Here is a 71,503-nt window from a genome sequence, read left to right on the forward strand (position 1 = left end):
TGTACAACATTGTTGAAACCAGAAAAATTCAGGATTTTTGCTACTGTTGCAACTATCGATGACGGCTTCCTCAGCGAGGTACGTACTGCGACCATTGAGGATTCTATAGCTCTTGACATCAAACAACGTGTCGATAATGACAAGTTTAAGGTGGAGGGAGATCTTCTGTATTTTGAGGAGCGGTTGTATATCCCGAAAGGACCAACTCGACTCCGAGTACTTCAATCTCGCCACGACTTTCCAGCTGCGGGACATTTTCGATTCAACAAGACTTTGGAGTTCATTTCACGAGATTTTTGGTGGCCCCAAATGTGGAAGGATGTGAAGGAATTTGTCCTTTCTTGTGATGTTTGTTCAAGATCCAAGATCCCTCGACATCGTCCATATGGACTTCTCCAGCCATTGCCTATTCCGCACCGACCATGGTCTTCAGTTTCTATGGACTTCAATACGGACCTACCGCCATCGAATTCATTTGACAGCATCTTTGTTGTGGTGGATCGATTTACAAAGATGGCGCATTTCGTGCCTTGCAAGAAAACATCGTCAAGTGAAGACACCGCAAGACTCTTTCTTGATAACATATATCGTTATCATGGCCTACCAGATGATATCGTGTCGGATCGAGGTACTCAGTTTGTATCCAAGTTTTGGAGGTCCCTCTTTGAAATATTGAAGGTGGATATTAAGCTCTCTTCGGCTTTTCATCCTCAAACTGACGGTCAAACAGAGCGGGTGAATCAAGTTTTGGAGCAATATTTACGATGCAGCATCAACTATCAACAAGATGATTGGACTGCATATCTACCGCTTGCTGAGTTCGCATACAACAACACTCTTCATGCGTCAACTCAACAAACACCATTCTTCTCCAACTACGGATACCACCCCAAGCTCGATTTATTGAGTTCTTCAGCAAATAACAACCCAGCAGCTGAAGGATTTGTGAAGCAACTATCGGAGCTTCAAGCGATGTTGAAGCTTCAATTGCAATCTGCCCAAGAGAGTTACAAGGCATCTGCAGATAAATATCGAAATGAGGCGCCTACTTTTAAAGTTGGAAGTAAAGTATGGCTTCTTCGACGGAATATCAAGACCAAGCGGCCATGTGATAAATTGGACTATCGAAGATTAGGGCCATTTGTTATCGAGAAGCAGATCAATCCGGTGGCATATCGTCTGGAGTTACCAGCTACTATGAAGGTACATCCAGTCTTTCACGTGTCTTTGTTGGAACCTTATCGAGAGTCAGCTTTTCCCCAAAGAGTATAAAGTCCGCCACCAAGTATCAAAATTGAAAACCATGAGGAATACGAGGTGGAAAAGGTACTAGATTCACGGCGTAATAGGAGAAAATTGGAGTATTTAGTGCATTGGAGTGGATACGACATCAATGAACGAACGTCGGAGCGTGCCGAAAATCTTGCCAATGCACCAAAAAAGGTACAAGAATTTCATCAACGATATCCTCATAAACCTAAGTCGATTCAACGATAGCTTCTTGCTGAAGCTTGCTCATCAAGTAGCATAAAAAGGGGGGAGGGCACCTCCAAAACCCATAGTTCGATAGTGTAGAACTTTGTTAGCAACTATAGTTTGCTCTCATCATTTTAGCCTTTGGACATGGATAGTCAAGATACTACACTTGTTATGTCATCTCAAGCGACTAGCTCACGAAGACGACCGCGAGATGAAGAACCGCCTGCACCACGACGACGTCGGAGGATACCGAGCAACAGATCGCTAGTAATTGTATTTGAGGTCGAGCCTGCCTACGACGGTCAGCCAGAAGGTGTGTTTGGAGGACAGTTTCACAATGAAGACACAGAAGTCCACGCTTGGTCAGAGGTTGAAGGTGTTGGTCACTACCGTTGGCTCCAAGGGCCGATGAATCATTTGCCTCGCAAACAACAATTGGAATTCATAGCGGATGTGATGCGACAGATTTTCATTTTCTTGCGTTGGTATTGACTGATAACAACATTGCTTCTCGGAGACCTCGAAGTTAGAAGAGGAGGTGATGTCATGGACATACATTGGAAGATTCTTCGAATATTCTTCTAGAATATTCTCTAAAGATTCTCTAAAGATTCCTTTAGAAGGTTCTAAAAGATTCTTAGAATATTCCCTAAAGATTCTCTTAGAAGGTTCTAAAATATTCTGATAGATTCTAGGAAGTTGCTCGAGAAGTTTCCTAATTAGTAGAAGTTGTTGGAGAAGTGTCCTAGTTAGCGGAAGTAGCTCGAGAAGCTTCCTATTCAGTAGTATATATAGGAGTCGAGGCTGAAGGGTTCTTCAGTCTCGACAACACATCTCTTGGAGTTCTAGCTCACCTTTCTGGTGTTGTTCTTGTACTCATCTGTTTAATCTAGTTCTGCCACTTCTTCTTGAACTTCTTGTTAGATTTCAAGTCTGTATTTTGTGTCCGTGACAAAACTAGACTAGAAGCAAGAAAGGAGTTGACAAGAGTAAAGAAGCCTTCACTCTTGTCTCTATATATACTATCTAACTAAGAGCTACGTGGCGACGTTCTATAGGACCTCCAATATGTGTTGACTTTGTAGGGCACATGCCTTGACTTACAAGGCAAGTTTTTCTACGTGTGGGCCACATAGTTAGCTTGATCTTCAAGCTAATAACATGTGTGGCACATGGCCAACTTGTTGACCACGTTTCTAATCCAAAAAGTCAATTAAAGACACCTATGAAGTCAAAGCAGCGTCTAGGAAGTTTCTAGGAAGCTTTCATATTAAATATTATAGAATTAACTTACTTTTACCTACTTTTACTTACTTCTACCTATTTCTATATGTAATTATTAGCTTACATGATTATGGCCGTGACATCTATACATCTTTAATCACATTAATATAGAAAGGTATTTAAGCTTGATATTATTGCCAAAAGAATTGGACAACCTCATAACTTTTACTACACTAGCTGTAGGAAAATATTTAAGCTTAACATTATTGCCAAAAGAACTAAGAAACCTTATATCTTTGACTACAATGGATATGTGGAAGTATTCAAGCTTAAAATTATTGCCAAAAGAATTAAGAAACTTCACATCTTTAATTAAATTGGATATAAAAGAATTGGATGTATCTTTGTATCTTTTTTTTTAAGTAGTTTTTATATTAAAAAAATGAAAATAAAAATGGTTCAATCATTGGTTTATGTGGTAGTTTAGAGTATTTTTGTTGTTGCATTACTAGAGCATCAAATGAAGGAAATAAAGAACCTTTGTATCAAATTCAAAATAAATTTTGTAGATATCTTTTTTTATATAGGATATATACCTTACTTGGCTTGATATTAAAAAACTTTATTTTTATTTTTTTATATTAGACTCTTTCAAAAAATACAATATATATATATATATATATATATATATATATATATATATATATATATATATATATATATATATATATATATATATTTGTTGTAGTTAAAGTCAAATATTTTGGAACTAGATGAAGAATTGAAGATTATAAATGGTAAATCCATTCTTCTAAAGAAGAAGCATCATAGGTTAAAGAAAGATTTGGAAGAATTGAAGTCTAAGTTGGATGACATTAAAGCCAAGCTTGAATCAACTTATATTCAAAAAAAAACCAAAGTTGAAGTAGGTGATATTTTTAATCTTATATAATTTTTATAAGTTGTTAAAACTATATACTATATCGCATATTAATGAAATTTTGTTAATCTTATGATAATTATGCAAAGCTTATAATTGACATGTTTCTTTTACTATCAAGAATAGTAGCAACTTTTAAAATGTTAAGAAGTGAATATAGAGTAGAGTATAGAAGAAAGCTTAGAAAATACTTTAATATGAAAATAATTTGATCCTCTCAAATCAAGTACCAAGTGTGCTTTAAATTAAAACCAAAAAAATAAATGAATTAAAAGATGATCTTATGCAATATGGTTTTAAATAAAAAGTTCAAAATGGTTTAGATGAAATATAAGAGAAAGAAGAAGAAGAAGAAGAAGAAGAAGAATTGACACCATTAAATATAAAAACTTAATAAGGATTTTTTATTTATAAAAAATTCTATTATAAAGTACATATTTGGATTAAACAAAATTGAAAGTTTATTGAAGATTTTAGAGCTAAAGTATAGGATTATTGAAAAAATAATATGAAAAAAAATAATAAAGAAGATTATATATATATATATATATATATATGAATATATTGAAGAAGTTAGTAAGTAAAAAAGATAAATTTGATGATCAGCTTATACAAAATAATAAATGCATCACTTAATATAGTATTAAGTTAGTATACATATTTTTATTTCGAATACTTGGTTACTTTGTTCTTTTTTTTTGAGGATTTACTTTCATGGTCTTAATTTATTGTGTTGCTTAAATATGACAAATTTTTAAAAGGCCAATAAGATTTATAAATGGAGATTGGATTTATAAGCAAGCACCATAGGTTCTATCATACTTCATTGATATATTCAGATATTCATTGTTGGGATGGTCTATCTAGAATTTTGACAAATATTTATTTTGATTTAAGCCATTAGAATTTTTTTTAGATATCAAATAATTAAAATATCTAGCATACCAAAATTTAAAGTTTATAATTTAAGTGACATTTGAGTCACCTCCATTGTAATGCTAATTGTACAATGTAAGTGTGTGTTCAAATGTCATTATAAAGTCAAAAAAGGCCAAAATGTAGTTTATTCTATCAATGCTCTTACATTCTATCTGCAATAAATATATTATTTTCACAATTATTTACTTAAAACTTTGTGAATTAGAAGTGTTCAAAAATTTTAAATAATATTCCTTCCATAATAATTTGATTGTTAGTATATATTAAAGAATTTTCATCCAAATTATGTAGAATTGAATAGATGGCTTATCTTTGTATCTCAAAATCTATTAGATTCAATATAGAATTTAGGTGATCATACTCTTAATAAGACTTATTTTTTATATTGGTACTTGCTAATAAAGCTCTTTAGTTGTTATCTTTTAAACAATCTATTATAGTGTATTTAAAATTTTTATTTAATCTAAAAATATTACAAGTTTTAAATACTTGCTATAAGTGGTATTAATTGAAATGTATGCATCTATGATGCTCACATTAAAAATTATTTATTTTATATATAAGAATATTTTTGTATAAATTCTATATATAAAATAAATAATTCTATATTGATAAAAATATATGTTAAGTGCATGTTACTAAGTCATTAATTGCTTGCATGCCTAGCTAGTTATATAAGATAAATTTTAAATTTATTACATTAATTTTATTAAGGTTGGTTGTTAACTTTCAACAAAGATTGCTCCTTTTTGGTTGTTGCATCTTATAGCACCTTCAAGAAAGATGGAAAATTTTAAGAATTTTTTAATTATTATTTAAAATATTTTTATATTTCTATATTTAAGTATCCAATTTAATTGCAACTTAAATGTTATAGTTGTCAAGTGCTTGGTGAATATTAAATTCTTGTATAATTTTTGACTCACTAGAATCTATTTCATTTGATTCTATATTTATCAAAGAATAATCTTATTAAGTTATTTGTACAAATTTTTATAAAACAAAAAATAAAATCTATAAAAAAAAGTGTATGTAGAAGATGTGTATACCATAGAACTAATATAAAAGTATTCTAGCTTCCACATGCTAGTCAACATAAATATTAGTTCTATGCAAGATTTAATTGTAAGAATTTTTCTATTAGGGTACATTCAATTTATTAAAAAATATATATTTAAGAGGGAAAAAAATCTTCAAAAATTGTCATTTCATGTTTGTATAAATGGTTACTTCTAGAACAATGATCTTTGATAGAATAAAAAAATTCTATAAATTATTCTTTTAAACTCATCTTATTAGAAGCAAAAGGTACTATAAGGTAAAAAAGATTTTTTAAATGTCTCTCAACTAATGTAGTATAAAAAATCTATTGTAAAAAAACATAAATATAAAATATAGATTTGTCAATTTAGACTTTTGGTCTTAAAATGTCATTCATGTATATTTATTTATTTATTTAAAGCATATATTTTATTAAAATTTGATTTTTTTGGCATGTTCATGCATGTATTCTAAATATGATATTTGTAAAAATAATGCAACTTTGACATGATCTTGTAAAGACTAAGCAAGCTTTGTTGCAATTTAGCATTAAATAAATTAAAATTTATGGTATTATTGTTAGAAAGAAAGCTACTAAAAATAGTTATGATATTATTTATGACTCATCAAGAGTAAATATGGATAAAAGAGATGTAATTATGAAATTTAGTTCTCACTATTTACTTGATAATTATCATTACCATGATTGCTTCTTACATTAACTTATGTCAATATTCTTGATACATGTATGTTCTAGACTATTATTAAAAATTGTCATATAATTACTTTAGTCATATCATTGCACAATCAAATAAAAATAGGAGCTATTGCATAAAAAAGAAATATTGAATTAATAGATTCTTTATCTATCCAATGTCTTTTATGCTTTTGTTTTAAATTCAATATTTTGGATATCAATGTTCTTTAGTAATAATGTCACAAGAAATATACAATTATAGTTAGAAGAAATAGAAAATTTAGAATAATATTAATTTTAATATTTTAGCATACTTTCTTATGCCAAATGAGCTCAAAATAAACAAACGTCTTACATTGTAAAATGCCAATTGATAGGTATAATACCAATTTGTAAATTTAATAATATAGGAGCAATAAAATAACACAATTATAAAATATAAACCTTTAATAGTTTCATTTTTTGATCCCTATTCTTTTGTAATATATATATATATATATATATATTGAAATTAATATTATTTTAAAATAAAAACAATCTAGAAATAATTATGTAAATTTGGTTTAAGAGATAAAAGATAATTATTTTTAAAAAATAAAAAATTTAATTGGAAATTGATTTTTTAAAATTAATATATTATTCTATTTTTTTCAAAGTGATTGGTTTATCAATAAAGATTTAATAAATAAGCACATAAAAAAGTATGATTAATTGAATGGATAAGTATTATATATATATATATATATATATATATTTAAATATCAGATTGTTTTGTTTTGTAATAAAATATTATTATAAATTAATAATAAAATAATTTATAAAGATTTATAGTATATTTTTATTTTCATTGGTGGTATATATGATATTATTTTGATAAAATAAATAAGAAAACAAACGATAACACAATGAATAATGTGTCTTTCTTATCTTTTGTTGATAATAGATTGTGTAAAGAAAAACTTTAGGAACTAATTTTGATATTTATTTATTAGAACATGGAATGTAAATAAATTATTTAAAATTAAATAATTTCTTAGATTAAATCATGAATTATTATTTTCATTAAAATTTGAATAAAAAATAATCTAATAAATATGTATTAATAATCTCAATTAAAATTATTTTTTAAAATTATGTTATTGTTTTAATAAGTAAATCTATTCAAATTAAAGATAAATCATGAAAAAATTATTCAAATATATATATATATATATATATATATATATATATATATATAATTTTACTCAAAATTATAATAATGTGTATATATATATATATATATATATTATAAGCTAAATTTTGTATTATTTTAATTTTATTATATAAAGATAATTATTTATTACTTAAATAATAAGCTGAAAAAAAATTACACTTATTAATATAATTTTATTAAAAATATTAAAAATATGATAATTTTATAAATTAGATCTTTTATTTTTTAGAATTCTTTGATATCATTACCTATTTTTGTGAAATTATTATTTTCAATAAATCATATTATCTCCATTTAAAATTTAGCATCTAAAAAAACCATTTGACCTATATTAACTTCAACATAATCATCTATAAATGTAATCTTGAATTAATAACATCCTTACTTAAAATGGTTTGATGATTAGAGTACATTGGATTTTTTTTCAAAACTTATGAAAATATTACCAAACTTTTAGTTCAACTTATTTTCTTGCTTTAGATATTTAAGATACTATTAAGATCAAAAGTCTATAGTGACCTTATTAAAACAATTTATTGTGAACTGGGCTAATTTATATTGCTACAAGAAAAAGAAAAAGAAAAAGTTACCACGCCATCAGCCTTTAGAAGTTTTTGTTAAAAAAATTCTAATGTATGCCAACGTTGCAAATGTTTTATCTGTTTATTTGCAAAAAAGTCCTAAATTAAGAAAGACATTTTTTTTAATTTAGAAAGTTAAATTTGTGGTTTTTTATAAATGATATTAAATTCGAAAGAATATTTCAAAGAATAATTATTATTATAAAATTATGTAGTTAATTGTGTAATAAATATTAAAAAAAAATACCTTCCTTGTGTGATGATTTCAAAAAAAATAGTTTATTTAATAATACATATTTTAAAAAATGTTAGTTTTAATGCCTCTAATTATCATGTTCTTTACTGATCCATATTATTTATTTTTCCTTGTGTAAAATGAAATTGATATTTAGGGTTTTGTATTTGGATAATATAAGCTCTTGTCTTCTGCAATTAATACCACTGAGACACTACAAAGTCTTGAGTACATTCCAGAATCTTTTGTTTAATTTCGAAAGAAACTTGCAAGTAATCATTGAGAAAAGGTGAATAATACAAGGTTTTAGTAATTGAATACATGATACAAAAATACAAAAATATATGAACACCAAATTGATGAGGTAACAGAATTTAAATGAGCTATGTTAATTTTTTGATTACTTGCATTCTGAAACAAAGATGAAGATGCTGAATTGTATCGATATATGCTTTTTATTGAAGAAAAAATTGTACGATCTCATAGAAGTGAATGTTATGAATTGAATATACATTTTATAATTTAGATTGTGTGTTTTTACTACCTCGCCTTAAATTGCAGTGTTAATTTTTCTTCGTCAGATTAGACTTTAGACTTGAATGCATCAAAGAGTCGAGTTCACGAAATAGGGAACCAGTTCCATTCCAGAGATCCGGTTCCATTCAAGGGAAAAACCAAATCCCCGCCCTCGGATTCACCACAAGCTTGAGGCTTGAGGCTCCCTTTCGAGCCCCGAGCGTTGCGGCAGCAACGATTCTCGCAACCGCGAATCCGAAGGCTGAACAGCAGCCACAGAATCGCGCCACAACCCTCCCTCCATGCGACGACTTGAATCCACACGCAAAGCTACAAGTAAGCTACCTGGTGGAAAGGCGACAACAATCCAGACCCTTTAATCCCGCCGAGTTTGGGTCTTCGGAGCACCAGCCAAGGAATCCAGCACCGATGTGGCCCCTCCCCACTTCGCTTCGTGTGCGGAGATCGATGCGACGAACCCAAAATTCCTTTTCAACCCCTTTTCAGACGAGCCCAGTGTCAAGAGGGACGGACATGGAAGTCTGGCTACGACGGTGCTCTTGTGGACGTAAGCACCTGGTTGTACTCGTTGTCTGTCAGTTCGGGTTGATGCAGACAATGCTGAATATAGGTAAATGTAGCTGGTTTCAGCAAGATAAACATGGTTCAGTTCTTTTCACTCTCAACAAGAAAATTCTTTCAATTATAAGGAAAAACAAACATTTCGAAACCGTAGAAATATCTAGTTCGCATTAGCGAAGTATCTAATCTAATCACAATTTCCAACAAGAGCGCTTCTCCCCGTTCTCGTGAAGTTCTCATGACGTTCCCAATGGGTTCAACGAGTGGACTGTGATCTTTACCTTATCGCCCGCTGGTTCCCATGCCTCGGAAAAGATTCCTGTAGGATTCCCCAAAGATGGGAGATGTCGCGAGGTTCGGGCGAAGGCAAGGTTGCCGAAGCTGGGGATTATGCCGCCCGGCATATTAGGATCGACGGGCGGATTCCGGCCACGTTTCCATCCGACGGTTGGGTATAATACGACGTGGAAGGGCGAACTCCTCACAAGAGAGTGGTCGGCGTGTGGACCCTATCGCCGCTCGCTTAATGAGTGACGCGCTGTATTGGGTATTTGATGATGATGGCTTTGGGTGCTGTGGTTGTTGGTCATTCTATACGGAACAAGGGATCAATCTCATGACCAAGACTTGTGTATTTAAATGATAATATAATCCCAAAAGAAAACACCTTCTCTTTTATTTTTAGTTTAAATTACAAAGTACAAGAGCATGTGTGTTAATACATAAATAAACAAGCCAATTTATCTTCTAACAAAAACCCGAGTGTCAAATACGTTTATACAAACAGTATGTGTTTGTTTAAACCATCAATTCATTCATATGTATATATATATATATATATATATATAAGTATAATATTGACTTTCGATTTTAAAAAAAGATGTATTATTCAAGTGGATCATTCAAAATTCTGTAATTAAATACCAACATTTTAAATTCTTGGTCATTCAGTTGTTGTTTCTGCTAAACTAAAAAGACTGATGAGTATGCAGTAAAAATGTGGACCATGGTATTTATTAAACAAAACGATTCCATGATACTAAAGACTTTTGAATTCTTGTTTCACTGGTTGTTGATTAATCCTTTCTGTAAGGTCTTGTCAAATAGTAAGGTTTCATCAAGAAATGGTCTAGTTTTTTTTATAAAAGTTGTGGAATAACGTTGCCTTGTTAAAATGTAACATTTTTGGTTTTTCCTTTTTTCTGTTAATTTTAAAATTCTGACTGTAAAAGATTTTGAAAAAACCACACATTAATTGCCACATAAAAGTTTAAACTTGTATTGTGCCTGAGTTCCACATTCCGCACATGACAAACATTCACATATTCAAAGCAAACACATAAAATAAAAATTAAAAAAGTAAAAATAGAATCCATTAAGAACCTATTTGTACAGATATGATTCATAAGTGAAAATAACGATCCATTACTCGATTAACACACTTATCAATATTTTAAAACCCATATTCTTGACCAAACCAACCTGCGACCTCGGGAGAAGGAAAGAAGCACAATATTTCGAAGTGAGCCCAAAGCCGCGGAGACCTGTAACCGAACCCAATCCATAGACTAATTTACATCCATACGCATTAGAATACAAATGGAAAGGATATACATGTCAATCCGTCATCTCTTCCCTTGAAGGAGAGCTACAGACTCCGCTTCGACGATTGAAGCTTTCTCGCAGCGTGGCGTGTGTTGGCGTGTGCTGTGCGAGCCGCTGTCGTTCTAGCTCTGGGGCCTTCAGAGTGAGGGAGGTGCACAAGCATACTAGCGTCTTCTGGCTCACTTCAGCACAAATTTGAGTATGTAATCTTTACTTTAGAAGTCAGTCTCCACTGTCGAATTCGGCTGAGTTTTGGTCGCGACTGTACCTGGAATATTTTTTGGAGGTGGCTGCATTGGTTTCACAGGTGGTCGAGGTGGTCCAGGAATCTGCTGGAATAGTTTTGGGACCATTCTGGTGGGAAATCGTCGCAAAGTTTAGGTTCTATTTTGGTGTGTGCTCTTGGATGTGTGAGAGACAGAGTGAGAGAGGGAGAGGGAGAGGCAGTCCTCTTTTGATCCTCGTAATCCTAGTTGCGTGGGTAAGAGTGGTTCGTGCAAGTTCTTCTACTGAAATTTCACTGGAGTTTCATTGTCTTGGGTGTACTACAGAACGGGTGTCCGAAATAGCTCGGCATTGAGTGCACCAGAATTCTCACTGAGTAAGTAGTCGTTTATTGTCTTCGAAACATATGTATCAAGTATTAATTTCGTGGTTGGCTCTTGGTAGGACGGGTAGAATTTTGTGAAGTTTTACAGTTGTTAGGCGCATGGCCGCTTGAGTGTGTAGTATTTTATCACTTTCACAATCATCTGCTTCGCAGTATCCGACACTTCGTATCCACTGTTTAGATCGAATTAATTACTTATTAGGCTTTAAAGACCAAGGGAATTCCCTTTCCTCACTTCTTCTTTTTTTCATCCTTGTTACTACATTCGCTTACCTGTAATGCCACTTTCAAGTCCAGAGCTTTGTCCCTTGTCTTCAGAGTGAGGGTCACTATTTATTTTCCATTCAGATTTGCATTCTTTGTTCAAGTTCCACTTGCTTTCAAGTCGAAGGTCCTGGCCTCTCCTTAGCTTACCTCCGGTGATCGGCATGTTGTTTTTTTGTCTGCCCCTGTCTCCATGATCTCTTGAAGATGGACTTCTGGGGTTTCCCAAGCCCGGACTCGCACAATTGTGTATATTGCGAAGTTTTTTAAGATGAAACGTAGTAGTTTCTTGTCACAGAAGGTGTTTATTTTTAATAAACATTTCTGCTCGCGAAGAGCTTAGGGTATACTTAGGTCTTTGATGTAAGTGTATGTTCTTCTTCCCAAATTACCAAGCAATCAGTGTCTGTCTTCTGGTTGTTTTTATGGGTCGATTCCCTGGCAGATGAGTGACGCTTCTTTGGAGTTTTTGGCTGTTCTTTGATTTGAGGCCACAAATTTATGTGGAATGAATTTGTTAAAAGGAGGCGCAGTCCAAAGTCAAATCCGCGAGGGTATGTTATTTTCATATGGAAAATAGCTATATATCAAGATCGTGTCTCCCTTAGAACATTTTTTTACAATAATCTAATTTGATCTTTATCTTTTAATTTTTTTACAATTTCCGTATTCATTTTGTGACCCACTGATGAGTTTTTGGTATGTGCTTGCAGGTTTACAACTATAAATTATGGGCATCGTGTAGTAATTGAGACTTATTTTTGACACGCCTTGTTTAAATTGTGCGGGCGTCGTTGTGGTCCTTAGTGATGGAGGCGAGCATTGCGAATTCTGTGCGCCACGTTCAAAATGTAGTTTCACTACATGGACATCCTACATGTCCTGAAGGTTTGGGAAGTAGATTACCGTTAAGAAGCAGCAGTTTTTTACGAGGCTCAAGCCTCCCGAAGCATCGTCTCTTCTACTCTGGATTCATAAGGCGTGCAGAGATACTTGATCGTGTTTTGAGGTGTAGCGCTAAATGTAAGCTCTTCTTCTTTCATACTAATCTCAATGGCTGTCACAGATTAAATGTGAGATTATGAAATGGTTTTTTTTCTCTTATAGACACGTGAGTGCTTTGGTCTAATTACTGAAGTATGTCATGCTGGCGAACTAATTGATTTTTATTTATATTTATTTTTTCTATATTTTAAAAATAACAATAGTATGTTTCATATTACTAAACGGATGCACACAGTACAAGGTTTAATATGTGTGTGTGCTTTTATTTTCAACAGATGGAGTACCATCTGGAGACACGGGCAGTTCAGCATATAACAAACAACCTAGTGAGAAAAGTAAGCACCACCTAGATGTAACTACTCGTACTCCTCAAGGTAATCAGGACGGACTCAAGCCTCTCAAGTCTTCATCCAATAAGCCAGTCCTGTCAATGCCCTTCAAAGTGGAGGAGGAAACCGCGATCGAGACTTCCAAAGCGCGACACAAAGGAAGAGTTGGCACATACATAAGAGAAGGCAATGTATCACTGGCGTCATTTGGCATCAAAGTAAAGCGTGACAAGAAGGGAAAAAAAGTTGATCTTACGAAGTCACTATCGCAAATGCTCCCGTATGTTGTTTTAGCAACTGCGGTATCTGCGTTGATTCAGCCTGCTTCTTTTGCTTGGTAAGTGGCTATTGGGTGTGGGCCAAGTATGTAATTGTTATGATACACGTAGCTTCTGATGCATGCGATGATTTAGTTGTTGATGTGGACGAAACTGTGAATGTTTCTCTCATTCTAAACCAGATAAAACCTGTAGTGACTAAAGATTTTGATGGTTTCCACAACCATTACACCTTCCAATCTGTGTCTTTTTTTAGTAATATGGTCTCCTGTGTTGTTGGACTTACCATTGCGTTCTATGCAGGGTTAGCAAAGACTATTACGCTCCAGCCCTCGGAGGAATTATGCTGTCAATAGGGGTGCAGCTGTCTGTTTCCGATTTTGCGCTTGTAATCAAAAGGTATTACATCCCTTCGAAATAAAATGTCAGTGGATTTTGCCAGTTGTTTTGAGAAACGCGTATACATAGAGGAATGTGTAACTGATCTAATTTAATTTAATTTTCATTTCTACGTGAAATGGCAGTGTATTTTTAAGATGTAGTTGTTTGAAATATGACAATGCTGACGGTTACAAGTTCTAAGACCTTGTGCTCTTTGAATTTTCAGGCCTCTGCCTGTACTGGTAGGATATGTAGCTCAGTACATTGTGAAGCCCCTTTTGGGACTACTGGTGTGCGCTGCCTTAAGCGTGTCTCCAGCATTCTCATCAGGATTAATCCTTACATCTTGCGTCGCTGGAGCTCAACTCTCAAGTTATGCTGCTTTCTTAAGTGAAGGCGATGTTGCCTTGAGCATCATTTTGACAAGCTTAACCACAATCACGTCCGTGATTATTACACCTCTCCTGACAAAATTTCTGATCGGATCTGTTGTGCCGGTGGATGTCATTGCCATGGGCAAATCTATCCTTCAGGTAATTCAGACCTACCTCAATTATTGATTTCGAGGGGAATATTTGAATTGGAGTCCAGTTGTGTAGGGTGTATTTGGTCTTTATCATTATTCAGGCTAGCTGTTTACGTAGGTGTTTTTGATGATGTGTGTGATGTATTCAAACTACACGTCTTTACTTACTGATCCCGAATTTATTTTAATTTCTTGGATTGAAGTTGGAGGAAACTCATGATCGATGTTGACTCGCAGGTGGTGATTCTTCCCATTGTCCTTGGTCTTAGTTTGAATACATACGCCAAGAACTTCGTGGACAAAATACGGCCGTTTATGCCCCTAATGGCTATGGTGTGCACTTCTTTGTGCATTGGAAGCCCATTGGCTTTGAACAAAAGTCGAATTGTATCTATGGAAGGATTTCTCCTTCTGTTCCCTGTGTTGGCATTCCACATTAGTGCCTTCGTCCTTGGATATTGGGTTCCGAGATTGCCATTCTGGAAGCAAGATGAGAAGGTTTCACGGACAGTAAGCCTGTGCACAGGCATGCAAAGCTCTACACTGGCAATGCTTTTGGCGACACAGTTTCTTGGTGATAGTCACGCGGTTCCTCCTGCATGCTCAGTAGTTGTGATGGCTATAATGGGCCTGTCGCTTGCATCCTTTTGGGGGAAGGGGCACCAGATTCGCAACATTAGAAGAGTACTACCCGGAGATGTATCATATGCCTGAGTTGTCTAGTTCCCCAATTGTAGTGCAGAATCATTTTTGAGGTAGTAAGCAGAAATTTGAGGTAGAGAATGGTGTGCCAATTTGGTACTATCCCTGTAAATTTATTAATCGATATGCAACTGATTCAAATAGTGGCATCGGTATTTGTATTATAAAGCATATTTTTGAGTTCAATTCTTTTGTCACCCAGCTGCCATGCAACACGATTGAGCTGCGACCTTTTCAGGCATTTTGCTGCTTTGTCCATCTGGACCTGTACTGTTTTGATAAGTAATGTGTGTTTTATAGCTTAAATTTGGGAAGAGGCGGATTGACAATCAGAAGGAAATCTTCATTATCTTGTTGAGAATACTACCTATACGATATATCTCTCAATACTAGAATCTAAACACATGCATAATTGACAGTTGAGCCACTCAATGCATGGCATTGTTAATATTGTACACTGTAACCGCACAGGGAAATTTAGTATACTGGTCGACTTTCATTCATTAATATGCCTGAAAGTTGTGCACGTCATGGGTTGTACTGTGAGGTTTCAAAGTTGAAAATTAGCCCCGTGGCTTACAACTTCCATTTCAATACGTTATTTACAATTTGGTATATTCTAGTTTCTTTTCTCGGAACTTCCGACCCATGAATCCTCATGATTTGCTCTCTGCGCCAGTTCACAGCTCTTTGATTTCTGGAAATCCTTGTGCATTTCAGTGTAAAAATGTTTGGTTCGATACCAAAGCAATCCGGCTAAAGTCGCGGCTCCAATGCTCACCCCCATCAAAGTAAAACACGTGCGACGAAAGCACACGGAGCCATCGCAAATCAGCACGGAATTCCCGCCCAAGTTCAACCTATCTGCTTGCTTCCTTGCCTCCGCGTCGTAGAACTTGCCCGCCACAGGGCCAGACAGGATGTAGTTCCCAACAGAGCTGGAGATATTGAGACAGTTGTAGAGCGTTGCGAAGCGCTTCAATCCAAATTCCTCTGCAACAATGGTCGTGTAGACGGGAAACAGCGTGCCGAAGGACATCCCTAGCAGGATGGAGCCGTAGTAAAGACACGCAGGGACATTGACGGCGAGAAGCACGTAGGCAACCGCCATCATGAGTAGAGCAATTGTGTAAAACTGAGTCCGGGGGAAGCCATACCGGAACAGAAGATAGTCGGAAAGAAATCCCCCCACCCAGCGGCCAATTGAGTTCCAAATGCTCAAGAGCGACACAAATGTTTTTACATTCGTGGGAGGGTAGCCAAGAGACAATCCAAGTTGGCCCATGTTGTCGGTTGCTGTTAGCCCCGAGCCCACACCGAAAATGGTCGCGACAAAGAGGATCCAGAAATCCAAGCTCGTGAGCGCTTCCCGGATGGTGTGGTCCTCTCCTCTCTTCGGCCATGCTTTCTTGGTGTGAATTTGTTCCCTATCTGTATCTGCTCCCAACGAGGAATTGTCTTCGAGCTCCTTGCCCGCACCACTTGCGTATAGATCAGCAGCTAGTTTACCCTCGTCAACAATCTGATTTCCAGTGTGTAATTCTTGTCGAGATTGCAATCCATTAGATTCCTGAAGCATGACATCACCAACAGTCGACAATGGCTCGGAAACCACCTTCTTCTGTTCATTGTCAGCGGCTTCTACGTCATCCTGTCCTTCTACAGCATTCAGACTTTGCTTGCCATGAATTTCAGAGCTGTAGGTTATGATAAGCAACGGAATGACAAGGAGGACCAACATCCCAGCTCCGACCAACCGTTCGGCATTCTTACTCATTTTAGTCAAGTTGCTGGCAACATTCACGCCCATTAGATAGAAGGCGAGAGCAAAACCAAGAGCTAAGTATGCATAGAAGTACTTGCTATCAGGAAGACCTTGAAACGGTTTGACATTCGACCGAATGAAGAAAATGGACACAAGAGCTACAGTAGAAGGAAGCCAAACTAAGAGCAACAAGAAAGCTTCAGGGTTCTTGGAGCCCTCGATGGCAACAAAGACTTGAATGAGGATGGCGCCGCTGATGCCAATGTACCCCTTCATCAAGCTGATGATGATGCCTCTGCTCGAAGGGAACATCTTCACGGCCTGTACTAAGACAGCGGTGTTGAACATGGGCTGAGAATTCGCGCCGATGAAGAGAAACAGACACATTTGCCATAAGGAAGGAGAGATTCTCTTCGTCAGCGCAAGCCATGATAAAGTGTACCCTAAGGTTCCCTGCACCGACCCCACGAGCAGCACTCCCCCTGGCGACCAGAAATCATACAGCAGTCCTGCAGGGATTCCTAGGTTCACTCCCAAATCCTTGAAGTTAGCAACTAGGTTCATCTGCTCTTGATTGATGTTTAGAACCGACTTCAGCTTCTGAGAGTAGAGACCGAAGCTGTATGCTCCTGCGCTTGTGATCATTACCAGGATTCCTACTGCGATCACAAACCATCTACCTCGGAATACTTGCAGCAGGGTTTGAGAGAAGCGGCCATCGGAACAGCTGCCAGCTCCCGCAGTCGCTGCCATCACTAACGATTAGTTGCAGACAGCCTCAAGGCTTGTTCTTCATGTGAACTACAGCTAATTTGCTACAAAATTATTAGTAGGTTTGCACCGAACCAGCTGTACCAAGACCTTCGAATGGACGACAGGGTACTCTTAAAGACATTCCCCACCACAAATCTGCCGCTTGCTCAGCACTTCAGACGTTGCACAGAGATGGTGGTACGAATTACTCAGCTAAATCCTCGCCGGAAGCTCAGCATGCACGCTTTGTTCTGCCCTGAAAATCCTCTTCACAAAATTTCTGCGAGCTGGGTAAGGCACCTGGCGTCACAGTAATTGCTTCCAAACATAGAATAGAATAAAACTCACAGATCTACGCTACGCCATGCTTGGCACGGAAACTTCATTACTCTAAATTTCCTGCATGGACCTAGATTGAATCCATGGACGACTTCATTTGCATAGCAACGACCCCTCTCGTTGGGTCTAACCCATCGTGAAGCGTCCGAGCTAAGTGAACTTTTCATCCTCAGATAGAATTCCGTCTCCATGTCACTAAGAAAGTGATTGAAGACACTTACACTTGAGCATGTTCTGAAATTTCGAAAGTACCTCTTAAAATAGAAGTTCTAAGATGGCCAATCATATTTGATATAGTGCAGATCGACAGAGGTGTTACGATAGGTTAAGCCAATGAGTCTGCGGCAATATCTCATATCAATGATCCGAAAGCCCCTCACGATAGAAAGAAAGAAATAAATTTCCATTTTTTCACCTCTGGAAGAAGTGATCGCTCCTACATCCAAAGCGTTGTGATAATGTCACGAGCTATGGCAAAGCACACAGCTCCTACTGACCCAGCTTACAAGTTTCTGGTGTTGATCCCCAGTTTCTGGAACACGCACTTCTGATGTGTAGCGAAAACCCAAATTCGGATTAGTTAAACAAGGAAGATTGAGTTAGATTACTGGAAATTTTCTTTGGCTCTCCACACGAGACCGAAGTTGCTTCGTAGGGTCCAGAACATGGTCCGAGCAGTGACCTAAATAATTCTTAATGACGAGTGCTAGTGTACGATATTTTGACCAAATCTTTTCCTTGGACAAATATATGTCCGTGATTGGTACCCTTAAACGAGTTATGTTCAGCAATCTTCCATGCCAGCTCAAAATTCTCGAGAGCTTCTCTGTCAACATGACCAATCCTGTACCACAGCAGTCCGGCGAAAAACGCCACACCAAGAGCAACTCCCAGCAGAACCAACAGAAAACGACGGAAACATGAAGCATGGTGACAAACTAAACTCACATGTTACTCATATGTTGTAGCATTTGACAGAACACATTTCTGGTCTAGCTGCTGGTCTTTCCAAGGCTCGTTCTGTTCTTCCTGAGAACGAGCCAGTACCCGTCTTCCGACGCCCACTGTTCAACAGTATAATTAACCTTCTTCATTTTGAGACCAACTTTCACCATTCTCATATTCTATCTGATGCTTTTCTATCTGATGCTTTGAGTGATGGAAAAATTGAATTGAGACCCACGCCGGCGAGCCGGGCATGGGAGGCCTATATCTCATGTGTAAAACCCGAAGGTTTTTCTCGTCCTTGTCGAGGGAGATGCTAACCTTCTCTTGGCTAAACGATCACTAAGAATCTGACTTGTGTTCTTATAAATGTTATATAAAGTTTTCAGGCAATCAACATGGGGCAATACGATGGACCGGTGAAGGGGAGAAAAAGGCCATGTCAACGATGGTACTCACTAACTAAAACCAGTGAGGTCCCGACTCTTCTGACGTCTAAAAACACGATTTAAGAGAGGGGAGTAAGGAAAAAAAGCAAAGAACTAATAATTTTGTGATTATAATAAAGATGATAAATAAATAAATAAAATACAGGAGGGAAAGGAAAGAAATGTAACCCATAAACAAGAAGCTGATATTAAACAAGGCACACCGGAACCGGGAGGTTAGCTCAGCATCCGCAGAATAAGATTTTCATTCATTCTAGAAGCATGATTTCAGCCTCTTGTATTCCACCATACAAATTGTGGGCCTAAAAAGTTTAAGATTGTTACTTTCTTTCCCAATTTCTACAGTAAGTTACCAAATTGCAAAATAGTATTCTAGAAGGTGCACTGAGCTTCAATCGTAGTTTGGAACATATACATACATTCATTGATCTCGATGTTGCCCAATATTTTAGTAGGAACAGCTTCCATCTACCCAACTGGAGTTTAACCTCTATTAAGGGTCTTTTCGGTTTGCTTCATCTGACTGTCAAGGTCTCCACTGAAGAGGTAAGCTACTTTAAGGGTTTGCAACTAGAAATGTTCAAATTATATCGTGATAACTATTGCAAGGACTTGCTTAACTTTCATATGCGACTGTTCAAATCCGCAAGTCATCAATAATGAAAAATGCTAGCTCTTGAACAAAGAATCGACCCAGTTTGGGTGGGTTAGGCCTAAAGGGGTTCAGATCAAAAACACACCTAATGATTTGACGATACCAGTGACTTGCTAGCCACTTTTCAGTAGAAAAACTGAGAATTTGTATTAGCACTAAACCCGGTTAGCACGCTAGGGCTCTAAAATTTGAGAACATAGACAACATGAAATCATACATACCTGCTGGCTCACTTTTATCTTTGAATTGAAAAATTCCATGAGATGTGCATATGAAATAGGGGAGAGGACATGTAAATAGATTACAGGTGCAACAGGGCTATTTCTAAAAACTAGATCTTCACTCTACTCTACCGCCGTATGAAAGTTCATTGTTACAAACAATGTAAGGATCCAGCTCCTTAGCTTCCGCTCCATTATAGAAGAGTTAAACTACGATCGGTAAGAGACACAGCAGTTGGCATGAAACCAAATTCAAACGGCCTTTATCTCAAATAAGTAGTCTCAGTCTTCTTTTGCCTCATCGTTTCCACCAAACTGTGTGGAGTTTCCATTCCAATACGTGTTTTTACCCTGCGAAGGATCCTCGTCATTTCCCCTAAGAGTATGAACATTTGAACTACCCCCTCTTCTTTGACTCAACCTTCCAGCTTGCGCAGAATTCTCCTGAACTGGTGGTTCTGGTCGACTTGAGTTTACAATTGTAGGATGAGAGCTCTCCCGTAGAGCTCTGGTCGTACCTGGATTCGATTCTGAAATTTCGTCAAAATAACAATAAATAAAAATAAGAATAGCGCAGTAAATGCTCTCGATCTGCATATTACAAACTCACTTTCTAATCTCTGAAATTACAGCTTAGGCTCAGAAGAATTCGTAAGGGCGAAAAGACTGGAAAGAAGGGTGGTGGCAAAATCATACTACGATAAATGTCATTGAATCCACTCAGACTAACATGTAATGAAAGATATTCAAATAAGTAATCTCAAATAGGCCCGAGAAGTTTACCGCTAGGAGGTGCAGATGAGGAGCTCTTGTGATCTTGGGGTGAATTAGACCTACCATATACATATGGACTCAGAAAAGATAAAAACCTTCCAACATAAGATCCGCCACCTTCATTTGCTTCACTTTGAGCAGAGCTATGGGAATCGTTATTTTGCAAAGTCCTAGAATGATATGAGTTATCCGATGGAGTGCCATTGCCTACAAGTAATAATGCTGACCGTGGACCAATATCCAATTTAGATAATGCCTTATCCATGTCTGCACAAAACAAGAGTGCTTCAGAGTAGAAAATTATCTAAAACTCTAGAGGAACAAGAAACATGACTAGAACTCTTTAACTAAGCAAATAAAGTCTTGCCGCACGTAAAAGATAGCTTCCTTTTCTCCTTATCATGCATGTTATAAAAATAATATAGCTTGTGGAAACATTAAGCTGAACCAAAAAATTAAATCAGAAGCAGAAAACAATATCCATTGAGAAGGTTGTTATCACCACACTAATCATCAACTCTATTCTGTGAAATCCTAGCCTTCCTGAGTTTGCTGGATTTCAATCCTATCATCCAAAAGTTCAGATCTCCAACTATTCTATTTCACATAGAAGAAAGGAAAAAAAAAAAAAAAAAAAAAAAAAAAAAAAAACGTTGCAAGAGGAAGTGGATGCCAATTAGTTACCTTCCTCAGTAAATATTTTTCGAGGGAATGGAACAGCCAACCGATAATCCATATTACCGTCAGTTCGCTGAAGGTCAATGAAATTTTTTACATCCCTCAACAGCTGGTAAGACTCGAACGTCCCTTGTATTGTCTCACCATTTGTGAGTTTAACCTGTAGAGGAAACGGACCAGTCCTGACGCGCGGCACTGAGACCAGCTTTTCCACTGATTGTTCCCGACGCATGCTGGTATTTTTCCCATTTCCGTTCCCGCTCCCCTGCTTAACAACTGTTCTAGCCTCGGCAGCCTTTAAAACTTGCGAATCATTTTTAGCGGCACTAGATTTTGAGGCTAATGTGTTGGTTTCCGTAGAGGTACTACCACCAGAACCCCGTTCATCACGAGATTCGACCCTCGAGGGACCAGCCTCTTGAATTGGGTGCGCCACAGGATTGACAGGACTACTAGTGACAACGGTTCGTTCTTTGCGACTTGCAACATCCACCCCCATTGATGACCCCTCGTTTTGACCAGTAGGCATTACTTCTCGCTCGGGAGCAACGGAATTCGCCACTGTGCTGGAGTTTGATTGTACTGGAGTACCTTCGTCTGTGCAGTTGCCTGCATGTTCCACCGTGTTTAGATTGACATACTTGCCATTAAACTGCAATTGTAATTTAAGAATCCGTATCATTTACATGCAATTTACAGTCCCGCAACAGTAATGACACAGTAGTAATTAATGGAAATTAGCAAGGTTGATAAGTGCAACACATAAAATCAACAATACAGACCCCACTGTCAAACTTCTAGCAGATATTGTTCAGTGGCACCACCTGCAGATTGAGACTCAGGAGCTGAAGAAGCGGTGCCACTCGCTGTCATGTTTGCTGAAGAAAGAAGGGCAACCATGGCGCTTGCTGCACGCGCTTGCTGCAGCTGATGGAGAACAAGACTTGCTTTTAAAATATAGTCAATACAATGATTTTCCATTTATCGATCAACCGTGTTGAAGTGAATGGAAAATGCGCTTACGGTTCGAAGTCAAACCTGAGTTTTTGCAGTGGCCACGGCCTGCCGCAGAGCTGTCAAGAGTTCCTCTGTTCCTTGGTAGCCCTCTATATCACAACAGAGCAGGATTATACATCAGCCGTGCCCTGTAGCAGAGATGTTGCTCAACTAAGATGATAAATGAGAGACATGCATTCAAGGGTTATACCGAAATCGAAATAATAACAGCAAGGTGCTAAACTCCAGGTTGAGGAACTGAAGTTCTCGGAAACAAAGGCTTACCCAACTGACACAGTAGCGAGCCTTTATATCCGAGGAATGTAATTGTTGGAACACGACTTAGGGGGACTTACGTAGTTCTTATTAAGGAAAAGACTATTGACATGGATCTACTAACTATCACGAATGCTAAACTCCTGTTGCAAGACCACAGTAATCCGTTGGATGCAAAATACATGGTCTCTGAACCAAAATTGGCTTCAAATAAGCAGACTAACTTTTAATGAAAAGGATACAAATAGCTTGAAAATAAGCAGCATCAATGGTTCCTTCCTGTAATCGAAGGATCAGACTGTGCTGCTTCACCTCATCCAACACCTGTGCCGAGTCTCACATCCAGCAAGCTCAGATTCCTCCGATCAAAACCATCAAAACGAATTCATCACGGATAAACGCCCATGCAAAACAGAGAACTTCTTTACCCTATACCCTGACATCCAGTAATTGCCTCTGACAATTATCATAAAAATAAAAATAAAAGCCCAAGAACCCACCGCTGAATCGTGAAATGTCGTCAACTCCATGGAAACCGACTCCTCATCATCACCTGTCGAGAATGAGAAAAAGCTCGCGCCACAACGTCAGAATTCCCACTCCTCCATACCCCGCATCGAAACACTCAATTCACAACACACCCACAATCTCCAAACCCTACCTGCTACGAAGACAATAAGAACCAAATCATCCTGCTGAGCCCGAGCAATCGCCTCCGAAGTGGAACCCTTGAAAAAAATTCCGGACGGGACGTTCACATCCCCATCCGAAGTATGATCGAAGGCTCCTCCATCTCCCCGCGCAGCCTCCATAATCCAGAAATGGGTTCCGAGAAGACTCTAACCAGGTAAGAAAAAGCGCACGATTTGAACCAAATGGGAAAGACACGAGCGAGAGATTGGGGATCAAAACAGGGATTCAACACTTAGTGACTCGAACGAGCCTGCGATGAAGCTCGAAAGCACACTCTAGTAAAATTTTTTTAAAAAAACGACAAAATATCCCCTGCAACTCACAACACACACCCACAGAAGCAAGACCCACGACAGATAATTCGAGATACCCTCTGAGAACCGCATATGATACCCAGTTACACTGGATCGAAAACAGGTACCGATCCATCTTACACGAGTGTGACACCCGCCATGGTACCGCTGCCCCCTCCTTAACCCCAACTTTAATCCCTTTCATAAATCCTCACACTGGCATGTACCATGTACATTGTATGCAATATTGTTGTAAAGTATTTTTATATTTTAGAATCGACGTGATTTTGTGTTCGAATAGTTTTAAGTTGCTTGAAGTTCGAATGTAAATATGTAACAGAAAAAAAATGTGTATGTATTTAAATCGGCCATTTAATTTGTGTGATTTTGATTTTATGAATTTGATGGAACAGAATTTGTAGGTAGTTCTTTTGTTTGTAATTTATCTAAGTTTGTCTAGTCAAACTCAAAATATCATCCCATGTGAAATTGCAATGTAGAAGATATTAATTCCTGTTTTTTTATAATAAAAAAATTAATTAATTTTTTAATATTACTGGTTTGAACTTGGTACTTTGATGCAATCCGGAACTTTACTATTGGTTTTGATTTCTTTAAACATTTTTTTTTTTTTGTATTTTTTTGTATTATTAATTGCACTTTTAAATGAAGGAATGCAATATGGATATGGTATATTTTTTAATAGCATCAAAATCACTTTCAGAATTCCTGTTGCTCAAAATGTTTGTATTAGTAATAATTGGAAAAATACAAAAAATCGTGTAAAATTAAACTTAACATATATCACAGGTACACTTAAAATACATACATTTTTTTCGAGTAATAAAACTCATGAAAGGCAACTTAGCACTTGTTATTGGTACAACTCTATAATATTACAAGTTGGCTACCTCTACTGCAATTAATTGCATCTGAAGGAAGTACGTTGTCATGTAAATGTGTGTATACATCATGAATTTTTTGGTAATTTCATATTAGCTTTTTAATCATGTAATTTAATTGGATTGATTCAAGTTTGATTGGTATTTAATAATTATTCAGCTTATTTACATCTAGTCAAACAACACATATTAGAAGGCAATTTATATTGTTAAACTGAATATTGTAAAATTTTATTGGTTCTAAAATAATTATGTAAAAAGCATATATATATGTATATATATATATATATATATATATATATGTATGTAGATTCAATTTACAATCATCTACTTGGGTAGAACTAATATAAGATAATTAACATAAATAAGTATTACATGACTGGAGTTCTTAATCACAAAGATGTAGAGGAAATATTTTATAATCCTTAATAATTAATGCATGCTAAATAACAATAAGACTCACATGCTTTTACATTAAAAACATATGCTAAAGTTATCTTGCTCTTCACACACTACAGTCTTGTTTCCTAATACATAATCTAAAATTGCATTATATATTAGAAGGAATGTTAAATCATAATTTCCAACATTACTTTCTTGTCTACTGTATGTCATGTCTACCATAATCTTCTAAGTTTCTACACTCATTACATTTTTAAAATATATAGGTTGGTCTTTGCCTTCTATTTTCATTGATTTTTATGTCCATGCCTATTTGCTTTATTGTCTTCATCAAATCATAGTCCACCTATATCTTTGTTGACTTATCTTATTAAATTTTATCCACTAATGTCCAAGCCATGTCTTTGCCAACAAGTCTGATAATCTTATGTACAATTGTGTTTTTGTCCATGTCTTCACTTTTGATTTTTAATAATAATAATAACAATAAATACTTAACCATGAAATTATGTTTTTTTATTTTAATATTCATTTGTATTTTATTCATTTTTAATACAAAAAATACTGCAATTAAAAAGATTAAAAGCACATTGGAAAATTGAATATTTTGAATTTATCTGTAATTTTAACAATTTTTTAAGTCACATTATTTTGGAATTTTATTACACATAGAATAGGGATTGAAGCTTATGTTTTTTGTACCCTTCTCAGATTCATGTGGTAGCAAATTACTATCAACATTTTAGCAATAGTTAAACACAAAATCTTCTGCAGTCTTCAACTTAAACACTTTCAAACAGTGTTTTATTGTTGCAAAAGACATTCATGATCTTTATGTATTAAAATCAAAATTCTAATCTATTTTTCAATATTTTCATGATTTAAGAATATATCATGACACCTTAATATTTCTAATCACCATTTTTAATGTTAAAAATCATGATGTTAGTGTATTATTATGTTTTCTACATAACCAATATTCAATTTAAAATGTTTCATGTTTCATGTCCTATACGATAATTGAAGAAATTGACGATTGAAGTATATCATTCCACACAATATCATAACAATGATCATCTTTTATTTAAAAAAAAAACATACAAATGGCAAAATCACCTTGAACAACTATATAATTCCTTCTAAACTATCACATTGTCAGCAACTTAATTAAGCACAAAATGGACGCTCCAGCAGATGCTCCTCAGCAATTTTCCTTTCATCTTCAATTTCCGGAAGGTGGCATGTAAGTTCAGAACAAAGAAGCCTCGGATATGACGCCAGATGCGATTTTCCAACGGACCCAAGTGGATAAAACTTTTAAACTGTTCGGCTTTGAAGTTGCCGAGGTAGTCGGTAGCAGTAAAGCTCAAGCAAGTATCCCTCACAGACCAGAAGTGAGAGTTTGTGGACCAGTTGGGGCGTGTTTTGGAAAGGTGATCCACACACAACTGCTTTAACATTGGAGACAGAGGGGAAACATAGACATGAAACGGCGTGAAAGTTTCATCTCTGGAATATATACTTCGTTCACATACCACCGGTTTTGAGTCCAGTGCTGTGGCCTTTTCAGTTCCTTTTGTTTTTTTTCTTAACTACTCTTCGGGAACCTGACACTTATTACCGCGACTACTTTATGAGCTTCGAAGTGTGGGTGTAGTTCAACAGGGCTAGTTTCAGGTGTCGGCCAGCCTTCAATCTCATGTGATCGAAATGTAACACCTGGTGGCAAAACAAAAAGATGACATTCGCTTCTGAGAGACTGAAAGGATTGAGCTTAAGGAGCTTGATAACTACCTCTAACGTTCTGCCAATACTATCCCACCGTCATTGGCACACTAATACCGATGGTTTATTCCACTCCCGAAGTATATGAAAGAGAGGAAGTACTGAATATCACGAGTCTAACAGTCTCCAGTGATGGCTACAGAAAATTCATATGAGCTCCAAATGCAGATCATCTACTATGACCTAAGCCTCACTTCCTAAACATACTATTTAGAATCGCGACAGTGAGCTTTTCGGAGGCTGCACCTCAGAAAGTTTAGTATGGATTCCACCAGTACTGACCGGCGACTCGATTAGAACCGCGTACCTTCTAGAAAGAGTTGGCGACCAATCTCGCTTCCACCAAGTCCAAGGTCTTGTAAATCTTGCCGTCTCCGAAGTCTACGGTGTTGAATTGGTTGTCCACCACGAAGAGCTGGCGACGGTTTTTTATCACGATATGACTAACCTTGGCCGCGAATTCGACCGTAATGGTAGCAGTTTGCCTTTTGACAAGGCGAAGGGTGAGAATCTCCATCCTCTTCAAAACCTTCCCGTTCACCTTCATGTCGACTGAGGAGACGTTCTGGATAGTGGAATCCGCGGCTACTTGCAAGCACATAGAGGAGAGAAGCATGGTGAGGAGCAGGAGGGAGAGAGCTCGTGGAGAGGCAGCCATTGTGGTGAGGGAATAGGAACAAGGCAAATGATGGACACTGGGAGCAACAGGTTCTATACGTGGAAAAACGAAGACGATAAGTAGAGAGATATCTGAACAAAAACAAGTCGGATCTACTATATAAGGTTTAGGAAATGAGACTGATCTCTTTACCGAACGAAAAGGAACCGAGTCAGCCGAGACGACATGTCTACGGTGCAAGAAAGTCCACTCAGTTGCAAAAACAGCTGTACACCAGCATCATCGTAACTCTAGAATTGGAAAACGCCTGGAAACCATCACAGCACAAGGCAGGAAAGTCTTGGCTCTATAACGAAATTCTCGGAGCTGCCCTGGCCGATCTAAGTCACCTGCATTCGCTTTGCACCATCGTGGAGATAGGAAACCCACAAGAGAGTTAGTTGTATAATTTTGGGTTAGCAAGTCCACGTAGGAAGAAGCCAACTACCCTCACACATGGACCTGCCCCTAGATCTGGACCCACTACTCATCCAATGCGAAAAGGACTTTGTTCAGCTCCGCAGCGGAGGTGCACTGCCCCCATCCTTAAATCTGCCTGCCGGTTTATTCTCCTGCCATTCACAGTCTGGATCTCTTTGTTTTTGTGCCTGCGTCTCTTCGATTCTGTGCTCGGGTCAGTGCAATGCAGCTCTTGTGGGAGGGTTGCCCCCAGTCACTCATCTATGAAATGATTTCCAAATCTTAGTATCAACTTCTTAAGTAAATGGAATGGAACTTGGATGACAAAAAAATATATTTGAATAAAAATAAAAATAAAAACTTAATTAGGTGGAACTACACTCACTGAAATCATAATCCACTGTCTTCTACATCCGTAGTATCAACAAAGTAAGTCCCTTTGTACATCAAAATCTGCACCTCTGTTTGCCCACAACCATGGGTGTGTTCAGACATGGGGAGCTTGTGTCCATGTATTTCTATTGATCCAAGGTTTTTTTATCCTATGTTAAGTCATTTTCACAATTTGTTTTCCTTATTCAACTAATCTTGTCCAAGTTAGTTTCCACACTTTGGTGTTGTTCCATAGGTCCTTCTCAAAGACTTTTGCATTGTATAATTTCAATATTTTTGTAGTCTACAAGACTCCAAATTTTGTAGTTGGAAATCATTTCATAGATGAGTGACATTCTTGGTCCCATATTCTTTTGGCTTAATTATATTTTTTTAAAGCTTGGTATGATTATTTTAGAGATATATTAAATATCAAGTGGACAATAAAAGGAGATATAGAATTGAATATAGGACCTTCTTGCATTTATTGCTAGATCCTTATATTATCTTTGTCAAAAGTATAGCTTCTTTCTTTACATCTAATTTATTCTATGTGCCTTTTTAGTAAAATTTGTAGTTTGGCTTTAGAAATTTAAACTATAATAATAATAATTATTATTCTTATTTTAGATAATATTCTAATATTCTTTTTCAAAGATAGTAGTTTCTTCTTTATTTTAATTATATAGCATATTAAATCTTTTTTTTGTTTCTAAAATTCAAGATTAAAAAGTTCAAATTGATATTTTCAATAGACACTATAAACAACTTATTGGTTTTTGGATTTTTCTTAATGTCTTTAAATTTTGAAAAAATTATTATTATTCTTATAAATTATACAAGGTTGAATATTTATTAGAAACTTTTTTTATTTAGTGAAAAAAATGTTTATATTAATTTAAATAAATAGAAGTATATAGAAGTAAGTAGAAGTAAATAGACACATGTTGAAAAAATATTATTTTCTTAAAAGAGCTTTGAAGAAGTTTTCTAAACACATATTAGATATTTGGACTTTGATAGATATGTCATGTGGCTATTAAAAAACATTTTATAAGTTTTTTTCTTTTAAAAAATTATGTTAGAAGCAATCTACAACTTGAGGCTTAGGCAATTAAAATTAATTATGAGATTCACAATAAGAATTTTTTACTATTTTAGATTTATTCTAAAAATAGAAATACTATCTAAAAGGTGCTTTTTATTCAATCACAATTCATGTCATTTATAAGAATCTTAAATATTTCATGTCTACATGTATATTACATTGTTGTTAAGCTCATCATCTTGTTGTAACATAATTATTAAGTAAAAGAGAAAAAAATACCTATAGTATAGAAAGGCTTAATTAAAGACTTAGTAAAAAATAAATTATAGATAAAAGATAGAAAAAAGTAGAAGAAATAGTATTTACATTGTTCTTTTGTTAAAAGATCTTTTACTTATTTTTAATGTCATAAATAGGATAATGCAAGGTAAAATAGCAAAAGTTACTAAAAAAAATCCTTAGATTACTATTCACAAAGGATCAGTTGGGAATTAGGATTAAAACCAAAATCCAAGCCACATTATTGCATACCTATGGCAAAGACAAGTTTTATTTTATTTTGTTATGTTTTGTTTTGTTTTGTTTTAATCAAAGAACAAAGATTAGAGAAGAAACTTCAAATAAACTTTGTATGCATTGGTTTTAAGAAATTTGAATTGTAATAACCTTTTTAGAGCTATGTCAAGTTAAAGTTGGATTTAAATGACTATTTTTTAAAGAAATGAAGTAGAGTTTATATTTTGATAAAATTTATGAGATTTATTGCAAATTCATAAACAAAAAATTATATATTTGTACAAGTTTTTGTATTGATTTTAAGATTTAAATTTTAGTTCAATTAGTTGGTTAGATCTAAAATTATCAGCATTTAAGCAAATTAGGGTATTAGAAATTGATAATTTGAAGGTCAATTCTTTAAAATATTTCTCACTTCCTTTTAATAGATTTCCAATACACTCTTCCTATTAGCAGACTGCCAATACTACTTGTTTCTTATTCATTGTGCTTCTTAGTTTACACTACTAATTACAAGATTATCTTTATTGAAGTAGTCTTGTAATTTGAATTAGAGGGTGAATATTATCCTCACAAAGATGTACTTAGGATATTTTGGAACTTGTTTGGATTGTTTAAGATTGTTGAGCCAAGTATTGCTAAACACATTATGTGTTGTTTTTTCTAATCATAAATCTAACTTCACAGTAAGTTAAAATCTTTCTAAAATCAGATGTTTAGTGCATTCTTAGACTAAATATCACATCATAAGACATTATTCAACGATGTCCTTTTCACAATTTGTATTTAATATTACATTTTTTTTACAAAAAAAAGTAGGCTTATTAGATGCCTTATTAAAATATTCTTATCTTTTACAAAAATATAAAAATATAAAAATAAAAGTGTGATTAAAAATATACATATTAAAACCAAAGCAAATACATCTTTGAGCCATTAAATCAAAAATTATAGTTGATGCTTCTATTTTTTAAAAATTGTTCAAATATATTAGGAGATTTTTTTTCTAATGTTAAAAATTATCTTTATAATAATTCTAGAAATTTTGATATAAAGAGAAAAAAATAATATAAAAAAATATTTATAGATTCAAAAAGATGAAGTATAATTATATGTACTACAAGAAAAACATGAATTTTCAATAGTACAACACAATTAAGAATTTATCTTAATAAAAAAGCTAAGCTAAAATTAGAAAAGAAATCAAAATATTTTTTCAATCGTGTGATATGTATTCTAAATTAAAGACTCAACATCTTTTATCTTTTAGACTTATTTAATCACAATCTATTCCAAAGAAACCACAGTCAATTGTGTTAATGGACTTTATTACATAAAATATTTACATCAAAAAATAATAATAAATTATAATAAGAAACCAATTAAAACCATCTAAAGAATCAACTACCATTTTTTCCAAATTTCAACTTTGTGTATGAAGTACTAAAATGTACTTTATGTGCACTTCAAATTGGATTAAATGACAAACACCCATCTGCGAGCATGAATGCCACAATAGGAATGATGAGCGTTGTCAACACACCGATGGAGCTTTGATTGTTTGATTGTTGATGATATTGTTTACGGATTTCACGGAATCTGTGTGTGGAACGATGATGGCAATTGGGTTGAGACTCCGAAGCACTTGTGAAGAAAACTTGCGTCGAGTTCCGTGACGAGCTGAAGCATCGTCAAAGGAAACGTGCAGCGGCGCCGAATCAGTCCGAGCACCGATCTTCACCGATCGATCGCAAGCCGGCACCGTGACCGGAGGAGTGAGCGAGTGTGAGTTTGCGTTTGCGTTTGCTAGAAGCAAATTGAACAGAGTTGTTGCTGTAATGGGAATCCATTTCACGGCATGGCATGGCATCGCATCAATCATAAGGCTACGGCTGGCATTTCATGCGGGGCCCTGCCGGCGCCCCACTCCCCACAGTCCCTCAATTAGCTAACTCTTGGCCACACTAGGTGGTCCTTGGCTCCTGGGCCAGCTTCCGTTGCAGTGGAGACACCCATTGCTTGATGTTGTTGTTGTTGGAGTGGTTTAGTTTGCGAGTGTTGGTGTTGATATCGTTGTTACCGTTGCTGCGTTCTCAGGTGGGGTTATCAGTCTTTTCGTCGAAGTCAATTGGCTCGTTGCTGCTACTTTTGCGCGAGCTTGGTTCCTCCATGTTTGGGTGCTTGGAGTTGCCATTTTTATGGGCCGTTGTAGTGGATTTGATGAGGCTCGTTTAGTTTCTTTGGGGTTTAGTTGAGTTCTTCGCGTTTGTTGTTGTTGTTGTTGTTGTTGTTGCGATGTTTTATTGAGGTGGTTACCTTGGCTTTTTGAGGTCCGAGGTCGTTAATTTTGTTGGGTTTCTACGTTTCGGGTTTTAAAGTGTGGTGAGATCGGCTTGGATTAGAGATGCTTTTCTTGATTGAACGTTGTTTTGGAAACGTGTGATTTGCTTAGAGCTGCGTTCAATGCCTGGTTTTGGACGCTTTGGGTTGCAGTGCTATTTGTGAATTTACTTCCTTTGTTGCCATGATCGCTTCTGCCTCTTTTGGATGCATCTTCCATCACTGAGGGATATAGTTGAAATTGAAGTATCTTGAATTTCTTGATCATCTGTGCTTAGGTTTTGACGTAGTAGCCACCTATGTCTTTCCCTTGCTTGACCACCAGGGGCAATGCGTGTCAAGTTCGTGTGAGCGGCAGGAATTGGGTTCTGTTTGAATTCAATCAAGCCAAGTGAAATGGATATACTATCGAGCAGATCTAATACGAAACAGGATGAAGAAAAGTACAGACACTGGTTCGATTACGCCGACGCAGGTTTGCCTTCTTTAATCATCCTACGACACTGTTGACCTTGAGTAGACGTGCTGTTTTTTATTAGACCTTGAGGAAATATCTCTGGTTGTTGCTGTAGGGCTTTCTCTGTTCTTTAGAGAGGTTCAATGGTTTAGACTAGTTGATGATTGTTGTCAATTAGCCTTACTTTCAGAACCTCACACGAGGACAATTTAGCTTGAAAGAACAACCGACGTAGTGTGAGTTCTATGGCCAGAATTTACCACGGTATAATTCGAAGTTACCACTTTTGGTCCGCAGATGGCGACGGAAGACTTACTGGCGATGATGCAGTCAAGTTTTTCTCTCTCTCTCAGTTGCCTAGGGCAGAATTGAAGCAGGTGTCTGCATTCTAACCTCCTCATGTTGGCTATTTGCAACTCTTAATACGATGCGTGAAAGTAAACACTTTGAGTGAAAGCGTGCAGCTAGATACTGGTTAAATGTACTGCTATTTGTTATCACGCATGGAAATTCTCCATACATACTGCCATAGCAGCAGTGTAGTTGTTGGAGTCCTCTGAATGCATTTATTTTGGCATTTTGACCAGTTAAGCAATCCTCTTATTCATGACTGCTATGGGTTGTTGAGCCAGGTGTGGGCGATTGCTGATGTAAAGCGACAGGGATTTCTTGGCTTCAAGGAGTTCGTTTCTGCTATGCAGGTTGCTGATTCATTTTATCGCTTTCATGGACAATGCAGTTATGACTTTCCAGAGCAGCTGTTACTCAAGAATTTATTAAAAACTTACAAACGAGTTTCGAGTTTGCAGGTTATATCATTACTTCAGTCAGGCAACGATATCGGTCCTGATATTCTCAAGAATGCTGGTAACTTATTTTATCCTTCGAAGATTCATCACCCAAGGTTTACAGCGGTTGGATTGATAAGTTTTGTTCAGGGCTAAGGGTGTTGACATGAGCATTGAAAAATGAACTTTAGCAGTTAACCACGAAATAATTCAGTAATGATGGTTGGATTTACAACCTTCCCTCTTTGATGTGCTTTTACCTTGTAACTGCTGTTAGAGATGTTCCAACATTACTGACTGTTGATTTACTTGTTGTAGATCTGGAGAAGATTGGTGCACCCACCATGGTTGGGCTGGTAGAGCTACTGTCGGTGCGATTTGTGCTTATTTTCTTGTTTTGATTTGAATTTCGATATTTTATGGTCACGACACGAACAAAAACATAAGATTAACTTTAAGAGTAGAAAAAACGTAGTTATTTTGTGGATAATTTGATGCAGCTGAAACTTAAAGTAACATGTTGGCGGACAATCACTACTAGGCTGGTTGTATGGCTGGATAATCACTTAATATGTTTGTCTGATTTTACTTTATTTTATTTTATTTTTTCCAGAAAGGATTACGTGGATCCAAATCTTCAAATGGTTCAATCCACAGTAATGGTATGCTAATTTCCAACTCCTGTTCACATAATGTGACTGAATGTGCATGTAGGATTGTTAACTGTAAAGGGCTACTTGTAATCAACTTGTACACGTATCACCTGGAGGTGAATATGTTTAGTCAAAAGTAATGACTTTCATACAGTTTTTATATGATGATGTACACCCAGGTTCTTCTCCACAACAACAGGCTTCACAAACATCACAGTGGTTTAGAGAGAAGACTCCACGAAGGGTAAGGATCTTTGCTTACTAAGTAATATTGTCTATTAGTTGTTTGATCTAATCAGGTTCGAGTTATTTAATCTACGGAACTGTTGGTCTTTCGCCTGTTTGTGTTGGACCGTGCATGCTCAACATGCACCATTGTCACATTAGGGATACAAGTGTTTGGCATACCTACATCAGGAACAAAGCAAGACCCTGCTTGGATGTAGTGGCAGCTCCTGCAAAGTGGTAATTGTCAAGGTCGAGCACATGAAAAGGTTGATTAGTTTTCTCACTGTGGGTTGCGTTGGCTGGCAGTCACTTTCATCAGTATCAGTTACCTCAATTGTGGATGGCTTGAAAAAGCTCTACATTGAGAAACTGAAGCCTTTAGAAGTTACTTACCGTTTCAACGATTTCGTTTCTCCCACACTGGTATTACCGTATTGCATTCTCATATATATATATATAGTGCTTCTCTTGATGCTGTAAACGTTTCTGAATGTGGGAAATATAGGATGTGAACTAGCTCCGCTGATATTGTGATTGCACGTGTTACGCAGACAGAGAGTGACTTTGATGCGAAGCCGCAGGTGATGCTTCTGGGTCAATACTCAACAGGGAAAACGACTTTCATTAAGCATTTGCTGCGGACTAGTTACCCAGGAGCACACATTGGACCTGAACCTACTACTGATCGATTTGTTGTAGTCATGGTGAGAACCTCCTCTTCGTGAAGAGCTGCATATAGAGAATTTTGGAAATCAATTCTGTTTCTGGAAACCTCTTTTTTAGGCAAGTATACATGAAGGATCTGGGAATATGTGTTCCAGTATGAAACAACAAACACTCTTCACCAGCGATTTTGCATTCATTCAAATGGTTTTACTGTCTATATGTTTTATCCTGTGATGGAAGTTTTGCATGGTTGATCCCCAGATGTTTTCTGATTTTGAGGCTAGTAATAGGGCAAGATCATCACTAATAACTAGATGTCTTTTCAGGGGGGAGCAGATGAGCGGAACGTGCCTGGAAATACAATTGTAGTTCAGGCAGACATGCCTTTCAGTGGCCTCACCAGATTTGGCCAGGCTTTCCTTGCAAAGTTCGAGTGTTCGCAAATGCCCCACCCTGTACGATCTACTTGACTACTTATAACATGCAAGATTCTTAGAATGTGTAGGTTGACACGACAGAAATGGCTGGGCTGACATTGGCCTCCAATGTTTTTCTATTCCTTCTTAAACCTGCGATATGTCAAGTCTTTACCAGTTGTTATAAGGGTAAAATGCTGAGTTTGTAATTTTTAGCGAAAAATTCACAGTGAAATCTGGAGTTTGTGGAAAATCGCGGTGCTCCTTTGTCTCAACTTTTGGTATCCCTTGTGTTTTCTATGGGCTTCTTGTGTGAATGACTACTGTGATGCCTTCGCATACGACCAAAACTGACTATTTTGGGAACAGTTGTTGGATCACATTACGTTTGTGGACACTCCCGGAGTGTTGTCTGGAGAGAAGCAGAGGACACAAAGGAGCTACGATTTCACAGGCGTCACTGAATGGTTTGCATCGAAGTGTGACCTTATTCTGCTACTTTTCGATCCTCACAAGCTCGACATTAGTGATGAGTTCAAAAGAGTTATCACCTCTCTTCGTGGGAATACTGACAAGATACGCATTGTTTTGAACAAGGCTGACCAAGTTGACACCCAACAGGTTTGTTCTCCCTTCATTTCTGTGTGTGTCTTCGAATATGGAGTATGCATTGAATTGTGTTGGGTTTGTGCGTGGCTGCCATCATTGTCTTCAGATAATGTTTGTTAAGGTTGGGGAGGGGATCTCTTTTTATGGAACTTGGCTTAATGATAAAGCAATGACCTGGCCTTCCTTTTCAGAAAACGAAGGTTTGGGCTAGTTTCTCCTTCTAGACTGACATCTTATAATGTCCTTGCAGTTGATGAGGGTGTATGGCGCGCTCATGTGGTCCTTGGGCAAGGTGCTCAATACACCTGAAGTCATGCGAGTGTACATTGGGTGCGATTACTGACTTCTTGCGAGAGATGTTTATTACGACTGGCCGTATAAATTAACCAAATTAAATAGGACTAGGTATTGATCCAGGGTCAATGAGTTTACGGATCATAACATACGGTGAATTCTAGGCCATGAATTCTTAATTGTGTTGTCTTTTATCTTCCTTCCGTGATGATTGGTTTTGAGACCCTAAAACCTGGGTTTTGGACTCTGCTTCCATGCTTCTTGTGAGAGGGCATACCCAAATGTGCAAGGATTTTCCTCTTCGTGGCATGTCGAAGTCTGGAAAATTTCGTTTGATGGCTTCGTCACGTCTTTTGACGTCTCAGGTCTTTCAATGATCGGCCAATTGATGAGACAAAATTAGGGCCGATTGGAAAAGACTTATTCGAAAGAGAACAAGAGGATCTGCTGTCCGATTTGAAGGACATTCCAAGAAAGGCTTGCGATCGAAAGTTATGTTCAGAAACTCACTTGCTTTTTATCTAATTGGTTCATAATTTTGTGGAAACATTGTTATTGTGCCCCAGATCGTATTACTGCCCCTGAGGATACACAGCTAACACGATTGCCTTGTTGTACTTCAGATCAACGAGTTTGTGAAGAGGGCAAGACAAGCTAAGATTCATGCCTACATTATAGGTCAACTGAAGAAGGAAATGCCAGCCATGATGGGCAAGAGTAAAGCTCAACAACGCTTGATTGATAACTTGGAAGACCAATTCGCAAAGGTGAATGTTAACTAGACCTAAACCTGATTCCTAAACTAGATTGAGAGCTCATGTGATGTAACTGGCTCAAATTAACATTTGCGGTGTATTTTCATGAAGGTACGATAGTCTTACGAAACATTTTAGTACTGAAACATCTTCACACTTTAGCTGCCTTATATTGCATCAACTATGTTTGAATCTGATGATCATCTCTGTGATGAACAGGTGCAAAGAGAATTCCACCTGCCTCCTGGTGACTTCCCAAGCGTAGAGCACTACAGAGAAAGACTTGCTGGATACAACTTCGATAAGTTTGAGAAACTGAAGCCTAAGATGTTGCAAGCAGTTGATGATATGTTGGGCTATGATATTCCAGAGTTGCTCAAGAAGTTCCGCAACCCGTATGACAATTAGGGCCACCAAAAAACTGTTTCCTTCGGTGAGGTGAAAAGATTTCAACATTTAGCAATGAATAGCTGTGGCTTGGAAATCCAGTGCCCCCAAATGCGTAGTAGCGTCTACAATGCCTCATGAACAGAAATTTCTGGATACTTGTAACTATTAGAATCACACTAGATTTAAAGTGGAGCTCAACATCTTGGTTGGCTACTCGTTCTTGATTGGCTCATATACGCATGTCAAAAGCATGTATTATAGTTTGTTGAATTTACTACTGTTAAGGATTTCTGTACCGTTACTTCAGTCAAAATTTCAGTTTGAATATCTCCAGTTCTACACAAACCTTAGCAGCTTTTCATAGGTGCTCCTTCAATACAACAGCATCCATCCCTTCACAATAGTCACATCGCGAAACATGTTCATCATTGGTATTCCTCCAGACCCATCGACCTACTTTTAAAATCTACGAGTCAATGCACACTCCGCAAGGTCTCATGCTGCAAAACTTATGGTCCAATCCTCCCGCATGCATTGAGCTCACGACGAAATAACTGGAGAAAATTCGAAAACATCGATCACCTCTGTGCCTAAAACTTGAAGAATACATTGAGATATATCACATGAGCTACTGCATTCTTTGAATGTTTGGAGATTGTAAGGATTCAGGTTGCGCATCCCAAACCCCAACTTTTATTGCTCAGGTAGAGAACATTGTTCAGGGACAATACGAGGGTTCAGACACCTCAAATCACCAATCTGAAGCGAAGCTTCTTGATGATGACCCATCTTGACAAACAAATCCTTTGTTCATGACGACAAAAAATTATATCCAAGACCAACTACTACAAGCACTTCACATGCGACACCAGTCATGACTATTCCTCAGTCCTAATTCTGCGTGTAAACTAATCACATCCTCATTATCAGATCTGAGAATTGAATGTGAAAACGAACACTGAAACGACCAACATGTTCCCCTCTCTGGATGTTGGCTTCGGAGTGTGTCAGGCTCACCTCCAAGCACTTCATGATGCAGAGAGTGATGCTGAATGATGCGACTCGTTTTGCAAAATGTTGCCATATCAATGGACCTCTTTTTTTTTTTTTTTTTTTTTTTTTGTTTTTTGTTTTTTACTTCTTCTTCTTCAGTTAAGTTGTGTCTTATTTTTCTTTAAAAAGTTAGCTAAATTTGTGTGTTTGTTGTTATTATTATTATTGAATCATGGTTACCAAATATCAGGTAGGTCTTTATCTTGTTACCACAAATAAAGTAAGAAATAAAAAAATGTAAATCTATTCTGAAAATTTAAAGTAGGAGAAGATGAAAAAATAATAATAACAATAATATGTGTACTTTTGATCTATTGTATTATAATGATGAGATTAGATAACAGTTTAAAAATTAGGTGTTTTAAAAGATGATTTATTGCCTACAGCATATTTGCCAAATAAATCATAAGTCAGAGTAGAATACATGTTTTATTGTTTGCTTACTAGCTTTTTAATATTTAATCAAACTACTTTTTTCTTCTTTTTTCCTATTTGCATCTCTTTGACAAAACTCTATAATGCCTTATTAAACAAAAATTTATAAATTGCCAAGAAACTTGTCACTTGTTTGTAACATAAAAATTGTAAGATGTCTAAGTCTTTGTGACTTGTAATTTTTTTCTTGACCAATTGAAACTGATGTGGTTAAAAGTAAAGATGGTATATGCCTACAAAGGCATAGGTGTGCCACATCTCAACTTTATGAACTTATAATGAGTTGTATGATGTATTAGATCTAGGAGATAAGAGACTTGGCAATACAAGATTAGGGAATATAAAATTAGGAGATATAAGTTTGAGAGACGTAAGTGCAGATTTGCTAATTGTGCAATAGATGACATATTAAAAATAAATTATAAGTTTTAAAAAAAACCAATTGCATTTCTATCTTATCTTCTTAATATATTATCATCCTTTCCTATTGCAATATTTGCTGAAGATTGTTGACATCATCCAACATGCTAACATTTTATCCTCATTGCAAGGTCATATTTTATCCTCAAATGCTTTGCAATATTATTATATCTTACTTTTTGGAGATGTTTGTCAATAAATGAACAAAGTTTTTAGAACTAGTTGAGATAATTTAATATTAACTTTGGCTATAGTACGATGTAAGCAAAAAAAATTATCCTCGCTTTTTAATGCATGTATAAAGACATTAAAAACCGTTTTTTCCATTTCTTGGTTGTATATCAAATAATTTATCTCTACATCTAAATCTTCATACAAAAAAGCGCAATTTGGATTGTTTTAAAAATAAGCTAATACTGCTTTGTCTACTGCTTTTTATTCCACGATCTCGCTTATCTTGTCATCATTGTTGCTTTGAAAGTCTCTGCCTAATATTAACAATTTTTTTTTTTTTTTTTTTTTTTTTTATTTTAGAAACTAACCTTACATATTCTAAACTCTTGGGAATAAAATTGTTATGATGATATTTGATTTTGCATTTTTTTTTATTTTTATTTTTATTTTTTTTCATGATTTTAGATTTGATTTTAAAATTTATGGCTAAAAGAATGGGGCCCTAGGATGAAAAGTGCATCTTGTGGATTTTTGAGTTTCTTAAGGAGGTACTTTAAGTACTATCCTAGTGGAGTCACCACTTTGTTCTTCCATCTCTATCTCATTTGGTTCCCATCCTTCATCTTCTTTTGATAATCCTAACATATTCATTACATCTATGATACATTAATGTTTGAATGCTTTTATTTTTTGGCTTGTTGAAGATCAAGGCTTTCTTCTACTAACTATATTGTATTAAAAGCAATGATGTGTACCACCTCTTAAATCTAGCTAGTGCAATTGGCTTCTATGATAAGATATTTTTATTCTAATTGTTAAGCCTTTTGCTCTAACTCTTATGTTGTCATCCCTCCTTATTCTTTCACTTAATACATCTCTTAATACAATTCATTGTTTATGAAAAAAAAAAATTTGTAATATTGTTTCATTATTTTGTTCATTTTTTTTAATGTCACAACTTGTTGATACATGATCTAAAATGTAGCCTTATGAGTTACAATTATACCTTGAGCTGCTTCAAGTTTATATTCGATACATATTAAAGTAGCTTGATGAATTGTAACTTTGTCTTAGGTTTCTTTGAGCTTGTATCTAGTGCATAATAAATCAAATTACAGCTTTTGAATGATATTTTCTTAATGTCAATGACAAGAACTCAAAAAAGATATGTAAACAAGTAAAAAAATAAATCAAAGAGAGATGAAAAATTAAAAATAAGAAAGTAAATATATTTAATAAGAAACTAAAATGGCTATTGCCAAAGGCTAGAAAACTAAAGACTCTTGAAATTAGACTAGAAGCAATAAAGAAATTCATAAGAATAAAGAAGGCTTTACTCTTATTTTTATATATACTATCTACCTAAGAGCTGCATGGCAATGTTCTATAGGACCTCCAACATGTGTTCAATTTACAAGACACGTGTCTTAACTTACAAGTCAAGTTTCTTATATATGTGCCATATTGTTAGCTTATATAACAAGCTTCCAATACATATAATACATGGCTAATTTGTTGGCTAAATTTCTAACCTATCAATCACCTATACATATATAAAGGTGAAACCATGTCTATAAAGCTTCTATAAAGCTTTTACACAAGATAATATTAAATTAACTTATTTTTACTTATTTCTATATATTCATATTATTTAGATAACTATAGATATATTTTTGATACCTATAGTAATCAATGATGCGTTGTAATTGTTCAATTGCCAAGTATAATATGGAGAATTTTGAAAGGCAATTTATTTTGCCATATATAAGTTGTTTCATGGCCTTGTTGTTCATGACAAGTTGAGTTGCATAATTTTTTATTATCTTTAGCAAAAAAAAAATGTTGGCAATTGTTTGAGTTAAGTATATCAACCATTTGTCAATAATTTCTTTAAAATGATGAAACACTTTAAATATTGGCTAGTTATGGAATGCTAATATTTGGATTATTTTTGGTTTTTTTTTAATTGGATTGATTTGATGTTTTTATCTCATACTTGCATAATTTGTAGTTTTGGCATGTTTTTTTGTGCCACTCTAATATCTCCGTAACTTGCTAGCATTGATTGTAGCATTAATATAATTTCTCTTATATATCAATTATGGACCTTAGTTAAGGTAGTACATTGTGTTTATAAAAATGAATCAAATAGCAACAAATATATGTGGTGAAAAATGGACCAATAGAGATGCTAGCATATAGATTGTGATTGAAATGGCATAATTTAATGTAGAGGTATTTGTCTACAATCATGCCCTAATTAATACATTCATTGTTATATACCATTAAGTATATTTGTATTTAATCCTCCTAAATACAATTACAATTAATGTAAAAAAATATGGTGTTCAATATACTATGGAATCAAGTGATTATGGACTCTACATGTTGTTAACCAAGCTTAAAGTTGATATATATATAGTTGTCACAATACATTTTTTTTACAAAGTATTTGGTATTTAAGCACAAATGTTTATAAGTAGTTTTGTCTCATACAATGACACTTTCTAAATTCCATTCAAAAAACAAATTGAAGTATTGAAATGAATATTTTATCTTGATACTCTCATTAATTCTTGTGGAATATTTTTCATTATGAGTCATGGTCTGAATAATTTTTTTGCATAATTAGATATTGACCATGTTCCAAAAGTGATTGTAATACTTCAGCAAGTTTGTTTTCTTGGTCTACATTGTATGAGAGTACAACTTCTACTAGATCATTGTCTTATGGACATAGAACTTTGGCATAGGCTTGATAGATAAATGCACCATCCTTTCTAAATTACCTACCATAGAATAAACAAGGGAAGAAAAAGAATTGAAAGGCATGAAATTAATTGTGTCACTAATGGTTTGAGTACTAGAAAAACATAACATGTCAATAGTATAGTTAAAAAATGTAAGAAATTTGAGTAAATGTGAGGTGATTTTAAAAATTTTGGGTTATAAAGATCATTAGAAACCTTCATACAATAATGTTTTGAAATGTAGTTAGATGGACATCATGTAGATAACATCTATCATGGCGCTAAAGTTATAGATGTCAATAAGTGGATTTAAATAGGTCTAATTTGAATTGTGGATAGAAGCATTGTTAGTAATATAGATGTGATTTTTCTATATATAGGCATGATGATATCAACTTGAATTGAGAGAATATTGATGGAATGCAACAGAGCAAGTTAAGCATCAACATCAAGTTGGGTTTGGAAATTAAGATCTTGATTTGCCATATTTCATGAATTGTTTATATTTTTGAATGTTTATTACAATGATATTGGTATAGTTATAGGACCAGACTCTTTTAGATAATAATATTTTAATTTGGTTGCATTGACAATAATTATATAGATTGTAATGATCTTAGTTAAGAATATAATTGTATTATCAGGCAACACTAATTGGATGTGATTGGGATTGTACCATTTGAGATCAAATTTTCCAGCCCAAATTTTGGAGTCTCAAAGATACAATAAAATTAAATTTCTCTTTATAAATGCACATTTTGGTTTGTTAAATTGATAATATTTAGCCATTTTTGTTTATTTATCAATGATATTTTGTTGCAACATGTTATGTAATTCCTTAATGTACTAAATATCTATTAGCTAAGCCACTAATATTTTAAATGGGGCATATTTTGTAGAATAATTGATTATAATATTGAAATGATGTACTCAATAAGAAGCATCATTTGTATGCCATATATTAGTTTGAAAAGATTAATTTTTGTGGCGTCTTTATGTAAAATTTGGTAGGCCCATAAAGTTACTAATAAATATATATTCTAATTGATTTGATTTGCAATGATAATTTTTTTCAACATAATTAGTAATATCTTATTTGTAGATTCTTTTAATCCATTACCTTATGGATAGCATACCATAGAGGTCTGATGTTTAATAATATGTTTTTACATGAGGTTGTTAATAATATAATTAATAAAGTATGTACCTTGATTCAATATAATTTCTAGAAGTCATTCAAAATGAGTAATAATTTATTTGTAGAAAAAGGTTGTGATGACAATGGCAAAATTGGTGCATAAAGCCCTGTTATCTATCCATTTGGTTATATAGCTTGTAGCTACTAATATATATTAATGTCCTTGCCATGTTATTAGTTTAATTGGACTAATAAAATCTAAGCTTTAATGCATAAATTGTCCAAGCAGTTGGAAAGAATGCAATAGAACCTTGTTTTGATATGCAAAATTTGTAGTTGACATTTGACATGCTTGACAATGCTTAATATATTGATATATATTATTATATAGAATAGACTACCAATATCTTACTAAAAAGACCTTTCAAATGGTTATTTTTGGTCTTTGGTGTTTTTTAGCCATTTTCTTGTATAATTCTTTAATAACACCTTACTAATGTTCTTAAGGAACATAAAGTTGTATCATAACATATATATTCCGTTTGTGAAAGAGTTGATATACATATATATAAAGTAAGTTTTGACAAATGAAGTTAGTGTGGTATATATTATTTAAGCTTTCAAGAGTTTAGCCAATAATAAGATATATTATATACAAAGAATATCATTCATTATTGATTATTATGAATTTGGCAGTGGTAGTTTAGATATACAAATCATAAAAAGTGTTGTCAATATTTTGCTCGTTTAGTGGTCATCATATTTCTAAATAAATAGTCAACAACAACATGGTGCTTGCTTGAAACATGGACTATTTTGAAGTAATTTTCTAGAAGGATCATGCTCCGTCATATTGCATAGCTAGTGATTTGTTAAGCAATTGACACTTCAATTGTGCATAGCACTCATATTTCATAATTAAGGCTATTTTAATATGATTGAAAAATGACTATTTTATGATATTTTAATGATCGCAAAAGTAGTAAGTGTCATCACAATATATATAGAGATTATATATCTATAAAAACTCTCAATGGATTTTTTGAAGTATTATTTGCTATATAAATTATAAAAAATGTACTTTCTAATTTTGAAAGCTAGATATATCAGCAAATATGATTGGCTATAATGTTTATCTTAAAGACTCCATTGACTAAGACATTGATTAATTTATGTTGTCCTAACTAAATACAAATTATTGTAATGTTTGAGTCTATTATTGTAGCATTTATGTCAAAAACTTCTAAAGTTGTGGTGATTGAATTGCGTTATTATTATAGATGCATTTGGAGGTCTAAACTAAGTTCTAGTAGTTTTTCTAATATGATTGTGACTTTCGTAGTATTTAAGATTTTATTCCAAATTGACATATTAATTTGTGTTATTTTAAGTTTTTTTTTTATCATTATTTTTAAATTGTATAATCTTTTTTAAATTTATAGAAGAAACAATTTATGAGATTCCACATGGTATTCTACTATTTCCAAATCTTGATCTTTTTGTAATTGAGTTATTGCAAAAAAAAATGATTGAAATACTCATGCTTGCATCTTTCAATTTGAAAATTATTATATTTGCTTTCTAATCTTAATTTTTTGTCTAATATGGCGACCATCATGATTTAAACATTAGATAATTTTGATAAAATATGATTAGATATAATGTTTATCTTAAAGCCTCTATTGTGCTACAAATGATGGATCTACAATTCCAACAACCATCATTTATATATGATTGTTGATTTTGTTAAAAGTAGTTGTAATAGACTTCATTTAAATATAATATTGCTACTTTATTTTGTGGTTTTTTTGTAAGTTGGTTGTTTGGATTCTAAAGATACTATTAGCAAGGTAGTGGTTGTTGATAATTGTTGATGCTACACATAGGTAGTTGTTATACCAACCTTAGTGGTGGTATATTATGATTAGTAATATCACTAGATTCTCTAGAAATTTCTATTGCCAAGTCTACTATTTTTTGCATCATGGTAACCTATATATAAATTAATTCTTATTAAAGTGAGATATGAAAATCATTTTGGAAATAATTACATAATACACAATTATCAATTGGTGTTACTAATTTATCAAATATTTTTTTGAATTGATTGTAAAAGACATCTATTGATTTGTTTGGATATTTCCTAATTACATCTTATGCTTATAATACTTCTTTATTGCTTTTATAAGTCTTAAATTTCTTTTCAAATAATTTTTTATTTCTTCTTAAGATACAACAAGATATGGTTTTTCAAATCATAGGTCAAAAAAATTACTATTCCTTCTAAAAATGTGACAAATATGTTTTTAAGTTCTATTGAATTAATAACTTGGTTAATTTTAACAACATTTTAAAAAAATCACAAGTACTAATTGGGATTATTGTTTAATTAAAGTACTAGATAAGAAATGACATATTGTTGTTTCTACCACAATTGATATGGTAATTAGTACAATTGTGAGTACTTGAGTATATATTTTGCTTAATTTTGCAAAAAATAATGGTATTGTGGTCAAAAAAGTTTCTCTTGATGTAACAATATTCTGTATTTATAATCTTATAGCAAGCTCTTATATCCTTATTTCTATTTTTGTATTTCTAGTATTCATAACCAGAACTTAGCATTTCATCTATTTTAGAAGATCTTTTGATGGCTCTTCTTCTTCTTCGAAACTTTCTTTTGATGTTTCTATAAGATCAAGTAGTAGTTTATCTTTACTACCTTCTCTTGTGGAGGTGTCATTTTTTAGAGTCATGTCCCTTGGTACCAATGGTTCATTGAATTGTACTTCCAAATGAATAGCCTTGCTCATCATTCATTGCATTCATTGCTTCAAATTAAATAACCATGCCTAGTATGGTCACTAAAATATTAGCTCAAAGTTCTATTACTAAGTGACACATCATAAAATAGTAATTTTCATAAAATAATGCATCCATGACATAAACCCTTCTTTTGGTATAGTATTTCTTTGTTATACTATTGAGTTACAAGTACCTCAAAGACAATGAATCCAAGCTTCTCCTTTATTCATTTAAATACAAAGCATTACAATGTTTTGCATAGTTGTAACTTCTAAAAACATAACAAGTAATCTTGTCACTTTTTCTCACATTTGAATGCCTAACTTTTAAAGGAAAAAGAAAGAAAGAAAGAAAGAAAGATAGAGAAAGAGAAAAAGAGAAAAAGAGCAAAGTGTCTCTTTACTAGTTTTTACAATGCCTAATTTTTTTCTTAATCATAGCTTCTATCTTAACTTTGTAATGGTGCTACAACTAATTGTGTTTCTATTCTATTTATTTATTGTATTATCATCCTTCTTTGTTGCAATATTTTTTGAAGATTGCTAAAATTATCTAAGGTACTAACAACATTTAATAAAAATATTATTTTTAAATTTACCAAAAAATATTTTTAAAAGAATACAAAATTGATATTATATGTTTCAAAATAATTTAATTCATAATAAATAAAATATTTTACTCTAAATTTTTTATTATTTTTTTTTACCTTAAATATAAACTAAAGAAATTTTAGAATATTAAAAAATATCTACAAAGTTTTTTTTAGGTCTTTGGAAATCTTTAAGATGTTATAAAATATTTAATAATTTTTTTAGAATATTCTATTGTTATCTAGAAGTTTTGAAAAGTATTTCATTATCCTTTAGAAGCTATTATAATCATTTTTTACCATCTTAAACTTTTAGCATTCTAAAGATTTCTATAGAAGATTTATTAGACTTTTGATACGTTCCATGTGTCTAAAAACCACTCATTGAAGATTCTATAGGACCTTTTAGTCATAATGTAAATAACAAAATCAAGCCAATGAATACCTTTTCATTGTTATTATTAATTTTAGAAAAATCTAAATGTTGTATTATTCTTAGACTTATATTTGGTCTTCCTTCTTATACTTCTTTGCCTTTTGATTCCTTTTCTTTGCATCAATATTAATTTTTTAGGTTTATTTCTATATACATATACAAAAAAAAAAATTAACATTGTTAAAATACTCCTATAAAAAAATCAGAATGTTACTAATGTTATATTGAGTTAAACTTTTGTAAATCAATATCAATCTAATTTCTATTTAATTTTTATATTTGAAATATCTTAAAATATTATATTTTATTTTTTCAATAGTATAAATTATTGATTAATTATGTGAGATTCTATTTGTATTTTATTAAGGTATTAGTAATTTATTAAATTTTTTATTTATATAAATATTTTTAAAATAACTTACAATACAATCCAACATTTTAAAATATTTAATTTGATATTTTAAATAAAAATATAATAACATAAATTAAATTGATATAATTCATATATATAATATATATGATTATGTCTTATGCTTGACAATGTAGCTATCCTATAATAATTGTAAAAATTGTTATATGGTAAGAAAGTTTTTTCTTTTTATAACTACATGTAATGTTTTTCAATTATAAACTTTTAAATAGTTTTATATTAAAAAACACTATGTAGCTAGTCCAATATATTAGTAGAATATATATATATATATATATATATATATATATATATATATTTTAAAATCATACTCCAAAGAAATTATATTTATTTTTAAAATTATATTAAATATTAAAATAACCAATTACATTAAAATCAAGTAATAGATATAAATACTATAATTTTTTTATTAAATAATTAATAAAATTAGTGATGATGTATAATATTGCTAAAACAATATTTTAAAAAATCATATAGATGATGCACGATTCTCTTTGATTGAAATAAGTAAATTTAGGCATAAAAAATAAATTAATTTATCTTGCTTAAACGTGTGTTTGCTAGAATATTTTATGCTACTATATCCAGTATATTAATATTATCACGCAATTTTTATTCCACTTTTGGTCAATGAGCATGGAAGTATAAACATGTTGATTGTTAATGTTTTAATAAGCATCTTATCATTTACTTAATGACTAGAGTTTTGACATTTTTTCTAATTATTTTTTTGATAGATGCCAATATTTTTAAATAATTATTAAAAAAATATAATTCACTTTAGATAATCTTTTCAAAACCAGGATTGAATTCGCATCTTTACTTAAACACATATTTGTGATATTTTAAGTTTGAAATTCATTTAAAATTTAAAATATAAAAATGACATATATTTTTTGGAATTATAAATAAATCCATTTGATTTAGATATTTCATAGCATAAGGTTATCTTTGCTAAATAGAATGCATTGTTCCCTGAAAAGAAGTAAGATTTTCAATAAAATGTTTTGTACAGAGTTTGATTTACTGCCCTTTGAGAGATAGAACAAACACTTTTAAAGGCAAAAGTTGTGGGGACTTGATTTATTGCTTGACATTTAGTGCTTGCCATTTATAGAAATTTTGTAGTAAAAATAGCCTTTCACAAATAAATACATTTCTTTGCCACATGTTGCAACTAAAAAATACCACAAACATCACATGTATTCATTGTAGTAATATTAAAAAGGATGTGGCCAGATATGTCCTACTACCATTTCTCTCTACTTTTTTACTTCTTATCTATATATATATATATATATATATATATATAGTAATTCATTTTCTTAATGTGAATAAGAAACTTGTGAGTGTTTCATGCAGCTAGTTCAGCAGGCAATTTGCAACTAAGTGCCAGGTCACCTCCCAAGACCAAGCAAATCATCCCATGTCATTACTGAGATGGCACCCTGGAATTAGGGTTTAGGGCATGAAGGGGCCTTGGAATGGGGCATGCAAACTGAGCTGAAGGTCAGCACATACATTACTTACTGACTTACTTACTTACTTACTTACTTACTTGCAGTCCATCTGAAACCCTATCTCCATTTTGTGTGAGTGTGAGTGTGTGTGGAAAAGCTTGCATGGGTCATCCATCAATCCCTCCTCAGGCCCCTGGGGGAACTTATGAGGGAAAGGCTGTGCTCCTGCATGGCTTCAATAATGGGGACAGAATTAGGAGTTGGAAATTGACATTGAGATTGGATTTGATTTTGTTGCTGCTGCTGTTGATGCCCCTCTTTCCCACCACCCTTTTTTTTTGGGTAGAGAGTACCCCCCCCCCCCCACCAAGACTTACACACAAACTCCTTTGGGGGGCGTTTTGTCCTTTGCAAGGCCCAATATAGAGAATTGAGCTGCTGCTGCTGCTTCTATGTACTTGCTACACCCTGTGTGTATTCATTCATCCACACATCCATTTTGGCATTCATTCAGGTTCATTCATCTGCCCCACAGCATCACTTTGCTGGGATGTTCCCAGCCAGGAATAAACAAAACATTCACACATGTGCATGTTACCAATATTAGCCTGTGGGAGATAGATAGTTAGAATAGAATAGTAGTTGTCGTCTTGCCCACCCCAGCTTCTGACAATGCAGGAGCCCATTTGTGGCTCACTTTCTGTGAATTACATATACAGTCACACATATGTTTCATGCAGATAGATAGGATTGGTTCACAATGATGGAGGAGTCTGTACATGTACCCAAGTTCCCAATTGTGAGACCAAAGGCCGTTTCAAAAGGAGCCCCCCCATGCCTCCTCTTCCCTTCTTCCTCCTTTGCTCCATGACTTCTCATTATACTTTTATCATTCATCCATCATCATTCATCATCCATCATGCATGCAAGCCCTGCAGCCAGCATCAGATTGGTTCAGTGTTGGGGTTGCCTCCCCTACACACAATTGAATTGGTAGAGTGGAGTGATAGGTGAACACACTTCCTTGCTTGTGCCCCCCCCCCCCTTTGGCCCTTTGCCTTTGCCTTCCCACCTTCCATGACTTATTTGATTCTGTGATCATCATCAGACGTGCTCTGGCTTTCATCTCAAGAGCACCGAAGATCGGGTACTTAGGGAGTGAGGGGGGGAATTGGAAAAATGAAAAATGCTCAGGTTTTCAAAAGGTAAAGGTGGATTGAGGCCATGCGTGTGGTACCACGTGATAAGATAATCACTGAATGTATCAATTGGGTAGTTCTCTTGGTAACCTCAGCTCCCTCATAACAAAATGAACAGGGATATTCTAACTTGGAAAATGATTTCTTTTTCATTGCATTGATGTCCCTGCTATTAGGAATTCCAATGCTGAGTTTTGTTGTGTGAATTGGATCCACTACATGTTTGAGTCTAAGTTGTAATTGGTTCTTGAATTTTTGTTCTTTGTTAGCTCAATTGGTAGACAAGTTTGGTGGATTGTGGTTTTTTTTACTAGCAAAGGTTGCTTTGTCTTTTGAAGATGAGGAGAAATGATTTGTGAAAATGAATCCCTAAAATTCCTGAAAACAATTATGTTTTACGTCAATTGGAGTAAATCTATATATATATATATATATATATATAGATATTTTCATGAATATACTATCTGAAATATAAAATATAAAATATTTTTATTTTATTAAGATGTATGTCTGTATTTATGTATTTTTAAATATGATAAAAATCATATTACGTAAAGAATATCATAATATGATATATGAATATTTATTTATTTATGTCTTTATTTGAATGTGTTTATATTTAAAAGGTAAAATTCAATATCAAATCAACATACATTGTAAATTTAAAATCATAAACATCATCATGCAACTTGTGATAATAAAACCGTGTTATTTAAACAATAAAATTTTAATGCATGTCAAGAACTGTTATAAATGTAAAGTAAAATTAACTAAAACAAATTCGGCCAATTATTCCTTGAAATATAAAAATAAAAGGAGAAATCACAATAATTTAAGAATTCCAAATCCGCTAACATCAAGCATTTGTTAATTAGTATTCTAGTTTATTGACAAATCACTCCAATCACTAATAATCTTAACCCAATTGCTTTAAGTAATATTGCACTTTTATGTAGCCGCATAGGTCCGTTGCTACTACCTCGATGTTCTTCTTAATGAAAAAACTGCATAGATTGCTATGGTAATATTATATTCTGGATTTTCGAGTTTTTAATTTTGTTTCTTAGAGAGAAGCTACAAGTACTGAGACTTCAGTCAGGTAAAACCAATTAACAATTTCAATATATCTATATATATATATATATATATATATAACGCAACATATGTATATACGCATATATAAATAGTGGAGAGAAATGAGTGAATCCTTTCAATGCATTTTATCACATCAAAAGATGAAGGTAGTAGGTCAAGAATAATTATGAGGAAGAAAATCTATAATTCCGATCTATCACGGATTGCAATACAACACATGGTTTTGATAAACACAATATTAAAAAGTAATCAGGAAGAAGTTCATTCAAAATGCTGAAAGCTGTCAATACATTATCAAGACAGTCACAAACAATCTCTTCGGTGGTGGAACAAAGTGAGAGTCAAGTTCAACTCAGTAAGGCGTACATGGCTCTTGCATAAAAGAAAAAAGAAAAAAGAAATGAATAAATAAATTCGCACACATAAGTTAATCCTCTTAATTACATCTGATGCTTCTGATATAAAGGATGCAACACTTTGGACAGAGTGACCATGATCAGGTATATTTATAGTTTTTTTCCAAACACGAGAACAAAACGAAACAATTAATCGAATAAAGCCATATTTCTTTTAGTGAAATTGCTGTGAATGCAGTCTGCGTTCCAGGTTTCGAAACGTCTGCCGTCGAACAAGAAAGTGGGCACCAATCTGGGGATTTGTGACGATCCTAGTTTCTATGGTAAAAAATTACGAGGGATGGCAGCTTGAGTAACCTTCCGTGCACGTTAACTTGACAACAGACAAGTGATGATTGGTAATGTACAAAAACCAGGAGGATGGAGCTTCAGGAAATGCGTTGATCGAAAACCAGACTGGGTTTAGAAAATTAATCATTTAAGTTATTTGTTTACTTTATGTCTGATGGTGTTGCTGAGAGAGTGGGGGGAAAGATCGGAAGTCCGACTCTGTGCTCCCTGGTTCAAAGCGTGGAAACAAACAATAGTTTAGCTCATCGTGCACATTTCTGGTCTGAGCTGATCAGGCAGCTATCTTTGCAGTACTGGTTGGAAGTACGCGAGTACTGTAGATTTGAGGCCGCTGTCACAGATAGCTCGACACGCTCCAAAAATTTCTTGCATTTGGTCGCACCCAAGGAGATCTTTAGCCTGAGGTCATGTTGATGATTGTAGGCTCCTTTCCAGTCTTCCGGATCGTGACCGTAAAAGGTTTTTTTGGGGCCGCCATCAAAATTAATGAGACACCGAGGCTGAATCACCAGTAGTCAGACTGCAAGTGCACAAAAGAGGACGGTCTTAGCTGCTGTGTGCAGGAATCTGAAGGGTCAGCACACAACCAGGCTAGCAGAATTTTTGTCTGGATTTGAGTTCCTTCGCAGGGTGCAAGATTGCCCCAAGAACCAAAATTTTCCTGGATGCAGGGCTCAGTGGACCGCATGCATAAAAAGGACTCCCTGTACACAACAAGGAGGCAGTTCACCAGGCAGAGACTCCAACATCAGCTAGCGCATCTGATACCATTCACCCACACACACAAGTTAGTTCTAGATTTAGAGAAGTCCCCACCATCAACCGGTGCGTTGTAGTAATTTGCGACGACACTGGAAACATGGCATCCAGAATCTGGGCTCACCTGATAGTGGCTTTGCTAGGATGCATCCTTGCGTCGTGTTTGCGGGTGTGTTACAGCGATTCCGACAGCCGTCGTAGTCCGATCTCACCCGGCGATCGAAAGTACCTGGAGTCGCTCTCCTTGCAGGGCAAGCTCACGTTCGAGAACACCACAGCCTCGGCAAAGGATTGGGGCCAGCTGCGTCGTGTCACTGCGCCTGCGGTCGTGCTGCACCCAACTTCGGTGGACGATATAGCAACTGTTGTGCGATCTGTGGCGAGGTTAGAGTCTGAGCTCACTGTTGCCGCTCGCGGCCTCGGTAGCTCCACTGGCAGCCAATCGCAGGTATCATCAAACTTGCGACTCCCATGAGAAGTGAATCATGGCCGATTGACAGGTTCACTGCAGTGTGTGTGCATGCTGATAAGTGCAAGTTTGGAATTGATAGTGTTTTGACCAACAGCTGGTGGTTTGAACGTGGCTGCAGGCACGGAATAGAATTGTCGTCGAGATGACGAGCTTGAACGGAATAATGGTGGCGCCATCCGGCGACAGTGCCTCGAACGGTGTTCCGTTTGTGGAGGCCATGGGTGGAGCGCTTTGGGTGGATGTTTTGAAGGCATCTCTGGAGCACAGACTTGCACCCAGATCATGGACCGACTACCTCTACCTCACCGTTGGCGGCACTCTATCGAATGCTGGAGTTAGCGGACAGACTTTCCGCCATGGCCCGGAAGTCAGCAACGTCTTGCAGCTCGAAGTAGTCACAGGTACATATTTGCACCAGCTTTCAATTCATCACCCTCTAGAAAGTAGCTCAATGAACGTATTTTTTTCTCCAGAACATAGGCCTTCAAATGTCTTTGGAATTAAAGGTCGGTCATGTCCTCTATATTGCACCCAATTGTGCAATACTTATCCTGCACCATGGCATTAATTTATGTGTATTGGATTGTTTTGCGGTTACAGGCAAGGGAGAGGTGGTACAATGCACGCCTACTGAAAACTCGGAGCTCTTCTTCACAGTGTTGGGAGGCTTGGGCCAGTTCGGCATCATCACCAAGGCTCGCATCCTGCTGGAGAAAGCCCCACAGAGGGTTCGCTGGATGCGAGCACTATACACCGACTTTGCCACCTTCAAGAGAGACCAGGAACTGCTCATTGGTTCTGCAGTCACCAAGTCATTCGACTACGTGGAGGGCTTTGTGGTGGTGAACAATGAGAACGTCATCAATGGGTGGGGCTCAGTGCCATTCGTCCGCAGCGAGGTCTCTGAGGCCATGATTCCCTCTTCAGCCGGCCCCATCATGTACTGCTTGGAGGTGACCAAGGCCTACTCAACAGCCGACCTTCAGAAACTGGACGATGTGGTGGAGAGCATGCTCGCTCCACTGAGCTTCCACCGCGAGCTGCTGTTCAAAACCGACACAACCTACTTCAAGTTTCTCGACCGCGTGCATGAATTGGAGACGCAGTTGAGGTCCAGAGGATTGTGGGAGATTCCTCACCCCTGGCTCAACATCTTCGTGCCCGCCTCGGCTATCGACCGCTTCGACATGCTGGTGTTCAAGCGCCTTGTCACGCACGAGTTCAATGGCCCCATCCTTGTCTACCCCGTAAATAAATCCCAGTGGGACAAGAGGCTGTCCGTGGCGATACCTGAGAGTCCCGAGGAAATCTTCTACATTGTGGCCTTCTTGCGCAACAAGCTCCCCGACGCACATGGCGGCCCTTCCCTGTCGTCCATGCTGGAGGACAACGAGAAGATCCTGCGCATCTGTGAGCCTCTGCAATGCAAGCAGTATTTACCCCATTACCAGGACCGTAGCCGGTGGAAGCGCCACTTCGGGATCAAATGGGAAACCTTCGTGCAGAACAAGCAGGCGTTTGATCCCAACGTCATTCTATCTTCCAGCCAGAACATCTTCTCCCGTCGCCGAGGTAGCAAGTTTTCCATTGCAAACATCGCTCATGGCCAGTCACAAGACGAGTGAGATGTCTTCAGGACGATGCCACAAATTCCAAATTCAACATTTAGATTAGGTCTAGTTTGTACCCTGATCAAGAGCTTTAACCTCAACTTCGAACAAGTGCTCGGAGCGAAGGGTTAATCAATTTATTGCTAATTCGTAGAGCGATTGGCGCCAACCTTAGGTTCATCAACAGCCGAAATGCCGTAGATAGCGCGCAGACAACATTCAAGGTGAAAGGATTGTAAATAATCAAAGGTATGATCCTCAGAGTTGGTAAATTTCAAGCTGAAGGAGTGGCAGTGCTGGCTAAGCTGAGGGAAGAACTTTCACCTCACGGGAATTGATATTATCCTGATGGCTGGCATTGCCTGTCAGCAACATATGTGAGGGTGTGATGACATTATGTGCTTGATCCGAATTTAGATTGAACATAACAAGTTTGATGATGATCTCTAAGCCTGGTCTAAATTGAGGGATTCAGAGGTAGTGAAGATTCACATTGCTGACTTTATTCCTTTGAGAAGTCAATTTGAGGACTTGGAGTTTAGGGGATTTGTTTTTCTTGTCAATCAACTTGACTCTCTATTTGTGAATACTCTTGTCAGTGTATTAAGAAAACGTAACCAATTATATAATACTTCATTCAAAACTGTTATTGCAACAAAGTAAACAGGACCCGATGTTCTCAACTATAAGCAAAGGGAGAAGAAACAATTCTGTAAGCCATATCAAAAATTTGTTACTGCGATCATTGGCACTGTCTCCAGAATTATTTCAGTGGAATGCCTTTTTAGCATAGAATGGAGTTTTCCACACAAGAAAGAAGCCCTTCTCCATGCCTTGCTTGAATGGAAGATTTTTCATCAATTTGCAAAATAAATCACAAAAGCAAACTGCAATGAACTGCTCTACAGTCAATCCTAACACTGAAATGGTGCCCAGATGGAAAATTTGGGAGGTACTCAAAGGTACCCGAATGCACACTCTGATGATAACTTCTGCTTTGTGTGTAGCGTTGGACAATCTGCCAAATTTACAAAACAATGATGCGTTACAGATACAGGTTAACTACGGGATTGGCAAGTGAATGAAATGCATTAACATAGCATTGTGGACCGAACTCTGATGTACATACTAGTACTGAGTGCACCCATATAAAAGTGAAGGCGTTGTGGCAGTTTGGTACCAGCTCCTGACTCTTGCACACACTTCCCAGTAATGTTTTGTTACAGATTAAGACGTTTCCTTCTCAGGCCCACGGTAAGGAGCACTTCAATTCAATCACCAAAGGTGTTCTATGAGTGAAGTCTCTGTTTGCGTCTACTTTAGTGAATCACTTTATAGTCCTTCCAAACCAAAGCAAGCGGGAAATATTTTCCAAAAAAATTGGGCCGGTGATTGAATGTTTGCTCTGTCAACACACCAACAGACTGGACGAGAGGATGGTTTTATGTACAGTACCAGACGAGAAGATAAGGATAAGATGAGCTGCAAGCCTTCCGAGTGCGTTCTTGGCTAGCCATGAAAAAGATTCGATGACTCCTCCACATCAGACCCAGTATCTCACTTGAATTGGCTGCAGCAACTACCAACTTTATTTTCTGACTTCATAGGCGATAATTACAGTAGGTAAGAAACCATGCGGCGGTCAATCATATCTATGAGAAAGTTCACAATTAGGGAATTATATTCTGGTTGTAACTTCAGTGTCATATATTCAAAGGACCTAAATCCGTAAATTCCTTCCGCTACTTGGCGTGGATGTTCAAGTACGTGGGGTCTGACAACACCCCGGACGGCGTCGTCTGCGTCCAGTACTTGATGTAATAAACCAACCTTGACCCCCATCCTCTAGAGACTTGTTGAAATGTACTCCGGGGTACAATAAGCGCTGATTCAACTGCTCAAACCATCAAGAAATGCGTGCCTGCGCGTCGGCACCGGAATTCCTGTGGACTAACTGCTGCTGAACACGCCTCCGCTCTCGATCAAGACCACTACAACCTACCCCTTGCCTCTGTACACTTACAGCGAACGCGCTCTGGTTGTGACAGTTACTGTGGTTCCACTCGGCTGCTTCAGTTCCGACAGCGTACCTAACTAAGGGGTCCAGGTGGGCATCGGACCATGACTGGAGTTCCTCGCAAAGAATGCTTGGATTGAGCTCCTGAACCAGAATCCGTATGCCACTGTGATTAGCACGATGTGCGCGGGGCCAATTGACACTGTTAACTGTACAACCAGAGCGACGATTTCGTAGAGGGAAGTCTTGGCAGTCAACCTGGTTCAGGTGGAAGCTGTCGCACCCTGCTGGTACAGGCAGTTTGCTCAGCCAGCGACAGCCTGTTAGGTCTGCGATCAGGTTCATGTTGGGTGTGCGACCTGGCTAGTCAGATTTGCCGGAGTTCTTCAGATACTAGTAGTCTGAAACCAACTCCTTGGAAGACATCTTTGGAGGTTTCAGGTTGCCCATATACTGCTCGGCAATCTCGAGCAGGTGGGGAACTCAAACAGTCGGTATGAACTAGTTTAATAGAGCAGGAAGACAGCAGATTCCCTGCTCTCAGTGTTAATGAAGTGGCGGAAGATGCCACGACCCGATTTCCATTGAAATGGTGAGTGCTTTATCACTCTGGGGACAAACTTCTCAGACCGGGCTTGAATTCATCACCACCCTTACTGCTACTGCTTCTCCGAGGTGCTTCCCCAGCCTCTCCCGTCGCTCCATGAGCCCTAGAGCTGAGAGCTGACGATTCAGCAGGCGTATGATACAGAAACTTCTTGAGCAAATGAGAAGTAGTGGAATAGTATGTTGCACAATGGCCAACTTGGTTGTGTGAGTTCCAGTGCTTTTGAGTGAAAAAGGAGCTCGCCACTGCCCTAGACTTGCATGCTCGACGAGAAAGCCTCAACCAAATCACAAAATAATTGGTTGCATAGCTCGGTCCATCGAAATGCGTCGTTGTTACCTGCCGAAGCCAACGATGCAGGCACCTGCAGCAGAACTTACAACATAGTTGTATGTAGTAATATTACAGCCATTGGAGGGAGTGTTTCGAATCTCACCATACTCTAAAACAATTGAATAAGGGGTTTGGGGTAAAGCTCATAACATTTCAACCGATCGCACCCCATAAGACTACGAAGGTGAACAAATTTGATAAGATTAAGTCGTCTCGCTGGCTGAAGTTGAAGCTAGACCAGTGGAGAAAAGTGATGCAAACTCGCATGGGTTGCATCAAGAGTGGCTACGCACTTGTATGCAGTTCTAGTTTTGATGACGACTGAATTGGCTCAAAACATCGCAGCGCATGCGAGTTGTGCAGCTGACAATAAACTTAAAATAGACATTTAAAACCTGAACTTTGCTCCACTTCTACCCATTAAATTCCGAAGCATGAGCTTCAGGTGAAATCTAGTTGCAATTAGAGAAAAGTCAGGGAGTGGGACTGGCCTGTTTTTTGTGGTCCAACCTTGGCTGATGTTCAAATAAGACAAAATTCCTACTTTCAGCGCCAAAATTTGCAGTACCTTTCCAAGAAAAGGTCGAGTATTGAGCTGGACTGCACATGCAGCATGAATTTACTTTCGAATTCCTCTACTTCCTGTTATATCCGATTCTTCACGGAAGCGGCGTCTTAATGAAGCGATTTCATGATCTTGGATTTTCATAAAGTTGTTGAGAAAACCCTTTCCTCGAGATAATCACAACATAGTTGATCATGGAACTCCATGAGTATGGTTACCTGCTGGTCCGCTAGATTTCCTCATCGAAGACTATCATGTCTTCTCACCACTCTGTCTGCATAATCTCACCGCTGATGAGGAAATCGCACGGACTTCAAATGGACCTTCAACAACTGTGTTTTCGAAGCCCCTGCAAATCCTTCAGATTGCTCTTGGGACATTGAGGTCATGTGACATGGATACGGTGAGTTGGCAAGCACCAAGTGCTCTATGTGCTTGACTCACTCACTGACACCATTGTCATCAATATGTAGTTTATGGCCCATAACTAGTCTGCATTTCGCAGACTGGCACCTCCTTCCAGAAACTAAATCTAAGATATATATTGCAAACAACCAGTATTTAACACATCACACTGACATTAAGTTACAGTGGCTCGTAAAGCAACGCATAAGCATGGCTGTGCATTGTTGGACTTTCATTATTGAACAGCTGAACGTGGGTCATGCGCTGAGCCGATGGTTATCTACCGTTCACTGTTTTAAGAATGTCGGAGATCCAGGGCATGCGAAATCTAACATCAAAGCTCCAAGTTTTCGGTACACTGAGAATACGATCAACCAGTGAACAGACAACCGCTTTCCTGATCAGCATCCACTGTTCCATAAGCTTGAAACCAATTTCGGAAACAAACTCATCGACATGTTCAGTTCATCACTACAAAATTCCCATATTCAAAAGGTTACCACTGTGTCGTACATATATATTTATTTGAAACGTAAGAGGTTGTACACCTTTGCTGATTGATGTATATGAAAAGGAGTTATAATTCATATATTGTACTATACATACATAAGTGGTGTAATGGAAATATCATGTAAAGGAAATATCTTCAGTGAAAATAGTTGGTTTCCTTTTCGTAACCATAGTTGGTCTTGTACTTTTGAGGTTTTCTGACTTTTTTTTTTTTTTTTTTTTTTTTTTTGTAATGTCTTCCTATAACAATCTCTACCTTTGTTCAGTCAATCAGCTCATGCCAGATAGTTCTATCCGTCTTCTCGTTAGACCAATTTTCTTGCTTAAAAATAAAACTGCTTCATTAATTTCAAATAGTCAAAGAATAAGAGCCTACACTTAAATGTCAAAGAATCTTTATTTTTTCTAATAGACAAGAATATCACCATCTTCATCCATTTTGGTAAGCATAGTTTCTGAAATGGATGAAGGTAATACTTACAAAATCATTAGAAACTTAGTGCGACCGTTAGGCCAGGTTGCTGTAGTCAGACATACGTCTAACATCCATTTGGATGGATATGTTGTCAGTATATATGCTATGATCATAAGATTGTGCAACAATCAAGTGTCTATTGAAATCAGACAGCACATATCAAAGAAAAAAGGAGATCTAGATTTGAAATTTCGCGGCCGAGCGCTCTCTGAGCTGTTCAATGTGACCCTGCTCTTTTTCGAGTGAGAGGTTGTTGTTATGATGGGTGGCGTGTGCCGAGTGAGAAGTACCCATCCATCGATTATAGTCGTATTCGCTGAGGTGTTGGGCAGTGGCAGCGTAAATTTCCTGGGCTACAAGTGAGCCCCGGAAGTCGTGTGTCCTTCGTGTTGTATTAACTATTCGGGGTAGGTCGTCTTGAGTGTAAGGTGTCGGGTCCAATCTGCCTCGTATCTCCTTTTCCGTGGCCTCAATTAATTTTGTGCGTGGGGGAGTGCACTGGTGAGGGGGGAGCAATGACCACTTTGGGTGCAGTAACAGCCACAGTAGCATCGATCTCCCTACGAAGGTCTTCTCGTAGAAACTGGGCCGATCGAGGGCTCGACCGCCTTATGAGAACGTTAATTGGTAATTGAGGCCGCCGGATGCCAACTCTGTTGCGGAGTTCTTGTAGTTAAGGTATTTGTGGATTCCTCCGATGGTGAGGGCGAGGCGGTGGTGCTTTGTGGTGTATCCGGAAGGACGTGGATCTCAATTGGTGTTGAGTTCGAGACTGTTGGGCATGGAGGAGAGGTTCCAGCAGGCGGGGAGTCTCCAAGTCGTCAGGTAATTGGGCGATAATCTCTGCATTTGTCCGTTCGTGGTTGTTGAGGTCTTGCAAGACAGCTTGAGAAAGCTGGTCAATGGCCGAGTCCATGTTTTCATCAAAAGGGGTATGTGGTGGATTATCCATGTTCATGTGCATTGGTGGTGAGCTATGTGGACAATTGGGTAGCACAGTAGCTAAGTGCTGCAGTAGAAAGCTCGGTAGGAATAGGAATTTTCATCTGGGGAGGTTGTCAGATGCCATGGGAGCTGTTGTTGCAGCTTACGAATTTCCTACTATTATTTAATAGCTCTCTACTTTATAGCTACAAAATTAAATTTTTATTAGATTAATAGCAAACCAAAGACTTTTTGTTCAACCTTCTTTGCTAAAGAAAAATAGGCAATATTCTTTTCTCAATCTCATATGTCTTGCATTATTCAGCATCCTCAAAATCTATATAAGATAATTTTTGTCATTGTAGGAACATAGAATAGACTAGAATTATTGATGTTGTAATTAAGATTTAATTTTTTAATTTTTCATTAGGAACTTAATGCAATATTTATGTGTTAAATAAGCTATATAAATATATATATTTTTTATTTTTTTATTGTACTCTTTTTCTAAATAACTGATCAATTTACAAAGAGGCAGTATTTTGTGCCCATTTGCAACTTGTACTTCCATAAAAGTAATATAGTCTCAATATAATTTTCTACCTTTTTTATATTATATTCCTTCAAAAAGCAGTTGTGACTCTATAAGTAATCTATAGAGTCAAATATGAGAGAGGCAATTAAACCAAAGAGGATATATGAGTTTTGTCTATCTTGTTAGGAGCCTAGTCATATTATGATCCTACATTAATGCAATTGTGCCCACTCCATTTATATTGAGTTGAATAATCTTTATAAAATATTATAAATCTCAGAAGATAAATATTTTTTTATAGTATGAATGGTAGTGCATAATATTTAAATAATTTTGTTAAGATTGAAAATCATTGTAAATGGGTTACTATCAAATTTTCTTTTATTTTCTAAGTAGACTTTAAATATATAAGCATACTACATGATATCAAATGAAAAGAATCTTATCAAATTATTATTTTTGTATGTTTAAAGAACATAAATAAGTAGTTATATCAAATGTTATAGAATTCTTTGTAAGATAAAGTCCTATAAAAAGTTTTTAAATGATCAAAGGATAAATATAGCAACTATATTTAAATATTTAAGGATTTTAGTTTGTTACATCATAAGTGTTTTATTTAATAGATTCTAATTTTGTAGAGATAGATATTTTTTTGTTTTGAAAGTATTAAAAATTAGACCAATCATAATTTTTACTTGAATACATTGGCTAAAAATGTGTTGATATTTTTCATTTTTGTAGAAAATTTTGAGCAAATTTTTCTATTAGTTTTATTAATTTTAGCAAGATTTGTTTTAAACCATGATGAAGTAGATAATAGAAGCTAAGATGACATAGTGAACAATGTACCTTGCTGAATTGAGTCGTGTGAAACTCTAATGTTGTAGTTTTTTATTTTGTTTATATTAATTAAAAATTCTTAATTATTATTAAAGAAAGGCTTTGAAAATAATATACTTATAAAGAGACTAAGAGTTTAATTGTTAGTTTATTGCTAAGGATATTTTGAAGTCCATATAAGTACCAAAAAACCATCAATTATTCTAATTAATACATAGATCTAATATAGCATAGAAGACTGTTATAATGTCAGTTGTTGAGAAAATGTTTTTCTTTGTACCCTCTAAAATGATTGAAAAGGCATGAACATACTCATTTATAATTAATTTTTCATTACAAAATTAAAAATTAAAAAATTTTAAATTTTAAAAGATGAGTTTTAAAATGTTAATTTGAAATATAAACTCAAGACCTATCTTAGAACAAAGAATAGATAATAAGCCATAGAAAAACATTGTTATAATCCACATTATATTGAGAATTTTGATAATAGAAAAATATTAATTGCAAGTTGTGTTTTTCTTCCAAAAATAATAGTTTTGTTACATTAATAATTTTAGAATGAAGCCATAGATTTTTGTTTCTTTAAAAGTAAAGTTAGAAGTAATGCAATCAAATGTCTAAATAAAAATTAACTTGAAAAGAATAAAATATTGGTTAAAGTAATAAGACCAATATATAGCCTTGTATGATAGTAATATATTATATACAATATATTGGAATAGAAAAATATATATTTAGTTATTTTAATTAAACTACAAAAGAATAAATTATGTTTTTATTTAAAGTTCTATTGAGAATATTTCATAAGTAGAATTAAAAAGTTCAATAAAATTAAAGTTACCAAGTATGTCTTTTTTTCTTCTTTAATATTGGAGTGATTAAATTCCTATCAATTAATTTTAAAAAATCAATTTGAAGACTCTTTTTTCTCAATAAAATTTTGAAAAGAAATTCAATCCAATTTAGACTATTTCTTAAAAGTTGTAGAAAAATATATTTGGTTCAATTTAAAGATTATTGATTCTTGGTTTGAATTTTTTTCTCTTTGACTACATTAAAAATATATTTAAAGCTACTTTTCAAATATATGTGTGTATATATATATATATATATATATATATATATGTATATTACCTGTTTTATAAAAAAATTCTATTGGTCAAATTTATACAGTATTTTTCTTAGTTTTTGAGCTATGTTAGGAGTTAGTGCTTAATATATGTCTACATGCTCATTTTTTAGTTTTCTATAAGGCTCTTCAAGCATGGCTCCTCTTGCTTGTTTTTTCGCTTTTCTTTTTAATTTTTGTTTTACAAAAATATTTATTATTAAATTTTATTTTTAAATTTTTATTAGTAAAAAAATTTCAGAACAATCCCAAGTATTTTTTACAGAAGACATAACCTTATTCAAACACCATAGATTTAATTTGTAGGTAGAAGAGGGTCTATTAGAAAAGCTAAGTTGATGGTGATAGTGATGGTGAATGATTGATAGTGTGAAAGAATTGTGAATTTTAATTTAATACTGTAAAATATAAGAATGAACAAAGATTTAGAAAGTAGTGTGGAATATTTCTTATCTTTCCATGATCCTAATTCCACCTCTTTTTCTTTTTTTTTGTTTTAAGAGAATTTAATAAGATTTAAGTAAAAAAAATGAATGAATCATATCTATGTGTCATTTGAATTTTTTTTTGGTGTTGTGTTGTAACACAACATTTAAATAAAAAGGTAAATGTTAACTAAAATTTGTGAAAAAAAATTAAGAAAAAAAATGAAAAAAGGCTTTTTTATGAATTTATAGCTAATAGATTGAACATATTTAAATTTTTAATATTTTATAATGATTCTAATATTAAAAAATCTTCTATCTCTTTTAGAAGGCCATAATTAGATTAAAATAAGATAGGATAGGTAAAAATTCAGATAAATTGCCTCTAAGTCAAAGTTAAGAATAGATATTTATAATATTTAATACAAAAACGGTTTGATTGATACATAAGAGATAACCATTTGTGCAACAAAATCAAAACCAAACTTCAAAGTACAAATCAAGCATCTATAACAAATGGGGGTTCTTTTGCAAATTGAAGTGTAATATTAGGAAGTGGATTCTGAGAGGATTTTAGTTGTCTAAGATTTTTCAAGATTTTGGTTTCAATTTTTTTTATATTTTTATTATTAATAAAAGACTCAATTTTAAAAGAAATATAGAAAATTTTAGTTTTTAGGTGGATTTTTAAAAAACTAATTTAGATCTATGATTTTTACAAATAAGTGGATATATAAGCAAAAACCTTATTTTTAAAAAATATATATATTTTATAAAAATACAATTTAAAGATATTGGATTATTTATTCAGAAAAGTATAAAAACGAAAAAGCTAGTGTTAGCTTCTAATCTTTAGATATTTAAAGATTTAAAAATAGAATAAAGAAGAAATTTAATAGTTTAAAATAAGATCAGATTTTCAAGCCATTGCACCAAATTAGAACAAGATTCAACTCTTGTATCACTTTAAAAAAAAGAAACAAAACAAAACAAAACAAAAAAAAAACAAAAAACAAAAAACAAAACAAAACAAAACAAAGTGCTTATCTAAAATTGGAGATTTTTTCACTTAAAGAAGACCTAGGACTTATTTTCATATCATTAGAAGATGTTTTGTAAAAAAATCAACATCTTAATTTAATTATTTCACCAAATTGTATTCTTTCTATAATTATTTTAGTTAGTATAAGGTGGATGTGTTATTCTCTTTAATTCATAGTCATGTTGGAATTTCTCAATTTAAGAGTTATATTACATATAATCTATTTAGTTTGCAAAAAGAAAGGCTTTTGTATTAAACTAATTTATATTGAAAGCATAGAGATTGGATTGTAAAGTTTAAGTCTATTAGAGATTTTCTTTGGATTTTTTTTAAATTTATAAATTTCAAGAAGAAATTAAAAATTATTAATTGCTATTTGGTAATGATTTTGAAGTTAAAACTATTTATTAAAAGGAGGAATATAGATTGGTGCTTTTTTTACTATTCTTCCAAATATTTTTGGCAAAAAGATTAAAAACTTTTGCATATCTAACTTATAATTTAATTAATAATTATTAATGTAATTTAGATTTGAATCTTATTTAGAATCTTTTGTCATAATAGAATCAAAAAAACTACTATGAATATATTTTATGAACTCAAGGACCTATATCTTAAACTCTCTTATGGTTAGAGATAGTGGATCTTTATAAACATGTATGGATTAAAAGAGCTACGATTAAATACTCAATGTGGTTTTATGATGTGGTATAAATTAGAAATTTAAGACAAAATAAGCATGTAAGATATGTACAACCATAAAAATTAATACTAATAATGTAACATATTGGTACAAAAAAGAAATTTTGTAATTATTAGAGTATAAGATAGATAAGGTGATTAGTCATAGATACGGTAGGTATTGGTGCTTAGGCCTTTCTTACTAAAAATATAATATCTGTATAACAAAACAACAATATCTTTATTAGTATTTTTTGCTATAGTATAGACACTCATGGCATCATTAGATGGTAAATTAGTGGTTCAATGGATATCTAAAGCAAGTAGATCCAATTATTATTTATATACTTGTTTATAGGATTAAAGGAGATTAGGATAATAGTGACTAAAATAAATTTAGAAATAGCCATAAATTTTTATATGTGGAATACAATTAATGCAAGAACTTGCATCAAAGTATTGGATGGCCTTGATTGCAATTGTGTGTATAAATTGGTCTAGGTTGCATTAGAATTATTAATTTGAGTTGCTGTAAAAAAATATAAAATTTCATATTTAATTTCTTAAAATACTTGGATATAAATTCTTAGTTGAATATTTTGTTTTATTAAATTTGGTATAAATATCTACTTAAAAAGTATCAGATTGAAATTTTCATAATATTTGTAAAAATAAAATAAAATAAAATAAAATACTATTATTTTTTATAATATTATACATAAAAAAAAATAAAAAAAATAAAAAAAAACTAGACTAAATATACTAAGCACATGTATCAGTGCTTTAAAACATATAAGTATCCTATGCGTATCTCTTCAAGGTGACTCTTGTTCTAAGACTTTTATATACAATATCATGCTCCTATTTATTTGAGGTAGATAAATTATTTTATGATAAATTGAAGAGCTTTTTAATAATAAGGTTTTAATTTTGAGCCACCTTTAATATTTCTTAGTTTTTTTGATTTGAAAAAAATTCTTTGAATGGGCTTTGTTGGTATATATGTCTAATAGAAGCATTGCTTAAAGGTGTTATTTTTATTCAATTAATTATATTTCTTTGTAAAAAGATAAAAATTTGGATAATTCTAAGCTCTTGAATTATTTTTCTAAAAGAAGAATTTTTTAAACTGATTTTTCTACTAGTGTTGATGCAAAGGTGTATTGAATGTAGATCTATTATGTTTTTTGAGCTTCTTATGTAAGAATTGCTATGTGAAGTTTTGAACCAATACAAAGTTGTTGGTATCTATTTTTTAATAAATTTATATAATTTTTTTGTCTATTGAGATTATAATTCACTTTGTATAAAAGAAACAAGTTATTTTTTAGTATATTAATTTTCAATAAGTTTTTGGAGTTCTTGAAACTTAGATTTGTTTTATTATCCAAACCAAGATAGTTACAGGTTTTATAGCTTGTATCTAGATAATGTTTGCATTTAATAGGTATAAAGTTATAATTTATAAAAATGATATTTTTAAATTATAATTTACAAAAACTTTGTCTTAATTAATATTAATTCTTTGCTCAAAGATCTTTATACTACTAAATAATTTAATGTCTTTGTTAAATAGTTTGAAAACCATTGATGTAATCTAAGCTTCAATAATTTGCTAAAAAAATAATAGATAATGATAATAATTTTTTTTAATTATTTTCTTTTAAAAAAAATCAAAACTAATTTTTAAAAATAAATAGTAATTATTTTATATAAAAATTATCCAAATAATGTTGTATAATTAAATTTGTGAAAATATAATTATTAGATCAGGAATAGGATATTTACTAATAGAATTTAAAAACATAGGATAGTTTAGTAAAGTATGTGAGATTATGTAGAAAAAGATAGTTAAACCAAATAGAAGAAATTATAAAAAATAAAAAAATAGAAATTCCATTATATCAATAAAAACAATAAGAAGTTAAAATGGAAAATGAGTCCAAATTAGAGAATTATTTTAAAGTGAGTAGATACTAAGATATCAAATTAGATTTTGAAACAAAGAATTTAAGAAGATTGACTTGTAACAAGCAGCTTGCATTAATCAAAGGGCCCTATTCTAAGTAACAAGTAATCCAATCAAGAATGTACAACCATCTCAAGGAGTGGCTGAATTTATAAGCCAATTTGATTATGACAACAAATACAGAGGAGATACAACCTATGTTCTACTTCTCTCCTTACATGTTTAAAACAAAAGATAATGGAATAGCTTGTTTTATCTATCTTGTGTAAATTAAAAATAAAAATAAATAAAATAAAATAAAAATGATAGTACTTTGGAAGGCATAACTAAGCTAAACAACAAATTGTGGAAGCTTAGTATGGAAAAATTATAGCATAGATCATAGTTGATTAGAAGAAAACTAATCAAGCAATTTGAATAGATAGAGATGAAAGAATCAATATAAAAGATGCTAAAGTAGTTGATTCAAGTGGCCTTGGGGAAGTTTAATCTAGTCAATCTAGATAATAATATTGAAAGGATAGAATTGCAAGAAGACTTAAAGGTGCAGGATGAAGTTAGGTTTAACAAATATTATGGTGGTTTTGAGACAAAAATATGGTGAACAAGTTGGTCTTAAAAGAAATACCTCTCAAGATAGAAAACACAATCTAAGGCAACTTTAATATGTAGGATTTCTCTATGGTAATACATATGTATCAATTGAAGAATGAAAGAAATGTCTTACTACCAAAAAGTAAAAAAAATGATACCAAAGATGGTTGCAATTTTCTCCCTCAAATTATTTAATACAAAAAAAAGATAAAAAATTAATGGAGTATGAGATGTATAACATCAAGTATTCAAATTTTTCATTTTTATCTTCTATTTCAATCACATGAAACTAATCAATAAAATTTAAGTAATAATCTTAGCAAGAGCTATTATTAAGATACAAATTTTGAATTGGATAAAATTGTTTCTTGACTTGATTCTGCAATCTATAGCCAATAAAGATAAGAATTACATATTGATAATGTTTCCATATCTTTATCACTTATAATAAGCTAAGAATTTTCTCACTTCTTTAAAAAAGAATGGCATGGCAATTATTAAAAATTAATTTACATGAAGATAGAGGCAAAGATATTCAATTAAAAGATGAAGGAATTATGAGAATAAAATTAACATAAAAGGTGGTGATGTAATTAAAAAAAGTAAAAAAAGATTCTATCTTATTATCAAAAATAGAGAAGTAGAGAAAGCAAACTAAATTTAGCTTACTAAGAATAATTCCAATTAATTTTATTAACACTATCTATGTCACCTTAGATTATCTTCAAGACATCTACTTTGAATTATTTGAGTTACAAACGAAGGTGAAAACCTTGATTAATATACTCAAAGATGTAACTTGAATCTTCAAATTATTAGTTAACGTAATAGAAAGCCTAGAGAAGATAAATATATTAGAAATACATATAAAATCTTTGAAAGAAGAATTCTTGTAAGCAAGAGAAGAAATCTACTACTCTAATAATTAAGCCAACATGTAAGCCCTTTTTGGCCACCACACAAGTTTCTTAAGTTAAAGAGGTTAGTATTTTTTATATTGTCAAATTAAAGCTAATAACCAAGGCTCAATTTTAAGACCAAACTATGGATCAATTGAAATCTATGTCAGTAAATTACATAATTAAATTTGCTACCAACTTTGTGAAATAAGAAATTAAGGGATAAAAGGTCCTAAAGGAATTGGTAGAGGATGTGGTAAATTCCTTCCTCCTTCCTTCTTCAATTTTTTTTTAATAATGCAAAGCCACGAAAGAGTCCAAATTAGATCTTCAAAATGTCTTTTTTGAATGTAGAAGAAAATCCTAATCCAACATATAGTAAGAATATAGAATTGGAGGCAAAACAAAAAAGAAAGAAGCATGAACCTCCACTTTGCCTTTGGACAATAATTTAATATTACTTGCAATAGTACATGCCAAAAAGAATTGGCTTAGTAGCATGCCAATAATAAAGAGTTTCATCTCATTAAAGTCAAATTTCTTGACTTAGTTAAATAAAAGAATGTTGAATGAGATATTTATTGACATGAAGCATATTTTAATAGATGTGAAATCAATGTGGAAGTCAAAAGGAGACTATTAAGTAGAATTAAAAAGATCAAAAGAAATAGATTCCAACAAATGATAGAACAACTATAATTTAAGAATTAATATAGCTGGAATTAGTAATTATGATAGTAATACTACCAAATTAATAATTTATAGCTATTAATGACTTCAAGTAGAAATCTAAAAGTTTATGTGGTTTATGCAATATATATATATATATATATATTTATTTATTTATTTATTAAGGTGTGACATCTTAATAAGTATGAATTTGAAGATATGTGATTATGTAATTAAAGTCCATGTAATAGTGAAGAAGATCAATATTATGTATCCTACTTCATTCATTAATGAGCTTCACAATTTTTGATCAAACTTAATAGAGTGTAGTAGAGATTTGTGAGTTTTGAGAGATGAAAGAAGTCACTGTATGCTCACCTTATTGAAGCGATGACGTGATAGCTTGTGTGATTTGATCTAAAGAGAAGGAGTGCATATTCTTTTTCTATGGGATTGTAAAAATATTCTAGTATCTACTTAAAATTTTATTATAGAATTTAGAAGAAAGACTCAAGTAAGGCACAAAAAACGAAGTTTTGAGAGAAAATTGAGTATAACAAAGATAGAAGGATATAGCAACCAAAAGATAGTTTATTAGTTATTAGAACCTAAGGTCCAAGTACAATGAATTGAAGCCAATTCAAGCTTGCTCTTCTTAATGAAATAGAGATTAAATAAATCCGTTGGTTGGAAATAATAAGTGATATTGGTTTTTAATAATAAAATCTAAACTTACAAGAGTGTAGTTTGAAATTAGTAATAATTTGGATTGTAAATCTTTACAATTGAGGTTTGGTATACCTAAAATTTTAAAAGGCATTACAATAAAGAGAGAAGGAAGAAAAATTATTGAAATAGAAGATTAAAATAAATATCTAATAATAAAAAATAAAAATAAAAAACTATTGTTATAATAAAAATAAAACTCACTTCAGTTAGAGATGGTAAAAACTTCCAACTTGGAAAAATTAATTATGACAAGAACAAAAAATTTATCTCTTTTAGATGCTTTGGCCTCACTACTATATCATTTGAAAGAATCTTGTCATTACATGTTCTATCAAAGGTCTTTACTAAATTAATTTTAATTAAATGATATAATATAAAAATAAATAAATAATATATTTCAAAGAAGATAAGTTAGGTGTTCTTTTCTTTATCCATTCTACTTGCTTAAAGACCTTATTTTCAAACAACCACTCCTATAGCAATTTTGTTCTAAATTTGATGAATCTTAGGTTGTTAGTAAGTAACCTCAAGAGGTTATAAGACCACTATAACTTATAAGAAAATAAGAGAGAGCTAGAAACAAAGACAAGAAAATAAGATAGTAGAAAGTGGTGGAAGGGCTAGAACATTAATCTTGAAAGAGGTGGTTCTAAGCTCTTCACTTAAAATCCATCTTTTTTTTTTAATAATTTGTTACTTATATAATTTTTGTTGTCTCTCAAATACTTAAATTTGATAAATCTAGCTTATAAAAATTCAAATAAAATAGATTTATTATTACTAAAGTTTATAGTTTTATAATAAGCAATAAAAATTATTCTTCTAAAGTTAAATGTTCCAAATTGCTATAGCAATAAACCACTCTTTATTAAAAGTATTGCTAAAAAATTATTCTAATTCAAAATTAAATAATATTTGACTTATAAAAAACTTT

The 71,503-nt window shown here is 34.2% G+C and overlaps 6 protein-coding genes and 1 non-coding gene across 12 annotated transcripts; 3 read left to right on the forward strand and 4 right to left on the reverse strand.

The window, feature by feature from the left end:
* Positions 1-11,086: 11,086 nt before the first annotated feature.
* On the forward strand, positions 11,087-15,333 carry LOC112273229 (putative sodium/metabolite cotransporter BASS3, chloroplastic). 4 transcript variants are annotated; one of them, XM_024501720.3, is made up of 7 exons: positions 11,087-11,251; positions 11,604-11,653; positions 12,640-12,949; positions 13,207-13,597; positions 13,842-13,937; positions 14,146-14,452; positions 14,683-15,333. In XM_024501720.3, the coding sequence occupies exons 3-7, from the start codon at positions 12,736-12,738 to the stop codon at positions 15,157-15,159; spliced, it is 1,485 nt and encodes a 494-aa protein (XP_024357488.1). In that variant the 5' UTR covers positions 11,087-11,251; positions 11,604-11,653; positions 12,640-12,735; the 3' UTR covers positions 15,160-15,333. The 4 variants fall into 4 exon arrangements, with proteins under 4 accessions (XP_024357488.1, XP_024357487.1, XP_024357489.1 ...); XM_024501719.3 differs by lacking the exon at positions 11,604-11,653; XM_024501721.2 differs by lacking the exon at positions 11,604-11,653 and having other exon boundaries at positions 11,206-11,409.
* A 362-nt stretch (positions 15,334-15,695) lies between these two features.
* On the reverse strand, positions 15,696-18,538 carry LOC112273227 (protein NUCLEAR FUSION DEFECTIVE 4). The gene has a single exon (XM_024501716.3). It carries the CDS (start codon positions 17,663-17,665, stop codon positions 15,767-15,769), a length of 1,899 nt encoding a protein of 632 aa, XP_024357484.1. The 5' UTR covers positions 17,666-18,538; the 3' UTR covers positions 15,696-15,766.
* A 627-nt stretch (positions 18,539-19,165) lies between these two features.
* LOC112273720 (U6atac minor spliceosomal RNA) lies at positions 19,166-19,292 on the reverse strand. Its single transcript, XR_002967131.1, has one exon. It is a non-coding gene; the product is annotated as a U6atac minor spliceosomal RNA (small nuclear RNA).
* A 994-nt stretch (positions 19,293-20,286) lies between these two features.
* LOC112273228 (plant UBX domain-containing protein 11) lies at positions 20,287-24,010 on the reverse strand. Of its 2 annotated transcripts, none has more exons than XM_024501717.3 (9): positions 23,660-24,010; positions 23,499-23,551; positions 23,241-23,322; positions 23,008-23,073; positions 22,765-22,832; positions 22,551-22,653; positions 21,733-22,335; positions 21,058-21,315; positions 20,287-20,804 (listed from the first exon to the last, which is right to left on the reverse strand). In XM_024501717.3, exons 1-9 carry the CDS (start codon positions 23,808-23,810, stop codon positions 20,557-20,559), a joined length of 1,632 nt encoding a protein of 543 aa, XP_024357485.1. In that variant the 5' UTR covers positions 23,811-24,010; the 3' UTR covers positions 20,287-20,556. The 2 variants fall into 2 exon arrangements, with proteins under 2 accessions (XP_024357485.1, XP_024357486.1); XM_024501718.3 differs by having other exon boundaries at positions 20,287-20,792; positions 23,660-24,002.
* A 2,339-nt stretch (positions 24,011-26,349) lies between these two features.
* Positions 26,350-27,814, reverse strand: LOC112273401 (uncharacterized). The gene is made up of 2 exons (XM_073529143.2): positions 27,381-27,814; positions 26,350-27,007 (listed from the first exon to the last, which is right to left on the reverse strand). Exon 1 carries the CDS (start codon positions 27,729-27,731, stop codon positions 27,384-27,386), a length of 348 nt encoding a protein of 115 aa, XP_073385244.1. The 5' UTR covers positions 27,732-27,814; the 3' UTR covers positions 26,350-27,007; positions 27,381-27,383.
* Positions 27,815-31,731: 3,917 nt separating this feature from the next.
* On the forward strand, positions 31,732-37,996 carry LOC112273400 (EH domain-containing protein 1). Of its 2 annotated transcripts, none has more exons than XM_073529475.2 (16): positions 31,732-31,872; positions 32,753-32,902; positions 33,182-33,261; positions 33,517-33,585; positions 33,694-33,751; positions 33,991-34,043; positions 34,286-34,334; positions 34,505-34,569; positions 34,860-34,976; positions 35,105-35,257; positions 35,546-35,674; positions 36,005-36,256; positions 36,495-36,574; positions 36,904-37,028; positions 37,160-37,305; positions 37,513-37,996. In XM_073529475.2, exons 2-16 carry the CDS (start codon positions 32,824-32,826, stop codon positions 37,699-37,701), a joined length of 1,644 nt encoding a protein of 547 aa, XP_073385576.1. In that variant the 5' UTR covers positions 31,732-31,872; positions 32,753-32,823; the 3' UTR covers positions 37,702-37,996. The 2 variants fall into 2 exon arrangements, with proteins under 2 accessions (XP_073385576.1, XP_073385575.1); XM_073529474.2 differs by lacking the exon at positions 31,732-31,872 and adding an exon at positions 31,916-32,184.
* Positions 37,997-52,941: 14,945 nt separating this feature from the next.
* LOC112273101 (cytokinin dehydrogenase 9) lies at positions 52,942-55,802 on the forward strand. The gene is made up of 3 exons (XM_024501496.2): positions 52,942-53,581; positions 53,724-54,006; positions 54,206-55,802. Exons 1-3 carry the CDS (start codon positions 53,234-53,236, stop codon positions 55,228-55,230), a joined length of 1,656 nt encoding a protein of 551 aa, XP_024357264.1. The 5' UTR covers positions 52,942-53,233; the 3' UTR covers positions 55,231-55,802.
* Positions 55,803-71,503: the final 15,701 nt, after the last annotated feature.

The sequence above is a fragment of the Physcomitrium patens genome, chromosome 20 (assembly GCF_059467195.1).
Source record: "Physcomitrium patens ecotype Gransden chromosome 20, ASM5946719v1, whole genome shotgun sequence".
NCBI lineage: Eukaryota > Viridiplantae > Streptophyta > Bryopsida > Funariales > Funariaceae > Physcomitrium > Physcomitrium patens.

Bases quoted from the DNA above. Each gene is read 5' to 3' on its own strand.
- LOC112273229 (XM_024501720.3), top strand. From the start codon at position 12,736: ATGGAGGCGAGCATTGCGAATTCTGTGCGCCACGTTCAAAATGTAGTT. The intron at 12,950-13,206 runs GTAAGCTCTTCT...TATTTTCAACAG, and splicing joins TTTGAGGTGTAGCGCTAAAT to ATGGAGTACCATCTGGAGAC. The intron at 13,598-13,841 runs GTAAGTGGCTAT...CGTTCTATGCAG, and splicing joins CAGCCTGCTTCTTTTGCTTG to GGTTAGCAAAGACTATTACG.
- LOC112273227 (XM_024501716.3), bottom strand. From the start codon at position 17,665: ATGGCAGCGACTGCGGGAGCTGGCAGCTGTTCCGATGGCCGCTTCTCT.
- LOC112273228 (XM_024501717.3), bottom strand. From the start codon at position 23,810: ATGGAGGCTGCGCGGGGAGATGGAGGAGCCTTCGATCATACTTCGGAT. The intron at 23,552-23,659 runs GTAGGGTTTGGA...CATTCTCGACAG, and splicing joins TCTTATTGTCTTCGTAGCAG to GTGATGATGAGGAGTCGGTT. The intron at 22,654-22,764 runs GTTTGACTTCGA...GTTCTCCATCAG, and splicing joins TGGCCACTGCAAAAACTCAG to CTGCAGCAAGCGCGTGCAGC.
- LOC112273401 (XM_073529143.2), bottom strand. From the start codon at position 27,731: ATGGCTGCCTCTCCACGAGCTCTCTCCCTCCTGCTCCTCACCATGCTT.
- LOC112273400 (XM_073529475.2), top strand. From the start codon at position 32,824: ATGGATATACTATCGAGCAGATCTAATACGAAACAGGATGAAGAAAAG. The intron at 34,044-34,285 runs GTGCGATTTGTG...TATTTTTTCCAG, and splicing joins GGCTGGTAGAGCTACTGTCG to AAAGGATTACGTGGATCCAA. The intron at 36,257-36,494 runs GTTTGTTCTCCC...ATGTCCTTGCAG, and splicing joins ACCAAGTTGACACCCAACAG to TTGATGAGGGTGTATGGCGC.
- LOC112273101 (XM_024501496.2), top strand. From the start codon at position 53,234: ATGGCATCCAGAATCTGGGCTCACCTGATAGTGGCTTTGCTAGGATGC. The intron at 53,582-53,723 runs GTATCATCAAAC...ACGTGGCTGCAG, and splicing joins CCACTGGCAGCCAATCGCAG to GCACGGAATAGAATTGTCGT. The intron at 54,007-54,205 runs GTACATATTTGC...TTGCGGTTACAG, and splicing joins GCAGCTCGAAGTAGTCACAG to GCAAGGGAGAGGTGGTACAA.